Here is a 72,089-nt window from a genome sequence, read left to right as displayed (position 1 = left end):
CCCGGTCCGAGCCCGGCCCGGCCCAACCCATGAACAGGTCTAAGCACATCTCAGGCTTACCTGCAATGTAACTAGTTACTCTTAGGTACCCAATTCTTTTTGGGTCCTTGCTTGTTAGGTTCAACAGGTAAAGCATCATATTTAATTTTATGGCGGCATACTTGGATAGTATGGCCATTCTTTCCACAGAAGTCACAACTGACCTTCCGTTTAGGATTTCTCACTGACTGGTCAGCACCCCAGTGCTGAGCGTGCCAGCACCCCTTTGTGGTGTGTCCTTTCTTCCCACAGAAGTCACACTGGACATTCCGCTGAGGATTCCATCTCTGCTGACCAGTACCTCGATACTGAGTATTCAGAGGAATATTTCTTTTGTTTGGAACCTTTAGTTGGTTCTGGATAGTTGTGACGTCCTTTCTCAGTTTCTTAGAGTCTGATTGGACTTCAGAGACAGACTTATGTATGATCTCCATGTTATCATGCAAAGTTGAGTTGTCCTGAAGAAGGAATCTGAGGTCACTCAGCTTGACCTCTTCAACCTCATCACAACGCCTGCTGAGTGGTCTAACTTTCTTATTACAGTTTTTGACAAGTGTGTAGAGGTCACTCAGGGCATTTACCATTTCATTTCTGAGCTGGGGAAGTGATATTACCTCATTTGATTGCTCCTCATCGTCAGATGCAATGGAGGGGTCAGTATGCTCAGAGACGCACGGCTCAGCAAGTTCGTCAGCCATAAAACAGATCTTTGCTGTCTCAGTGGCATCAGCTTCTGATGATGAAGACTCATCACTGTCGCTCCATGTTGCCACCATTGCCTTTTTGCCGTTCTTCCTTTCCTTCCTCAGCGTGGGGCAGCTTGACTTGATATGGCCAGTTTGATGACATTCAAAGCATGTAATGGGCTTTGAGTTGTCCTTCTTGTATTTGCTGTCGCTGGACTCAGCTTTATACTTATCAAACTTTCTGTACGGCTTCTTAGAGTATTTGTCATTCTTTTTGAACAGCCTTTTCATCTTGCTGGTGAACATAGCCATCTCCTCATCGTCTGTTGAGCTCCCATCAGTGGAGTCAGCTTTCATGACAAAAGATTTTTGCTTCTTGTCTTCAGACTTTTCCTTCACCTCGAAATTCTTCATTGAGATCTCATGGGTCAGCAATGAGCCGATGAGTTCATCATATTTGTAGGTGGTTAAGTCTTGAGCTTCCTCAACAGCAGTCTTCTTTGCTTGCCACTTTTTAGGAAGACTCCTAAGAATCTTCTTGACTTGTTCTTCCTCAGTGAAGATCTTCCCAAGTCTCTTGAGCTCATTGATGATGTTTGTAAACCTTGCATTCATGTTAGATATTCCTTCATCATCGTTCATTTCGAACTGCTCGTACAGTCTCATCTGCTGGTTCACCTTGGACTCCTTCACTTTGTTGGTTCCTTCGTAGGTGACCTCCAGCTTCTTCCAGATCTCTTGCGCTGACTCACAACCTGATATCTTATTATATTCTGCAGCATCAAGCGCACAGTGAAGCATATTTATAGCCGAAGCGTGATTTTGTAGCTTCTTGAGATCATCCTCTGTCCATTTGGCCTCAGCTTTGACAACTGTTTGGCCAGCCACAACTTCAACAGGAACAAACGGGCCTTGGACTATTGAAAGCCATGCACTCATGTTTGTTGCCTGAATAAAGTTTTTCATCCTATTCTTCCAGAAGGTGTAGTTAGACCCGAAGAATAGGGGAGGCCGAGTAATGGACAGTCCCTCAGGTAAGATCTGAGTTGTCTGGTTTCCTGGGAGAAACCGAGTGCTGTTTTTAGCCATAGTGGGGATCAGCTCAAGGTAGTTAAACCTTTAACAGTGAGCTCTTAAGCTCTGATACCACTTGTTGGTCCCTTATAATGTAACAAGTTAGTTCCAAGGGGGGGATAGGAACTATTTAAAATTTAAGTACGTTAAGGCTGACTTCTTTATATTTGAAAAGGATTACACAGCGCGCTGAGTCAATAAGACACTAGCTTAGTCAACTGGTGACTAAGTCAGCTTCTTTCTTTGAGTCAGGAGATAACACTTGAGTCTATTCCTGAACTCAGATACTCAATGCACACAACTCAACGTGACCTCTTTACTTGGTCAGTTTTGTTTAAGCAAGCAATATATATATATGAAGGAGTTTAAGGTTAGAAAGATGTTACTCAGCAGATTTATCCAGGTTCGGCCTCCAAGCCTACGTCCTGTCCCCGGAACACGTTCCGAGATTTTGAATTCTCTACTGAGCTATTTAACGGTAGAGCATCAAACCTTTTACAACTTAGAAGCTGAGTATAACAAGAGTACCTTCCTCTATACCTATACTCACTCCTAATCTCTCGTTGAGTACTCTAACCGAGTACTCAGCCTCTCCTTTCTAATCTCTAGAAATGATAAAGATTTGTCCTAAACAACAATTGCTAAGACACTTTAGATGATTGTATAATCACTCTAGACTTTTACACAAATGATATAGAATTTGGTGTAAGAATTTGCTTTGCTTTTCTTCACAGAACTTGAGCAGAATTTTGGTCAGCGTAATGGCTTGATAATATTCTGTGTCGAATGAAGTAACTGAAGGGCTCTATTTATAGAGACATCTGAGACATCGGTCATTTCGAATTTCAAAATAACCGTTGGAGGGAAACGGCTTCCTGTCGTTGTCACTCAGTTTTGCTCAGAGCTCTCGGCTAATCAGATTTGAGTATCTTCTGTCCTCGGTCAGTGTTGAGCAGCTTTTAGTCAGCTCGACAGAATGTCTCTCCATTTACGGTAAGGTCAATTAGACAGCGTTCTGTGTCTTCTGAACTTTACCCAAAGTGGAAACACTTTGTCTGGAAGTTGTTCTTGCTCAGCTGCTGTCTTGTACTCTTTGTCGATTCAACTCAGCGGCTTCACTCCGAAGTTGTTCAACGAAGGTCTTCTAGATCCTTCTCTTGCTGAGTTGCGTTTTGATCGTAACGACAGCGTTTTGCACACGCGGGCCGAGTTGTCTTGATCTGTTTGACTTGGGCCTTGACTTCCGTATGGGCCTTGGGCTTTTTGTTCTTTATGTCTTATAAACAATTTTAACTCAACATTGAACAAACACATTAGTATAACAAATCAAAGCATTTAAACTTAGTGTGTTTAGATTATATTTAATTTTACTTAAACAATTTTGTCAAATCAAAATCATGTGGAAAGGTGTTTCAACAAATATATCATAATTATGTACTCTTTTTAATATTAGGTACTGCAGTTTCCAAGCAAAAATATATAGATCCGAATACAGCGGCAGGCCAACGGCAGCTGGCGGCGGACGGTCCGACGACCTAACAGATCCGCGTCGGACGAAGACAGATCTACGCTAGACGGAGGCACGGACGGCGGAGATCCATGACTGGACGGACAGATCCGCGCGAAAGGGACAACAACCCACAAAGGAGAGCAGATCCATGGTTAACGAACGGAATACACCATAGAAAGGGGATCCGCGGCGAAGAAACGAACAGAACGATGGCGAGATGGAGGGGAGAGCGGCGGTAAGCCAAACCTAGTAGAGTGGCGCTAGTTCTTTTTTAGCAGAGCGGCATAAAACTACGTTTGGGAGGTTATTCCTATTTATAACTGGTCCAAGCTGGGACCGAATTACGAGCACCTTGTTTATTTGTTCATGAGTTTTGCTCGCAAGCACCTCGTTAATTATGTTTATGGACTTTGCTCTTGAACAATTCATTAATTATGTTTACATGCTATATATAGTTTTAAAACTTATAAAACTAGAGTTTCATACAAATTACATTTCTCTTCTTATAAAAATACTATTATTAAAAAAAGAGTCAAATCAACCTTGCTCACGAGTCTGTTCATAAACATTATAATCGAGTTTTTTTCACAAGCTTATTCACAAACCTGTAACGTAACATAACGTAGCGTAACGTAACGTAACTTATTGTGACTAAGCGTAACGTAAGTTAATATAATGTAACGTAATGTAATATAAAGTAACATAACGTAACGTAAATTAACTTAATTTAATGAAACTTAATGTAATTTAGCATAAAGTAACGTAACATGACGTAACGTAAATAACGTAGCGTGACGTAACGTGACATGACGTAACGTAACGTAACGTAACGTCACGTAACTCAACATACTGATGCAGAATATAAAAATAAAATATCATAGTTTTTCTTAATATTATTTGAAACTGGTCTAACTTATCAATATTAAAGATAAAATTACTCTTATTTATTAATATTAAATTTAAAATTGTCATATTTTAAATATTTTTACACTTTATAAAAAAAATAAGGAAGAAACATGTGCAATTTTATTTTAATACATACTTTATGAATATAAAGATTGATAAACAATAGCGGAAATCAATTTTATATAATTAATTACAACCTAGATTTTTTTTCAAAGAATAAAAATAAAATTATAACCTAGAATTTCATAAAAAGAAAACACAATCTAGAAACTAGGAAGGCATTAATGCTAGCTAGTAGAAAAAATAGCATTAATTAAAATATAAAAAAGAAAAAAACGTTTATATATCTCAAGGTCACAGTAGTCATTTTATGAAATAAATATTATCTAACCAAATACTAACATTATCCTTTATAATTCCTATCAAAAAAAAAAACATCATCCTTTATAATTAATTTTTATGTGGAAAAAATATACAATGCACATGTTGTCATATTGTATTTATAACATTATATTTTGGAATTTGGTATTATAAATCACTCTAATAAATTTACACATTTTTCAAAAGTACTTATGGATGGATAATACCCATTGAAAAATAATCCATATATATATATATATATAGGGGTGTTTTTAATGGAGAGTGGTAAATTATCTCCATACATGAAGAGTGGTTAATAGTTATTGGATCAAGATTCAATGGTTCAAATTTAAACTTGTTATTTTATATTATAAAATGACTACCTGATGTCACTTATAATTTAATTAAACAATTAAAAAAACAAATTGAATTTAAAATTATTTCATTTCCAAGAAAAGCTACTTCTCTTAAATAAATAAATAAAAAGCCATTTCTCTCTCTTCCATTTAAACCCGAAAAACTCTAAGATTTTCTTTGCAAGGAATTGACTAGACCAGCTATACGAAGATAAACAAAAAAAAAAAAAAAAAAAAAAAAAGAGAGAGAGAGAGAGACGAGATTGTAAGAATGCTCATCATGAGCTTAATTTGATTATGAATTTTTTGCAATTAAAATTTATAAAAAACACCTATCAATTAATTAAACTAAATTAACACAATAATATACTTATCAAAACATTAACTAATCTAATTAATTTAACTAATATAATCTACTTAAGGTATACGGTTTAGGGTAACGTAACGTTATGTTATCGAAGCTAACTTAATCTTACGTAGCTTAACGTGACGTAACGTAACATAACTTAGAATAATGTAAATTAACTTAGAATAACATAACATAATTTAACATAACTTAGAATAACATAACCGAGAATAACATAAGGTAACGTAACATAAATTTACCTAATGTAACGTACATAATTATAAGCTCAATTTATATATAGTCATTGAGCTTACAATCCCTAACGTAACGTGACGTAAGTTAACGTAACGTAACATAACATAACGTAATAATGATAAGCTCAATTTATAAATTCTTACTATTATAAGCTCAATCTATATATCCTCATGATTGTAAGCTCAATTTAAAATCCTTACCTTTTGCTATTTCCTTAAGGTTTCATTTATTTATAAACAGTCATTAAGCTTACGATCCCCAACCGAATATAACGTAACTTAGTGTAACATAATGTAAACGTGATGTGACGTAATGTAATATGAGTAACATAACGTAACGTAAAGAAACGTAATGTAACGTCATGTTATCGAACGTAACTTAATCTTACGTAACTTAACGAGACGTAACATAATGTAATGTAACATAACTTAGAATAACGTAATGTAACGTAACTTAGAATAACGTAACATAACTTAGAATAATGTAACGTAACGTAATATAACGTAACGTGATAATTATAAGCTCAATTTATAAACAATCATTGAGTTTACAATCCCTAACGTAACATAATGTAACGTGATGCAAGTTAATGTAATGTGACGTAACGTAACATAACGCAGCGAAACGTAACATAACTTGACGTGACGTAACATGAGGTAACGTAATGCAGTGTCATGTTATCGAACGTAACCTAATCTTACATAACTTAGAATAACGTAACGTAACGTAACGTAACGTAAAGTAATGTAGCGTAGCGTAATGTAACATAATATAATAATTATAAGCTCAATTTATAAACAATCATTGAGCTTACAATCCTTAACGTAACATAATGTAATGTAACATATTAAGTTACGTTACGTAACGTAACGTATTACGTTACGTAACGTAATGTAACGTAACGTAATGTAACGTAACGTAATGTAACGTAATGTAACGTAACATAATGTAACATAACTTCATTAATCGAACGTAACCTAATCTTACATAACTTAACATGACGTAATGTAACACTAACGTAGACTAACATAACGTAATGTAACTTAGAATAACATAACTTAATGTAACATAACTGGAATAATGTAATGTAACGTAACGTAACATAACATAAGATAAGGTAATGTAACGTACCGTAATGAACCGTACCATACCGTAATATAACGTAACGTAATGTAACATAATATAATATAACGTGACTTAACATCATGTTATCGAACGTAACCTAATCTTACATAACGTGACGTAACGTAATGTAATATAACTTAGAATAACGTAGCATAACTTAGAATAATGTAACATAACGTAACGTAATGTAACATAACATTATTGAAACATTACCAAACTAAAACATCACTGAACTGAAACATCACTGAACTGAAACATTACTAAAACTGAAACATCACTGAACTGAAACATTACTAAATTAAAATATTATTGAACTGAAATATTACTGAACTGAAAAATCACTAAACTGAAACATCACTAAACTGAAACATCACTAAACTGAAACATCACTGAACTGAAACATCACTGAACTGAAACATCACTCAACTGAAACATCACTCAAATGAAACATCATTAAAAACTGAAACATTATGAAACTTAAACATCACTGAACTGAAACATCACTGAACTGAAACATTACTGAACTGAAACATCAATAAACTGAAATATTACTGAACTGGAATATTACTGAACATAAACATCACTAAACTGAAACATCACTAAACTGAAACATTACAGAACTAAAACATCACTAAACTGAAACATCGCTGAACTGAAACATTACTAAATTGAAACATTACCAAACTGAAACATTACTGAACTAAAACATCACTGAACTGAAACATCACTGAACTGAAACATCATGAAATTGAAACATTACTGAACTAAAACATTACTGAACTGTAATATTACTAAACTAAAACATCACTGAACTAAAACATTACTGAATTGAAACATTACCAGATTTAAACATTACTGAACTGAAATATCAATGAACTGAAACATCATGGAACTAAAACATCACTGAAAACATTATTGAATCGAAACATTACTCAACTGAAACATTACTGAACTGAAACATTACCGAGCTGAAACATCACTAAACTGAAATATCACTAAACTGAAATAGCACTGAACTGAAACATCGTTGAACTGAAACATCACTGAATTGAAATATCACTGAATTGAAACATGACTCAACTGAAATATTACTGAACTAAAAACTTACTAAACTAAAATATTACTGAACTGAAATATCACGGAACTGAAACATCACTAAACTGAAACATCACTTAACTGAAACATTATTGAATTGAAATATCACTGAACTGAAACATCACTGAACTGAAACATTACTAAACTAAAACATTACTGAACTGAAACATTACTGAACTGAAATATCACTGAACTGAAACATTACTGAACTGAAACATCACTAATCTGAAACATCACTGAATTGAAATATCACTGAACTGAAAAATTACTTAACTAAAATATCACTGAACAGAAACATCACGGAACTGAAACATTACTAAACTAAAATATTACTGAACTAAAACATCACTGAACTGAAATATTACTAAACTGAAATATTACTGAACTAAAACATCATTGAACGGAAAGATCACTGAACTAAAACATCACGAAACCGAAACATCACTGAACTGAAACATCACTGAACTGAAACATCACTGAACTGAAACATCACTGAACTGAAACATTACTGAATTGAAATATTACTGAACTGAAACATCATTAAACTGAAACATTATTGAACTGAAACATCACTGAACTGAAACATTATTGAACCGAAACATCACTGAATTGAAACATTACTAAAATGAAAGATCACTGAACTGAAATATTACTAAACTGAAACCTCACTAAACTGAAACATCACTAAATTGAAATATTACTAAACTAAAACATTCCTAACTGAAATATTACTAAACTAAAACATGACCGAACTGAAATATTACTGAACTTAAACATTATTGAACTGAAATATCACTGCACTAAAATATTACTGAACTCAAACATTACTAAACTGAAACATTACTAAACTCAAATATTACTGAACTGAAACATCACTCAACTGAAACATTGCTGAACTGAAACATTACTAAACCGAAACATTACTAGATTGAAACATCACTCAACTGAAATATTACTAAACTTGAACATTACTAAACAAAAACATCACTGAACTCAAACATCACTAAACCGAAACATTACAAAACTCAAATATCACTAAACTGAAATATTAGTAAAATGAAACATCACTAAATTGAAACATTACTAAACTGAAACATCACTAAACTGAAACATTGCTAAACTGAAACATTACTAAGCTAAAACATCACTGAACTAAAACATCAATGAACTAAAATATTACTAAACTAAAATATCACTGAACTGAAACTTCACTGACCTAAAACACCACTCAACTGAAACATCACTGAACTGAAATATTACTAAACTGAAACATCAATAAACTGAAACATCACTGAATTGAAACATCACTGAACTGAAACATTACTAAACCGAAATATTTTTAAACTAAAACATTACTAAACTGAAATATCACTGAACTGAAATATCAGTGAACTGAAACATCACTAAACTGAAATAGTACTACACCGAAACATTACTGAACTGAAATATTACTGAAATGAAACATTACTAAACTGAAACATTACTGAACTGAAACATACTAAACTGAAACATCAATAAACTTAAACATTACTGAACTGAAAAAACAATAAACCAAAATATTACTGAACTGAAACATCACTGAACTGAAATATTACTGAACTGAAACATCACTGAACTGAAATATTACTGAACTGAAATATTACTGAAATCAAACATCACCGAACTGAAATATTACTGAACTGAAATATCACTGAACTGAAACATCACTGAACTGAAACATTACTAAACCGAAACATTACTAAATTGAAAACATTACTGAACTGAAACATTACTAAACTGAAACATTACTGAACTGAAATATACTAAACTGAAACATCAATAAACTTGAACATTACTGAACTGAAAAATCACTAAACTGAAATATTACTGAACTGAAACATCACTGAACTGAAATATTACTGAACTGTAAATCACTAAACTCAAGCATTATTGAACAAAAACATTACTAAACTAAAAATTTCCTGAACTGAAACATCACTGAACTGAAACATCACTAAACTGAGATATCGTTAAACTGAAACATCACTTAACTGAAACATCATTTAACCAAAATATTACTAAATTGAAATATTACTGAACTGAAACATTACTAAACTGAAACATTACTAAACTAACTTGACATGATGTAGCGTAATGTAATGGTATGTAACTTAACATGACGTAATGTAATGTAACATTTTAATATAAACTTAATTTACGTAAAGTTATTATGTTACAAAATCAAAATCACTAACTTTCACGAAAAATGTTACTTTCATGTATTAATTTTAAACTTTACGTAAATCTCACATCTTTAGAGATAATTTATGTAAAGTTGGACTTAATTAACATAAAGTTGTATTTTTACAAAAAAAAAGCATTAACATTACGAAAAATCAAGTTTTACGTAAAACATTTGAACTTTATGTAAATCTTATATGTTTAGGTATTATTACGTTACGTTACTTTATTTTACATTACATAACGTAACATAACTTAATGTGACATAAGTAACCTAATTTAATAAATATAAGCTCAATTTATAACGTAATATGATGTAATGTAATAAATGTAAGCTCAATTTGTAAATCTTTAATATTGTAAGCTCAATCTATAAATCCTTAGGATTGTAAGATGAATTTTTAAATCTTTAGTTTTTTTTTTATTTCTTTAAACTTTCATTTATTTATATATAATCATTGAGGTTACAATCTCTAACGTAATGTAACGTAACATAACTTAACTGTGTGTAAAGTAGTTCAATGTAACTTAGTGCATTGTACCTTAACGTAACGTAACGTAACAATACCGCAGCTTTATCCAGTGCCGCCATAGCTTTATCCAGTGCCACCCCCTATATCTGACTATTTATTTGTGATGGTCGCACGCAGCTTCACACCATTCCGATTAAGAGGGATGAATGCGTCGTTAAGAGGGATTAATTCTGAGGAAGGAAATGATAATTGTAGAGTTAAATTTATTGTTGATAAGGAATGGTTTAGTTATAATACAATCGATATTTCTAGGTTACCGGAATATGATCCGATGGTTTTGGATTGGGGGATTGAAGATTGGATTTCACAACAATGAATCTTTTGTGAGGAATTCAAGTGATTTGTGTGGGATGAATGCTTCTTGTTCAACTAAAATTAGAATTTATTAGGGATAAGGTATTAAAATAGGTTTAAGGTTTTTGGGGCTTAACGTCAATTTAGGAATTACTAATAGAATGTGACTCGCCATCCGTTAAGTCTGCCAACTCAGCGCCAAGTCATATAAGGTACCAAAATAGACCTAAGATTTATAGAAAGTATTAATTTAGGCCTCACATACAAAATAACACAAATTTAAGCTTAACGTTTATAAAAATATATCCAATTTAAGCTAAACGTCACAATTAATCATATTATATTCTTTCTCTTTTAACTTTATAGATTATCTTTTTATTTAGTTCTATTTTCATATTTATTATAATACAATTAATTAGTATTTTTATCCATTAAGATTTTATATTTATTTTTCATCAATGATTCCATGACTCATGGCCTAAAGTAATACTTTCTATAAACCTTAGGTCTATTTATGTGACGCGGCGCTGAGTTGGCAGACTTAATGGATGACGTGTCACATTCTGTTAGTAATTCCTAAATTGATGCTATATTGTAAACGTTAAGCCTAAATTGAAGTTATGTTGTAAACGTTAAACCTATATTGATGTTATTTCAAACATTGAGCCTAAATTAATACTTTTCCAAAAATCTTAAGCCTATTTTGGTACTTTATCCCAATTTATTATGAATGTTTATAATGAGAACTGTGAGTGGAATTACTAGTTCATAAAAAAAAATTGAAAAGCACAATAACATTAATGATATTGAATCTAAAAATCTGTTTATTAATATTAGAAAAATTTAAAAATTACCAATACAGAGGTGTGAATGGAGAATAGAAGAAAATGGTGGTGATGAACAATGGCGTGATAGAATAAAATGGTGGTGATGAAGAATTCACACCATTTGAGTTTTTTTTAATGATTTTTATATATGATTTTAAATGATTTCATGTACAAATTATTATAGAGAGAGTATTTTTGAGAAATGTGGACATTCATTTATTATAGAGAGAGAAATATATATTTAGGTAACCTGATAACTTTTTGGTAACCTGCTATAGCAGGTCACCTATTCAAAATATACTAGTCTCCATGGATGGAGACTCACCATTGAGAACTCTTCCATATATATATATATATATATATATAAGAGCTTTTACTTGTGATTGAATCATTTATAAGTTCTAGTTAATTGAACTATAGAACTATTTAAAATATAATCGTCGAAACGTAGGTAGAAAAACTAATTAAACCTGGGTTTGCTCGATGAATTCATGAGATTTTCTTAGTGTCGAGCCGTATTCATTTGTGAGATTACTTTCTAGAATTGCTTGAACATAAAAGGCCGTATCCCATAGTTGAGAGCCCAAATTCTGCATTTAATTAGCAACAATTCAATTAGTGTTACTGTTTGTTAATAAAATAATAATAAAAGAAATATGATTAAAAAATGAATGGATAATGGAAAAATATTGAGTTTCATTTAATTCATTACCTACCCCATAACCAAATTTCATTTTAAAATTTGGTTGCATGCTTTGACCCATTGAAAAAAATTTACTATTGCCTAATTGACAAATGAGTACTCATATTATAAGAGAGAAATAGATTATTATAAATTTTTCTCCTTATAAATAGAATGTGATTTTAACTCACAAGTTATTTTCATTATGAAATTCTGTTAACTATATATTATCTAAGGGTTCACAATTATTGTGTACCATCTCTTTTTATTTAATCATGTACACGCTAGTGTTTGTTGTATATATATTAGTACTGCATTAATTTCTGTTGGGTTTTGTTGGAGGAAATCTTGATATATATATATATATATATATATATATTTGATATAAATAAATTGAGTAAATATAATAAAGTTTAGAATTTCACTTAAATAGCTAGCTTAAGTTAGTATGTTCAATGGTATGAAGATTTGATAAATATGATCACAAGCACATGTCTTGGAAGGGAGGTGATAGAGTTTTATTTTGCTCTCATTTGAGCTGGTACTGTGTCCTGAAACTGGAGTGATAGCAGTACTGTGTTATTGAGATAATTATTATGAGGTTAAATGGTTACGTGTCCTGAAACTTGGGGCGATAACGTATACCTACATTGGAATATTGTTAACCATGAGAGTATATTCCACTTAGGTCTAGTTGGACCCTTAAAAACAAAGATAATAAGTTATAGTTTGGTTGTTTGAAGTAAAATGAGTCATGTACAGAATGATATATTTATATTTTATTCTTGATTGATTGATTGTTCGTTTTTTCTGATTAATTAAATGTGAGGTGCATGAAATTAATTGTATTTATGTATGTATATAAATATAGATAATTATGTTTATTGAGTAGACATCTCACTTCTTGTCACATTTTCAAGCTAAGTTCGGGGGGTTCTCCTATTTGCTAGATTTTCAGATTTATCTTGCATTTAGGTTGGCCAGTTCAGCGTATCATTTCCATCAGGGTCTTTATAGATATTTTTAGTATTTATTAAATTATTGGTTGGATATTTTATTAGATTGAATTTGAAGTTATTAATTGATTAAATTGATTTGTCTTAGCTCATTGATTATAGATTTTTTTATAGATATTTTAGGAGAATTTAATGGATAATATCAACGGTTGTACGTAATTATAATAACACTACGCCAAAACCCCCTTCAGACGACGGTTAAAAACTGTCGTCCCGCGAGATATAAATCTGTCACAAGGCTCGCTGTTGTCTATTGCACCTTCAGACGACGGTTAGGTTCTGTCATTTGAAGATACTATACATGACATCAGCCTAGTTTCGTACTGTCATATGAACATTGTTACGATGCATCTTTTTATTTATTAAACGTCACTTTTAATGTCATCACATGATATACTAATAATTAAAAATGTCAAGTCGCTATATGGGAAATTGGCATGTTGGTATTCGCGGTGACAGTTTTTATAATAATTTCTATCGTAGTAACTTGTATCAGATGGCATAGGTCTTAATCAATCATGTCAAGAGATTTGTTTTAGATGACAGATTCTTTTAATTTAATGTCTTTTTATTGTTGTTTAGATGATATTTTTTAAAACGTAAATGTCACTCATTTCCTTCTTCTTCGAATGATTCTGGAAATGAACAATAATTATCAAATAAACAAGAATTTCTGTATATCAATGATTTTAATTTTACTGGAGAATAATGCTCATAATCTGTTTACATTTGAACTACACAAATAACTGAATGAATGTAGGGTAAAAAAAATATAAGCAATTAATGTACATCTCCAAATCTGTATATATAGTCAGAGGCGTGGTGGTGTTGATTGGAAAGCCAAATCCAACTTGAACTGAAGCATATCTAAGTCATCATCTCCTAGAATCCCCAAAGTCTTGGTATCTGCAAAACCAATTGATGATGCTCATTAAGTACACACCGTATACAAATAGACCTAATTAATCTCCTTTTACCCTTTCTCCATTCTGAGACCCTTCACTTACCCACCCACATTATACTTACAGTTTGTTATTTCGAGCATAAATAGAAGGAACCTCTATCGTAATGTTGATTTTCAGATTGACCAACTCCGATATGAGGCACCTAGGTGGCTTGTCAATATACATGGTCCTGACCGGCAGCAATGGACTGCCATGATGAATGGCCCTCCAAACACCCCTTATGAAGGAGGTGTATTCATAGTCCAAATGGACTTCCCTGTCGATTTCCCCTCCACACCTCCAGTTGTAAGAACATGCATAAACTTGTTAACACACATAAATCAGTTCATATCTTTGTAAATACACTCATGATATTACTATTGTTCGCAGGTAATATCCTGGACCAAAATTTACCATCCTAATATCGATCCCTTGGGGTATGTTTCTATGCCCCAGCTACTTGATCGCCCTGCCCATAGTATTGCCACGGTAAGATGTAAATCTATGTATTTTTTACCCGTAAATTTATCTATTCATGTTTGGGGTCTAGTTTATCTACTCATGTTTGGGGTCTAATTTAATTTATCTATGCATTTTATAGCTACTGTGGAATATTTATGGACTGCTGGTAGAGCCCTTCATTGAGGGGCCATTTCCTGGCCGAGAGCGAATTGTTGAACGATACATCAGCAACAGGGCAGGTTACATAGCAACTGCCAGGAGATGGACTGAAGAGCATGCAATGGATATATGATGTGCAAATAGCAAGCAAGGGGGGTATTATGATGTGACGTGCGAATAGCGTACAAGGGGGGGGCGTGATGTGCGAATAGCAAGGAAATTTGGATGCTGGGCAACCATTGAGTTAGATGGTGTGGACTACTAGATGGGCATAGAGCCAATCTTGAAGAACAGAATGATTACTGATTACAAATGTACTTGGTAATCAATCTGATCTTCAATGTTGGCTTCATGCCCCTCCAGTATTCGATGCCATTTAACTCTGATGGTTCCCCATCATCCCGATATCCTTGTTTACCATTTGCACATTCTTGAAGCAATGAGATTTGGATGCCAAAGAAACACTGAGCTGGATGGTGTGGACTACTGGATGGGCATAGAGCCAATTTTGAAGAACATAATGATTACTGATTACAAATGTACTTGGTAATCAATCTGATCTTCAATGTTGGCTCCATGCCCCTCCAGTATTCCACTCCATCCATCCAACTCCAGTGTTTCTTTAGCATCAAAATCTCCTTTCTAATCGCGCATCACGCCCCCCCTTGTACGCTATTCGCACGTCACATCATAATGCCCCCCTTGCACGCTATCCTTTTTTGATAGGCAATACAAAGTAGACAACTTATTCAAGTAGACATATATATGTATATTCAAGTGGATTATAACATGCTATAACAAAGTAGTCAACTTATTTGTTTATGTCTATTAATTTGAATCAGTTCTACTTCCTAACACATAACATGCTAAATTGATATGAAACATATGTCTATTCTTGAATCAGTTACTTCATAAACAGAACATAAAACAAGCCAACATATGTCTCATAAGCATAACACATGTTAAAATAGAAAAGAATCAGGCAAGTTCATCATTTTCAGCTTTAAGAGTATGCATGATCAGCTACCTTCCTAAACATAATATCAAGTTCATAACTTATGCTGATAGCATCGAAGACCCATCAACATCCTGAATGGTTTCAATCAGATAACAAGCCAAGTGGAAGGTATATTGTAAACTTATCTCATCACCATCCTGAATGGTTTCATAACATTTTCAGCTTTAAGAGTATGCCTAACATGTTATAACAAATAGACAACTTATTCGTGCATATCTAAAACTTGTTCTCATAGCATCATAAAGCCACCACTATGTACCTGCCACTTGGATTGTACAGTTCATGATGAAGTTAGCATGGTGATGAAGTGTATGATACTGTCACCACAAGCTTAGTCATAAACTTGTGTTGTTAGAATCATACAACTTCATCACCATGTTAAACACTTTTCCATAAGCATAACAAGCCAAGTGACATGATTCATAGTAATGGAGATTTAGGAGTATGCCTAACATGCTATAACAAGTAAACAACTTATTCAAGTGAACATGCTATAACAAGCATACAACTTATTCCTTACTTATCATCATAGGTCATGTTCAAATAAAAAAGAGAATGGTGATATCAATTAGCCTAAATTTACCTTTTAATACATGCTTCATACATGCTCAATGACCCTTTTACAATGTTCCTCTAATACTTGATGCATGATTAATAAGCTACATGCCCAAATGAACAATCGTACACATACTCATACAGAACCTCAAACATAAACATCAACAGAACATCATACATAAACATGTTTCATACATACACATACTCAATCACTTCTAGCAGTATAACTCATAGGTGTAAGAGTAGTGCCAATCACAATGAACATTCAAAGCTTTAGAGTATGTCTAATCAGCCACATGTTCAATGACCCTTTTACAATGTTCCTCTTATACTTGATGCATGATTAATAAGCTACATGCCCAAATGAACAATCGTACACATACTCATACAGAACCTCAAACATAAACATCAACAGAACATCATACATAAACATGTTTCATACACATAAACATACTCAATCACTTCTAGCAGTATAACTCATAGGTGTAAGAGTAGTGCCAATCACAATGAACATTCAAAGCTTTAGAGTATGCCTAATCAGCCACATGCTCAATGACCCTTTTACAATGTTCCTCTAATACTTGATGCATGATTAATAAGCTACATGCCCAAATGAACAATCGTACACATACTCATACAGAACCTCAAACATAAACATACTCAATCACTTCTAGTAGTATAACTCATAGGTGTAAGAGTAGTGCCAATCTCAAAGAACATTCAAAACTTTAGAGTATGCCTAATCAGGCACATGCTTAATGATCATTCATACATAAACTCTATGAGTCATAGCTTCCTAAATAGTTATATCTAACCAATCAGTTCATACCAATCATTTCATCATCACCCAAAACAGCATACATATATGTAATCGTTCAGTTCAAACCCACGTAACAATATATATACTAAATCAGGCTAGTTTCCTAAATCAATGAGTTCTAGGTTCCAAAACAGTACATCAAACATACACAAGCACTTCTAAAGGCATGACCAATCAGTTCAAACCAACTTAACATTAATATATATTCAGTAAGTTAAAGAAATCTTCCCATATGCTAAAGGCATGGACCGATTGATAATCTCTTTAGGCAGCCTTCGCATGTAGCATTCTTACTATCCCTGCAAATATTATGTTCAAATAAAAAGAAATCAGAACATCTTCAGCAACCGGCAATGTATTGCCCTAGGTTAAAAAAGATAATGACCCAAGAATTTCATCGGTGAATCTAACAATGAATACAATAAAATCAGTATCTACGCGAGGGATCTAACCCTTCAATGACCCAAGATCCTTATTCCAGCTGCTGAAATCGACATACATAAAAGTAAATCGGATGAGGAAAAGAGAGAGTAAGGAACAATGCCAATCAATAGATACTTACCAGTACCGTGTTTATAGCTCACCCAGTGATTGCATGTTCAAATCAGCCATGGCGATAGAGAGGGATGAGAGGGATGAAGCTCTTGCGTAACCTAAAATGGGGTTTGGGATTAGAGAGAGGGTTTATATATTAGTTGAAAATTTGGGGAATGACCGCGTAAGTGAAATTTCATTTGCCGCTTTTTTGTTTTCGGCAAACAATGACATTCATTTATTATAAGTGTCATCTGTTGAGTAAGTGAAATTTAACGAAAACGCGCGTTTCTTTGGATGACAGGATTATGTAATCGTAATGTCATCTGAGAATCAAGCACATTTTTTTATTTCTCTTTCAGATGACATACAGTTAAAATACTGTCACGAAAAATATTCAGACGACACGAAAACAAATGTATGTCATGTATCTTGTGTCATGTGAAAGGGAAAATGGCATAGTGTAAATGTTTGAGTTTTTGTATGTATTTAATATGACCCAGATGGAGGTTACCGATTCTAATACCAAAATATTAATTTACTTTCCTGATTCTTAACTCTGCTCAAATTCTTCTATCATTTTTTTTCTAATTTATTTGGATTTTTTTACATAATATTTATATATCAATGAATTTTTATTTTTAAATTTAAATTATTTTTTACATTTTCAGAGACGGGGTAAAATTTTCTTCACACTGCTAATTAACTACTAGTAAGCTAAACTGGGAAATTAAGCCAAACCTGCACTTTCATTCCATCTTCTGCAACCCATAAACAATCGGGAAGTCTGGCTAGATGAAACTTGAATGCGTCTTGAGTTGGATCTTCTGCCCAATAAGCTAACATATGAAAAAACTTAACATATATACATATAATTAGAGATCAATGTTGCGATTAAGAATACATAATTAATTAAGAAAAAAAATGACAGAATATATTAATTAATTATTTAGTAATAATACACCTTTTCCAAGCCAGTATGAGTGAGAAATCTAGATGATGAGGGCATCCCTTCCCTAAGCCCGAGCCCGGAGCCAAGAGACGAGAACAACGAGAGCCGGGGTAACCAGCCCAGTACGCGGGGCGTGCTCACCAAGGCGCGGGGCGTGAAGGACCTAGTTTCCAAAGAATTGCCTAGAAGCTCAGGAACGCGGGGCGTACCTCTAAACGCGCGGGGCGTAAGTTGGGGGATCGAGAAGAAACCAAACCAGGAGGTCAACTACGCGGAGCGTAGTCTCAAGGACGCCACACGTGAAGATCACCAACAAGGGTCTCCAAGATCAGAGGCCCCAATACGCGGGGTATGACTCCAGGAACGCCACGCGTAAAATCCTCCTCAAAGACTCTCCAGGTTCAGGAGCTAAGTTACGCGGGGCGTACCAAGGGCCACGCGGGGCATATCCTGCCTGAAGGATACTTCTTCTCCAAGTTCTCACCGTTGGGGACCATTTTCTGCCCCAATTGAAATTACTGTTTTTCCACTACTACTATTTATCTATACTACCATTGCTATTCTCTTTCCCAATATGACCCTATCCTTAAAGCTAACCTAGAAACCCTACTTTGGGCTTTAGGGTAATTTACATTATTATTTGAGAGAGTATATAAACTCTTTTGTTTGTAATGTGAACCAACTTTTATGAAATTTATATCAAAGCCTCCATTGGAGCTCAAGGTTCAACCTTGTTTGGGTTTATTCAACCTTCAAGTTTAGCTTGAAAAGATTGCATTCTTTGTGAGTTTACGATTAAAACTCTCAGTCGATTTCACTCTACATCAGTTGGTATCAAAGCCGAGTTGTTTTCCTTCCTGGAGACTTCTTCTCGGAAATGGTTCAACCCCGTATCACAAACGAAGCCACTGGATCCATGGAACAACGAGTTGATGCATTAGAAGGCAATGTGAGGCACCTAACGGAATCTCTAAGGGTGTTGGAGGAGAAACATGACACGAGTACCCGAGATATTCTTTTTGCCATTGAAGGGCTAAAGCTTGAGGGACGAAACACTCAAGCTCTCCTCACTGGAGAACCTCACCGGTGACACGAGGAGCAAATCGGCCCTCAACTTGAATGACAACCAACACCACCCCTTATAAGAAATCATGCACCATAACCAATGGGCCCTCGGGTTCAAGAGGTAAGACAGACTAATCCCGTGAACATTAGAAATGTTGATAATGATAGCAATGGAGACCTATTTGATGATTTTGAGATGCCTAGGATTGCTAGGAATATGGGGATTAGAATGAATGATGATGTTTTGAATGATAGGCATAGGGATAATATGCATGTGAATGATGTTGTTGGTCCTGCGCATGTGCGTGCCGGGAACATGGATATTGTGCATGATAATGTTGTAGGTGGTTATGAGAGGGAGAACTTCGGTTTGAATGACCCATATAGGGGTCGAGGTAATGAAAGAGGCGGATATAGAGGCGAGCCGAATTTGAGAATGGCCTATGGGGGAAACTTTGAGAGGGATGATGCCTTCAAATTAAAAGTGGACTTACCGACGTTTGGGGTAGAACTCGACATAGAGGGTTTTCTTGATTGGTTGCTAGAGGTGGAACGGTTCTTTGATTACGCAGGAATACCAGAGGATCGGAAAGTCCATTTAGTGGCTTATCGGTTGAAAGGAGGAGCTTCGGTTTGGTGGGATAACATGACGGAAGGGAGAAGAAGAGGAGGAAGGGAGCCAATTAGATCTTGGCTTAGAATGAAGTCGATATTGAGGGAGAGGTTTCTACCACCCGACTACGAGCAATACATTTACAGTTTTTATCGGAATTGTTCTCAAGGTGCAAGGAGTGTGCACGAGTACACCTCGGAGTTCTTGCGGCTTTCGGCAAGGGCTAACTTGTCGAAAACCGAAAGCCAAAAGACTTCAAGGTATCTTGAAGGATTGAGGTACAACATCCAAGACCGGATCAGAACACAAATGGTGATTCGGGTGCAAAACGCCCGTAATTTAGCATTGAAGGTCGAGTCACAGTTGAGTGTGAGGGGGCGTGAGGGCTATAGAAGAGCCGGGATTGAAGGTACTTATGGAGGGAGAGGAGCTCCCAAGAGGATTGATAAGGGAAAGGGAATTTCAAGTTCAAGCGATCCCAAGGCGCCAAGCGTGGGAAAGGCACCTAGTGGGGATGTGAGGCCTTTTAAGGCGACACAACCCCTATGCGAGACCGGCTCCATTCAAATGTTTCCGATGCAATGAGCCGGGTCACCGTTCTAATGAGTGTCCCAAAAGAAGAAGTGCCAACATGGTTGAGCGGTATGACGATGATGAGGAATACGATGATGAATGGGATGTTTGTTGTGACCCGATTGATGATGATTATGAAGGGGAGTATGATGGTGGGCAAGCCATACATGTTGTGAGGAGACTCTTGATCTCGAGTAGAGTGGAAACGGACCAAAGGCATCAATTGTTCTGAACCCGATGTCTAGTGCAAGGGGTGAAATGCAATGTGATCATCGACAGTGGCAGCCAAGAGAACATCATTAGCGACACCGCGGCTAAGAGGTTTGGGTTGGTGATTGAAGCGCATCCTAGTCCGTATAGTGTGGGGTGGATCAAGAATGTAGGAGAGATGAAGGTCACCCAAAGGTGTAGGGTACCTTTTGAGATATGAGAGTACCGGGATGAGGTTTATTATGACATCGTGGAAATGGATGCTTGCCACCTATTGATGGGCGTGGCGCCTAGGTAGAGCGGTAAAATATAATATGTGATATGAGTGTGCTATGGTTATGGGTATGATCTTTCTAAGTGCTTTAACTCTACTAGACGCTACTACGTAGGGGCAAGTGTACCCCGTCGTATCAAGTAATAATCCGGTTAAGACCGGGTATCGAATCCACAGGATTTATATCTACAAGTATTAAACTACTTGGTTCTATTCGTTATCTAGGCAGTGAATACTTTAGGTTGGTTTGGGTGAAAAGTACAAACTACTCCTAAACTATGGTGAGACAGACTTATATAACCGAGCTCTACGGACTATGATAAGTTATAATTATAATAAGCAAAGACTCCGAACATATACGATTGATACTTTACTCTTGCAAAGACGACTATGTGTAGACGGACCGCACCATGAAGTACTTAGACGACGTGGTTTCTAGTCAAGGCGTGTCTAATGCTGGGGGATCAGAAATTAGGGCCCGTAAGTTCCATGGCTTGACAATTCCTACGGTTTCCGGAATGTTACTCCCGGTAGGGCAGCACCTATATGAATCCCTAAAGATAACCCGTCCCTACGGGTCGTCGGAAATCGTGTCTCCCCTACATAATAATCAATTAAAAATATCAAAATAAGTAGCAAATATCAACACGTATAAAAAAAACGGGAATTGCAAATCATATATTATAAATATGGAATGAGAAGAATATGAGTACAACCAAGCCAAGTAAACAGGAAGAGTGCAAGCTAATTAGCAAGTAAAAGGGAAGAATCGGCCCTTAGAACTAGCTAACCGGACTTAAGGCTGTCACCTAGGTCTTGGAGGTGGAACTTCTCGAGCTTGGTGGAAGAGGATGGAACGGAACTTCGACGGAATGGCGAAACAAGTGAACAAGCTCTCAAAGTGGTAGAGTTTGGCTATACAAAAATCTGAATGAGGAAATGAGTGCTAATCACTCTTATTTATACACATCAAGCTCGGGGGTAAAATCGTAATTACACAAGTTAAAAACAAGAATTCACACTATTTTTGCAGGTTTCACAAGGTACGCCCCACGTAGAAGGTGGTACGCTCCGTGTATCTGCAAAATCAACCCATTCCGTTGATAATTTGTTACGCGTGGACTAGATTTAGACTTGTTGACTCAACCACGCCCCGCGTAAACTGGGATACGCTCTGCGTGGTTGAGCTTCTAGAACTTATTTGCTCGAAATATGCCTTATACGCTCCGCGTGGTCTGGGTTACGTCCCGCGTAAGTGAGTTCCTGGAACTTTTGTCTTCAATTCACACAGGAGACGCTCCGCGTAGTATGATTTACGCCCCGCGTAGTTGATGTTGACCATGTGGGAATTCTCAGTTGACTGTCGTGTATTGAGGGGCATTGTTCTATGCACAGCGCGCCTTGTTTTACGCCCCGCGTATCCGATAGTTAGTGCTTGAGTGTTTTCTTCTTTGTACCTGAAAAATACGATCTCCGAGAACCGAGTTAGCTTGATGTTTATTTTTCTGAAATTAATCAAAAACTAAAGAAATCAACTAAAAATGTAAAATTGATTTTTATTTCGTAATTTATTTGAAAACATACTATTTTTGTAATTAAACTTATCTATTAAGCTCGAAATTAAACCGTAAATCACGCTAAAAGATAGGGACAAAATGCCCCTATCAACCTCCTCGGATTTTAAAGTTTTACTTGTCCTCAAGTAAAAGAAGTCGAAAGACAAGGGATCGAGACAATTGAGAAACAAACCTCCGGTTGGTTTTACCAAGTGCGTGATTTCAAAGCTAAAGTTTTACGAAAAGTTTTCGACGAGTACTTACGCAAGGGAATGAGTGACCAAAACTTACTCGAAACCTCCATAATTAAACTTAGTAGACAATATTAACGGGGATTGATTATCTTTTGAGAACCCTATTGTACCTCACCAAGGGATTTCACTCTTACGCTCAAACTTTTGGTGGGTTGGTGTTTTTACGCTCTTCTTTGTACTTACTCAAAGTCACCTCAAGTTTGCATTTTCATCGGGGTTTTTTCCACCTATGTTATGGTTTAGGCAATATTAAAAATGAACCCGAAGGGGGGTTGTAATGTGGGTGGCTTTTTAGTGGTAAGTGGTTAATTTTCAGAAACTCGAGTCCAAATACCATTTTGATAATTGCATCACCTTTTCATTTGTTTGGCTTAAGCAAGTTCGTGAAATATAACTTGAAATTGCTCAGGTGGAGCTTAGAGAATGCCTTTTTGCTCTTTATTTATTTTTTTCTTTTTCTTTTTATTTGAGAGCGGCATAAAAACGATTTCAAAGTTTTATTGTGCTTAATTGCTAAGGCTATGATTTGTTTTGGGTAGTTCTGATGCGGTTGATTTTATTGGTATTTGAACAAGAGGAAAAAGGGTTAAATGTTAAAAGGGTGTTAGAAAAGAATTCAGTTAATAGGCTCGAGGGGGTTTCCTAAAGGTTAATGAAAACGAGAAAAATAATTAAGAAAAGAGTTAGCCTAAGTGGGTTTGTTTTATCATCTATTGCCCTTCTTACCAAAATAAGTGTACTTAACCCGGTATTAAATGCAAACTCTATGAGTTGAGTGAAGTCAAAGCTCTCGAAATGTTGTGAAAGAAATAGAGTTCTCGTACGAACTCTTTTAGGCTCAAAAATACCTCATATGAATTTCGGGTTAAATTGTGTACTTTCAAGTTCTCGTAAATTCAAAAATCCCATTTTTATTGCCTTTTTAAATTTCATTATAGAGATAACTTGTGGGGTAGGACTCAATGCTTTTGTTTAGTACGAATATTGGCTTTGCATAAATTCCATAACTTCGAAATCAAGACTTAAATTTCTTAATTAAACCGATCCTTTGTGTTTCGACGTATTTACTTTTGACGACAAATAACAGAGCTTTTAATTATTTTCCGAAGAAGGTAGTGTGTCGGGAAATTTATGAGCCAATAAATTAGTTCAATTATTCTTGTTTATTTTATTTTTATTTTTGTTTTTCTTAGTGCAAAACAAACTGTAAGTGCGGGGTTGCACGACCCTCCGCGTGATTAAAATGACGTGTATTCCAAAGACGTCGAAAAAGAAAAGAAAACAAAAACAAAATGAAAAATAAAGGGGAATTTAAAAGAAATGAGGACCTTATAGGTCCGTGCTTACGCGGGACTTACCCAGAGGTACGCTCCGCATAAGAAGTTTATTTTGTTTGATTTTTGGGCAAAGACTCAGATACGCGGGGCGTACCCAGAGGGGCGCTCCGCGTGATTCGAGTTTCAAGCCATTTTCTGGGCAGAAGGTCGGTTACGCGGGGCATGCCTAGAGGGGCGCTCCGCGTAATCTGAGTTTCAATCCTTGTGCTATTAACTTAATGGTCCACGCGGGGCGTGCCGAGAGGGGCGCTCCGCGTGGGCCTTTGGATAAAAAGGGGATTTGGTTTTCAAGAAATGCAAACCGGTGCTACGTTTAGAGTCGGAGTAGCTCGACTTTCTTGTGCGTGCTTAGGGAGCTTGTAAACAAGTAGATTTTTCGTGAGGCGGGAGAGCTCCTCCCCGGTAGATTTTCAATCGCTGGTCATTTACTTTTTGCATGGTACCGTTGGGACTTTGTATATCTATGACTCCAGATGGATACGTGTTGACGACCGTGTGCGGTCCCAACCAGCGGCTTTTCAGCTTCCTGGGGAACAATCGGAGATGGGAGTTATATAAAAGGACTTGATCATCCTTGTGGAATTCCCGGAGTTGCACGTGCTTGTCGTGCCATCTTTTCGTACGTTCCTTGTATAGCTTTGCATTCTCGTACGACCCCAAACGGAGTTCGTCGAGGGTATTAAGCTGAAGGAGGCGATGTTCCCCTGTAACCTGCATATCAAAATTCAAAAATTTCAAAGCCCAATATGCCTTATGTTCTAATTCCACCGGCAAGTGGCATGATTTACCAAAAACCAATCAATATGGAGACATTCCGATAGGCGTTTTAAATGTCGTTCGGTAGGCCCAGAGAGCGTCATCGATCTTAAGGCTCCAATCTTTTCGGGAGGCACTAACCGTTTTTTCTAAAATGCGTTTCAACTCCCAGTTAGAGACCTCGACTTGCCCACTAGTTTGTGGATGGTAAGGCGTGGATACTCGGTGTGCAACGCCGTATTTTTTGTAAAAGTTGGTCGAATTGCCGGTTGCAAAAATGGGAGGCCCATCACTAATGATAGCCCGATGGGTCCCAAACCGAGTAAATATATTTTTCTTAATAAACTTGCCTACCGCCTTAGAGTCGTTTGAGGATAGAGCCACGGCCTCCACCCATTTGGAGATATAGCCAACCGCTACTAGAATGTAGGCGTTGTTATGCGACTTAGGGAAAGGTCCCATAAAGTCTATCCCCCAAACGTCAAAAAGTTCACAAACTAGGATTCCCTGTTGGAGCATTTCATTTTTTTGAGAGATGTTCCCGCTCCGTTGACAGGCGTCACATGATTTGACGAAATCTTAGGAATCTTTGGACATGGTGGGCCAATAAAAGCTGCATTGTAAGACTTTTGCCAAAGTTCGACGAGGGCCGAAATGGCCCCCCGGCTCTTGGGTGTGACACATTCTCAAAATGTGGCTTACCTCTTCCTCTGGTATGCATCTACGAATGATATTGTCAGCGCAAAATTTAAACAAAAATGGCTCTTCCCAAAAATAATTTTTCGCGTCATGAAAGAATTTCTTACGCTGCTCGTAGTTAAGGTGAGGGAGAAGAACATTACCGGCCTTGTAATTTGCCATGTCGGTATACCAAGGTAGAGGGGTTACCGCGTAAAGTGTCTCATCTGGAAAGGTTTCATTGATCTCCACGAGTCCCGGGGATTCGGCTTTCTCGCCTTGTAATCGGGAGAGGTGGTCGGCTATAACATTCTCCACTCCTTTTTTGTCTCGTATCTCAATGTCGAATTCTTGGAGGAGGAGAATCCATCTTATTAACCGAGGTTTGGCGTCTTGCTTGTTCATTAAATACTTAAGATAAATAATTTAGTTTTTTTTTTTAATGATAGTTTAATTATTATCTTATTATCGACACATATTATCAACACAAAAAGATAGAGGAAAATTTGAACCTACATATAATTGTTTATTCCAAATTAAGTATAAATAATGCAAAAATATTATATTATTATTTAGTCTAAATTCCGTAAAAAAAGTGTACATTTCTTTTTTATTCCAACTCATTTTTTCTTTTTGCATCTTTCCTTATAAATTATAAAATAACTCACACGACCCTCCACAATGTACCTTTGCATTGGACTTTTACCTTGTTTCATGACATGAATGTTGAGTTCAATTTTAATGTTAATTTCAGTGTTAGAAGTGATTTATACCAATTTGCACCGAAACAAATTAAACCTATAACAATTAAGATATTCAGACATTGGAAGAATTACTATGGAAGCTCGTGAAATAATTTGTTGAATAGTAATACATTAGTCATAGCAGCAATCTCAGATGACTATAACTCTCCAATGAAATGGCTTTTCATTTAATCACAATAGTAAATGACACTTCAAAAGTTACCCTAAAAGAAATTCAGTAAAAATACAATAATGCATTGGAAGAATTACTATGGAAGCTCGTGAAATAATTTGTTGAATAGTAATACATTAGTCATAGCAGCAATCTCAGATGACTATAACTCTCCAATGAAATGGCTTTTCATTTAATCACAATAGTAAATGACACTTCAAAAGTTACCCTAAAAGAAATTCAGTAAAAATACAATAATGAAGCATTAATTTGCTTTGTAGTATGTACAATTGGTCATAAGCAAACCACTTGAAATTTCATAATATACAATGGTAAATAGACCTAATTTAAGTGCCGTCAAACTCTAATCAATAGGCAAACATGGAAATGGTTAGATGTTGCAAACCCTTAAACTGTCAAATGGAAGAGAAGCAAAATAAAAAAATCAATGGAAGATGTAAACAAACTCAATTGAAAAGCATTTGCAGAAGAATATGTAAACCCAATCAAAACAGACTATGTAATTAATTTTTTTTTTTTTTTTTGTAGAGATTGACATTAAAAGTTATAGGAAATTTGAATAAAGTACAAAATTCTTAAGAATACGTGCACAAGGAAATGGTCTTGAAGGCATCAAATCCGATCCCGGGCCTTTGCCTCATTTGCTGGATCGTTTACTAAATTATCTATACCAGTAAAAGCATGACAGTTTCCGCCAATTGGAAAAGGTCTTTAAGCGGTATAGTGTACCAGATAATAAAAGAGAACCAACACTGGATGTAACGACCCGGTCCGGAGTGGGTGGCACCGGGGTAAGAAGGCCTGAGCAAGGAGCGGCCCTAAGGGATGGCGATGGGGGCAGGAATGAACCGAATCCCACATCGGAAATGGAGAGGGAGTGATTGGGGCTTATTAGTAAGATGTGAATCTAATACATGTAGACGCGTTTTAAAGCCGTGAGGCCCAATGTGTTGGAATTGGGCCAGAGCGGACAATATCTACATGGTATTGGACCAGGGTGTTACAATTGGTATCAGAGCCGACTCTCCACGCACGATGTGTGGTTCGGGGACGAACCAGGCGGAAGCTGGTGGGCCTGTAACGACCCGGTCCGGAGTGGGTGGCGCCGGGGTAAGAAGGCCTGAGCAAGGAGCGGCCCTAAGGGATGGCGATGGGGGCAGGAATGAACCGAATCCCACATCGGAAATGGAGAGGGAGTGATTGAGGCTTATTAGTAAGATGTGAATCTGATACATGTAGACGCGTTTTAAAGCCGTGAGGCCCAATGTGTTGGAATTGGGCCAGAGCGGACAATATCTATATGGTATTGGACCAGGGTGTTACACTAAATCTTCCCAAATACTGTCTAGTTTACCATTTTCAGTTTTCAAGTTTCTCTAATTTTCTACCTATTTTTTGAATAATAAATCACATATTACTTTTACCTAGTGGCTTGTTTTTCTCCTTCACTTCCCAAGCCTGCGCTACCTGCAAATTTCGAAGACAAAAAGTTATACTACAAACATTTTCATTAATAAAACAATGAAAAGAAGAAAGCCGACTACATAAACATAGTTATATTATAATGCTTAAACACATAATTATAATAATTTATAAGTTATTGATTTCATTGATCAAATAATGCAACTTATTATTTCATCAAGCCAATGTCACCCACATAATTTCAGTTTTTAATAACCTTAAGACTTGTATTGTGGCTTATTTCCTATGAAAGTCACTCCAACTTTGGTAACAGGTTAATTTAACCAATTTATCATGCATTTGAATGGCTTTAGCTCCACTCTCTAACCATGCTTGGAACCTGGTTTCAAAAGCCATTAAATTCCAAGATTGCAGCTAACCTAATAAAACTAATAAAGTTATCCCTGCTTATTAGGAGTTTACATATTTCACTTTCATTGTTCTTAAAATAATCATTTGTAGCAAACCTATAAGTTCATCAAACATCACAAATAAGTTCATTACACTGGGGATAGTTTCTGACTTTTATAACTCGATAGACCAATGAAACTAACAAAAGTATTTAGCACAAGGTCTAGCTAGAATGAGACACAAAATAATTTAGATGCCTATATTCCACTAAATCCAAGCTTATAAGGAAGCAACTTTCATAAAAAAGAAAGAATGCTTTGAGTACAAATAGACAACACAAAAGGTTGCAGATCCATCTCCCTACTGTATATTCCTCACACAGCTTCAAATGAAACACTAAATTATCATAAACAATAGTACATCAAGGTACTTCAGATCCTTAGTCAGTGAAAATTAAAAACAAATCTTAAAAGAATAGCTTCTCATCATGAGATTAAGATCAAATCTGATAAACATATTTAGCTCTGAAAATAGAAACCAATGGTCTTGATATCTGAGTTTAATCCTACTACTAATAGTAACACTAACAGATATTACCTTAGGAAGTTGCAAATATATTGTTTATGTATATATTCTGATAATATTCAGACAAATGAAACTTAATTCCAATAAAACCCTATTGTCTAAGGTTTGACTCTGTGTGCTAATTTTAGAAAAATTATTTCACATACTCGATTTACCTAGGAAGTCCTGAGAGAGCAATATCAGCTGGAATTGGACCGAAAATAACACATAACAAAAGTAAAATTGAATATCAAGGACATATAGGAAGCAAACCAGAGTGAAATTGCTTGGAAAGAGGAAGATTCAAACTGTCTGAGATAACCTGCAAAAACCAAAAAATCCATAACCAAAGGAAAAACCACATCACTGAAATACAGAGAGACAGCAATCGCAAGCAAACTCGCCAGCAACGCGAGAAATCGCTTCAAATAATACAGAATAAATTGTAATTTATATCTCAATGTACCTTGATACATCAATTATTTTGCAGTGATGCTCAATTTGAATAGTGAGCTCATACATCTGGACAATATCAGGAGAAGTTCCAATCCGTGATGCTACAAAGTAGAAGAAAACCATCTACATTCAGATTTATGCAAGTATTTAGGTGTAAAAGAGAAGCGAGTTATATAGGTATTCGGATTTGAGGGAGAAGGTTTGATGATTTGATGTGTGTGAGAGGCGTAGCAAATTAGGATTTGTGAGAGATATGAGTGAATCGCAAGAAAAAAAGGAAAGACGAAAAAAGGATGAGATTGGGAGAGAAAAAATTGGCGCAAGGAAGTGAAAAGATTTAGAATAATAAATTTTAAAAAAAACTCAAAATTACGATTAAATTGACACATCATCTTCTTGTTTTATTATCCTTCCACATGCTTCTTGAGCTCTGTTATTTTGACAAGTGTACTTTAGCTTCCACGTTATATATATCTAATAGATATGTTGAGGTAGCTTTGATTGAACCTTAAAAACTATTTAAATTCCAGTAATGATCAATGAAATAATTAATGGAACAAAAAGTAACGTAAAATTCATACTGAGTGTCAAAATTGATCACATGAATGAGCAAAACTATATATATATATATATAGATATATATATATCAGATTCCCGCATAAAAACTCATTGACGTACAACTAAATGCACAAACATATTTAGCAAAATGCAAGCAGCAAAGTAAAAAAGAACTTGAGTTAAACAAAACAATGAGGAAGATTTAATAAAAAAAATTCATAGAATAAAAATCAACAAGCATATTCACAACATTTAGTTGCCTAATAAAAATAAAGTGACGTAATAGGAACTCACATATCACCATGAATCACAAATGGTCATTTCTTTAGCTAACATAACATATAAGAATGTCAAATGAAACCACAAAATGCAAGAAATACAGTCAATATTGAACCTAGTGAACTCTACTCGAAAATATAAGATCTAGAACATATTGAATTGAGATATACCTGCCAAAACCACTTAGAGTTCAACACTCCTGACCAACTTCTCCTAGATCATGAAGTCCAACTTCTCTTATATCATGAAACGTTTACAATTAAGAAATACATAAGAAAAAACAAACAACAGACAAAACAAAAAAGGATTCGAAGAAGGACAAAGGACAGACACGGAGGAGGATGAGGAAGATCGGAGACTGGTCGACAGAAACTGATCAAGACTGATTTTGGGTTTCATCTTTAGGAACGTTATTGAACAAGTTAGTGATTGTGGATTTTAATTTTTGTATTCTAGGGTTACAAAAAGAATCCTTTTCCAAATGAACAGAAAAAGATGGAGGAGATAATGGGTTTACATATTCGTTAGAACCAAAAAGTAGTTGGAAAAAATTATTTACTAATTAAAAATATTTTACACGAGAAAATGACATATCAGTTATTCCTTCCTTATCAAAATAGTTTTAAAAATTACACATAAGTTAAAACTCTAATACAGTGACATATCAACTAAAACTCTAATAGTGTGACAAGTGTTATTTTGTTTCCTAATTTTATAGATAATAGATTCATACAAGTTTTTGAGAATATGTGTCACACCCGACCCAAAACGGCATCAGGTATGAAGGAAAAATAGGATAACGAACACATAACAGCCTAAAAGTCGAATCTAAATTTTAATATATAAAAATTCATATTGCACTACCTAAAGTTTTATTTAATTATTTGGCTTGGACTCGATAATTCTATCGAGCTTCCTACGTATCCCGAACATCTTTTAATATTTCAACCGGGAATCAAAGCCACGTAGTTCTACCTATTTTAGGTAGTTCTCTTTAACTTATTTACACACTGATGAAATTAATAGACTTCATTTTATCGCTACTACTATTCATAATATATTTAGCATCCCGATCTACGAATTCAACTCATCAATTTTTCACATGTTAAAAACTTACTAATTTCCTAATAACTTAACTTAATTTCGGAATAGACCAAAAATGCTTATTCAGACCGTCTAAAATTTATTTATTATTTATTTAATATACGCGAATACTTTATCGATTCGACAATATAAAACTTAAACTTAAAAACCTTAAAATCACGTTATCAAATCAACTCAAATCACAGATAATTATCGATATCGTTATATCAGCATTTTATCAAACAACTCGTATCCAATCAAATGTTTTATCATACCAATTCGTAATCAATCAAACGTTTTATCAAACCAAATCCGTAATCAAACCAAATTTGTAATCAATCAAACTCGTAATTAATCAAACGTAAAACCTTATATCAAAATCAACTCATAACCGAAGAAATAAAACCTTATATCAAAATTAGCTCAGAACCGAAAACATAAAACCTTATATCCATTCTAGAGTGTCTCCCCTTATGTATCAATCCATAAGGACATATATCACATAATCGAGACGTCTCTTTACCCTTGCCTAATCCTGTATTGGTCTTACCCCACACTTCGCTGTCAATACCCAACTAGGTCTTTACACTGTGTACACAGGCCACGTTCCTAACTGAACATGGTCTTCAAATATCAAAACCAACTATCCGCATTACTCTAGATGGATATATAAAACTCATAGGATCATGATGTCCTCAAATCTCTTTCCAAAATCAAATTTCCAAATAATTCCATAACTACAAAACCAAATCATTTGGCTTTAATTAACTATTTCGCAAACAACCACAATTATTCAAGATAGTTCATAAAAAAATACCAAAATCCTTTAAAATTAAATATTCTTTTAATATAAACAAAATGATTAAAAACTCGTATAAAATAACTGATTCATAATTTAATCCAATTTCAAGAGTTAAATATCTCAAAATATTATATCGTTTAAAAGTAAATATTCTTATCAGACTAATTCCGGTCACCGAAACAAAAATTCTAAACTGAATAATTAATTTGAACTATGGATACTCTTAGACCACGTTAAACTATTAAGAGTATATTCGCCCTAATTTTATATTCAAATTATATTTGAACTTTATATTCAAATTGATATAGACTCTATTAAACAAATATCGGTATTAGTCCTTCTAATTTATAACTTATTTTAACTCGACAATTTAAAGTCACTTAAATATGAATCAAATAACTTAAACTAAATTCTAAAGCAACCACTTTTATCGCACTATTCTCGTTTGTCACCGAAATTGTAACGTAACGTGTAAACTAAACAAGTATCGTTAATTATAACCGAAGGTTCAGTTAGACTCGTGACACTGCTACGAGTCTATCCGTACTAATTTTATATTCCGATTATACATTTAAACTCATTACGCGGCTAAAAGGTCTTTATACCGAATTTCACATCTATAAATCTAAAGGACAACTGTCTAATTTTATATTTTTATTAGTAACTCGTAGGCTTAATAAATTACTAATTTTAACCTTGTTGAAATTCAAGGAAACTACCGGAACTAAACTTACACAAAACCATACCTAAAACATTTAAAAATAATTGGAGTCTAGAATACAGTTACCGAATGATATCGTCGGTCACCATAAATTAATCAGTGGTGTAGTGTGATCCGTTGACAGCCATTGATTCACGCCGCATTTGAGAAGCCTTCCCTTCTTCTTTTCCTAAATCGAGAGTGTTCATTTTCTCCATAATTTCTATTTCCGTGAATGTTCCCATCTCTCCCCCTTTTTATCATTTCACTCCTTTTATATATAAGTATATCTCATCCTAAGTATTTACCATTACTCCCTTTTTATATTCAAAGACATCACTTCAACTAATCTTTTAAAAATATACAAATTAGATGTCATCATATGGATAAATGTTAAACTAGCTTTTGCCAAGTGTTTAACACCTCACCCACCTTAATACTAATATTTCATTTTATTTATTTTTATAAATATAAAGTAATATAAACCTAGATTAACAACACATTTAAGTTTCTAAAAATATAAATTAAAATCATTTTTATAATTAATTTCGAAATATCAAATTAAGGTTATTTAATTGAGCTATTTTATAATTAAAATCATATACTTAGAATCATAAATTAAAGTCATAGAAATGGTTTAGGAATAGAACAATTTCTATCTACCATTAAAAATTTATAAATTACAATTTCTTTTTCTGATTAATCAATACTTTTGGACACATTCATGACAATATGAGTGGTTTTATTTATTTTATTATAATCAATATGAAATACAACGATATATATTCAATCATTTTATTTATAGGTACAAAATATATTATTGGCTAAACTAATAAGAAACTTCATAATATTTCACCCTCTATGGGCAGATATCAGGGCAGACGGTCAGTTGGGAGAAGTCGTCGATTTTCTTTGGCAAAGCAGTTCTTAGGCATCGATCTGTTAGGCTGGCTGGGATGCTGAGAATCAGGCAAACGGATCTGCCTTTCATGTATTTAGGCGTGCCTCTTTTTCAAGGTGCCGCGAGGAGTCGTTTTTTGAGGCCTTTAGCGGATAAATTTCTGTCAAAGTTCAGCCGCTGGAAAGGACAATCCTTATCATTTGCTGGGAGGCTAACTCTTATCAAATCTTCTCTGACTGGGGCACTGGTGCACTCCTTCCTGGTCTACAAGTGGCCTATGTCATTGCTAAGCTTGCTAAATAAAGCTACAGAAACTTCCTCTGGACGGGAAGCATTGAAAACCGGAAAATAGTTACGGTGCCTTGGTCTGTCTGTTGCACGAAGGCCGAGCTGGGCGGTTTGGGGATAAGAAGGTTTGATAGGTTCAATTATTCGTTACTTGGTAAATTTTGCTGGGAGCTGCTCCAAGGGGCCTCATTTGTGGTTAATTTGGTTAGACACCACTTCCTAATGGCCTCGGGCATCCCTAAGACTTACATTGTGAACTCTTCCACCTGGCTCTCCTGCAAAGCCACTTATTCTGTCATCCGGAATTAGTGTACTTGGTGGATCGGAGAAACTTCCAATTTAAATTTTTGGACTGACACTTGGATCCTTCCTACGGTTGCAGACCAGCTTAACATTCCGTCTCGCCAACAAGCCCATCTTTTTGAATATGTGGAGAATTTCCTGAATGGAAATGATTGGAGCAATATTCATCGGTTGCCTGTTGTGGTCCAAAATAATATCATGAGGGTGGCTCGAGGTCTTGATGCCTCAGATGTCTGTATTTGGAATCCCGCGGAAAAGGGACAGCTCACCGTCAAGCTGCTCTATGAGTCCCTCGACTCGCCTACTCCTCCTGCTCCTTGGGGGAAGTATATTTAGTGCAGCAATATCCCGCCCAGTCGCTCGGTCACTGTCTAGAAGATCCTTAATCGCCGAATATCGACTCAGGACTATCTGAAAGCTAGAGGCATTGCATTAGCCTCCCGCTGTGAGTTATGTCAGTCTAACTATGAAACTTTGGATCACCTTTTTATTTCATGCCCCTTTGATGCTAAGTTATGGGAAATGATTGGGATTCTCTTTAGTTTTTCGATTCCTCCTGACGTGCCCTTCGCGACTTTTTTCACTATCTTGCAACATCGTCGGCTTCCGCGGCATCGCTCGAAATTATGGAAGGCTGCCATCATTACATGTCTGTGGCTTATTTGGAAAACCAGAAATAGAGTAATATTTGAGAATGAACTCCATTCAATTCAATTTACCATTTCCCAGCTTAGGCTTTTGATCAAGCAGCTGCACAGACCTGCTGATATAACGGCTAACATCAGGCCGCCTCCCGTGCCGGATGACACTACACTGGTTGGTTGGATCGCCCCGCCCGCGGGCTGGATCAAGGTTAACACAGACGGTTCGGCAGTCGGCTCGCCTGGTACAACTAGCGCGGGACGAATCTTCCGCAACGCGAGGGGATTTGCTAGAGGTTGCTTCACCCTTCCGATTGGTAATACTTCTGCACATGTAGCAGAGATGAGAGCATCGATTTTTGCTGTTGAAACGGCTTAAGAGAGGGGATGGCACCATCTTTGGATCGAATCTGATTCTGCGCTCGTAGTTCATTAATCCGTCAACGTTCAGCCTCAGTTCCTTGGGCTATCCGACAAGCCTGGCTCAATTGTTTACGTCTCTGTTCACTAATGACTGTCACTATCTCGCATATATTTAGGGAAGGTAACCATACAGCGGACGCCTTGGCTAGACATGGCGCATCCGCCGATAGTCTCATCTGGTGGCCTTCGGCCCCTGCTTTTTGTAATTCCTTTATTTTTGATGACCTTTGTAATGTGGGGCACGTGCGCTACTCCTAACTCTTTCTCTGTACTATTCTTTATTTTTTTAATGATATCGGGTTGGTCCGTGCAAGCGTCGGGGGTGCCAGCCTGGCTAGGATGTCCGGCTCTTATTTCCTTACCAGGTCCCAACTTTTCAATAAAAAAAAAAGAAACTTCATAATAAGTAAATTACAAGCCTTATTATCACACCGGAAACTTACTAATTAATGTTTGATGGCATGAACAAATAATTATTATGATACATTAATTATTGATGTGTTTTTTGTATAAACCTAGAGCCCACAATGGATATATGTTCCTATATGCTGAATAGTGGAGTATGCAAGTCCGTAGTGCTGCTCCTGATATTTCCTGCATGTATACAAAAATAGTTAAATTAATATTTCTATTTTTTTAACAAAAAAAACTACATTTTCATAACTTGAATTTGACAAAAGGAAGTGTAAATTATTATATTTGTCTTGTAATGAAAATGATATCTTGTGATGGTGTCAAGTAGATTATTTATATAAACCATATTGTCGTATTAATAATCTTAAAGGTTCATTTTAAATAAATGTTATGTGATTTCACGCTTTTACAAATTAGTACCTGTGGTTTTTCGAATCCTATGGTTTGCAAAATTTTTATTTTTTGTTGACTTTGCCAAATTTAGCTGATAACGATCTCAAGTTAAAATTTCCAAGAATTAAATGATATTTTAAACAACTTTTAATTCCTCAACTTCTTAGATTTGAGGTTATTTAGGTATTTTTTTATGAGAAAAAGTTAATGTTTAGAGAGAGAAAGCTCTAAAATGATGATTTTGAAAATTAAAAAATACGGTTCCATAGTAAATGTGATACTAAACAACTTTAATTCTTGAAAACTTTCATTTTGAGGTCGTTATTGGCCAAATTTAGCAAAATCAATAAAAAAATGAAAATGTTACAAATCATAGGGTTCGAATATATATATATATATGTGTGTGTGTGTGTGTGTTACCTGTTGAGGAAATTCGCCACTTTCAAGTTGTGAATTGACCAATAATCTTACTGCATTATGTAGAGGTGTTGGATCCCTCCTAGCCTATTTATCATTCAATAACTAAATTAATATAAATAATTCTTGACCTCTAAATTATAAAGAGTCAAAATATGAAATATTTTGAAATTAATAATTAAAATATAAAACTAACTTGTCCAGCATGAATAAGACCCATCATTGCCCATGCAGTCTGTACACGATTTGATTTGTTTCCTTCTAGCTGCGTGTATTCCTGAGAATTATATATATATATATATATAACATTTTTATTAAACATCGGAAAACATTTTTAATACACAACTTAGAGCTAAAATTTATAAACTAATTTTATGCTTAGGGTGTAACTAATTTATAAAATTACCAAATTAGTGGTGGAGAGATAGCTCTCTCCCCAGCCTCCGGAATTGAGTTGTTTGGAAAGCAAAAATTCACAACCTTTTCTGACTATTTTACTATTTTCATATGTCTTTCCAACTGCAGCCAAACCTCTTAATGCAAAATAAGTACCGTATATGTAGCAAATCCCCCACTCTCCAAACCTGCACCGCAAATAGTAACTTGATATTAAAAGTTAAAAACCCCCATAATTTATTATAGATTTTACATATGCATTTCCAAATTAAAATATGGAATTAATCATGTACTTACCAAGAACCATTAGAATTTTGTGTATTTTCTAGATATTGAGTTGCCTTAACCAGTGCGATTTCTACATCTTTTTTTCTGTATCTAGGGTGCAACTTTTTGAATAGCACAAAACTCACAATCATAGATGCTGTACATTCCACATAGCTGAAACCACATAATTCGAAAGATAATCAAAATTCTATTTTGATTTTTACCTATTAACTTAAAAGTTTTAGGATTTAAAGTATGCATACTCATATTCCACCATTACTCTACCAAAAGATTCAGTAGGATTGAACATCTGAGAATCCAAAATTATAAAAGATTAGTTACCCATTTTCTTTGCAAAAAATGAAGGAAAGATAAAAACAACAACAACGAATTACCTTTCACTCTGCTCACTTGCCATGTTGATTTTATTGTCATTGCACATTAAATTGTAAATTTTTCTAAAGTAACATTCATTTTGGTGTCATATTACCAAATATTAACACTGATGGTGGAATTACATATTTCATATCACTAAATATGTACTGTATTCCTCTACTTGCAAATTGATTAAACAAAAACTGTTCTTTTATACTTCTCTGTAAAAAGAAATATATGTGTATATATATATATATATATATATATATATATTAAGGGATTTGACTAACACTTTTTATCATGTTGACAAATCACCGAAGTCAATGTGCGACATAATCAAAAGTCAATATAGCTTATGCAATGCCAGCAAAGTCAACAACTTATAATATCATGTCATCAAGGTCAACATGTTTCACGTCATTAAAAACTAACACATTTAATCAATTTCTTGTTTTGCTAATGTGTAAAGAATATGCCTTGTTTTTTTCAAGAAGAAAATACAACATTAATCTATTTTTTCAATCGATAAATTCAAAATTTTTTCTTTTTCTTTACTTTTACTAATAATTTATGTTAAAGGTGGATTAGTGTAGGAAATATTTCAGACAACACTTTGCCCAAATTCTAAATTAAACCTCTTAATTTCTATTTTTTTCCTTTTTATCCCTTTTTTCTTTCTTTTTCTCCATTTTATATCTTGTTAATCTAAAAGCATTACACTTTTTGGGTGAACTCTCATTTTCATGTAATCCCCTATCAGTCTAGGAGAACAAAAGTACCTTTGCTCACAGTTCCACGGTGATAAAGGAACTGAATTAGACTTTTCTAGGAGGGTATCACATAGGTGTAAAAAATGAGCGCGTCGAAGTTTTCACTTCGTACCTATCTCCGAGCAAGCAAGTATGTACACATCTTTATCTGTATCGGCTTACAGGAAAGCAAGCATGGTACCTTTTTATTCAAAATTTTCTTACTTGGGTAGCCGGATCTTGATAATTCGAATGGGCAAAGCTCTCAATATTTCCAAGACTAGACGTGCCTCATTATTTTATTTCTTTTTCTATTATAAAATATTGTAAATTTATTAAAATTATAATTTAAAAATGATAATTGATAAAATTAAAAATACATAAATAAATAAAATTAAAAATAATAAATAACAATTAATTCTTATTATAAAAATTCTAATAGTTGAAAAAAAATTAATTCTTATTAGTTTTAAATAACTCTTATTTTTCTTAAAAATAAGCATACAATTTAAAATTAATAAGAATTAATTATTTTTTATTACAATTTTAACAATAAGAAATATTTTTAATCTTCATTTATTATTTCATAATTTACTAATTTTTATTGTATTCTTTTTTTTATTTTGTAATTTTAATAGATTTACAATTACTATTAATAATAAAAAAATGAATATAATAATAATGAGTCAAATATAATTTTGACAAAATCTAAAAAAAAAAATTAGATTTAAAAAGAAAAAATAAAAATAAATGAAAAAGGGGAATTAATGGTTTCCAAATCCCAAATGCTATTTGGGATTTGGGGAAAGTGTTTTGCAACAAAAATTTTTGGTCAATAATAATTCTTCCACCAATTTGATATTGTAATTAGGGGTTAATGATTCAGGATAATTCACAAACTATTTGGACCCGATTCGATGATTTTTTAATTACTATATATATTTTTAGTAATCTTTAGAGTAAATTCCAAAAAAAAACCATGTGGTTTTACCTATTTTTGAAAAAACCCCAGTGGTTTGTTATTAAAAAAAAGGATTGTGTTATACGCCGTTATCCGAAAAACGAAAAATGGCTTAACATCGTTAAAAAGCTGACATGGCATAGGGATAAAATTGGAAAAATGAATTTTTTTTATTTTTCTCTCTCTCTCCTCCTTCTTCTTCTTCCTTTTTCTTCTTCTTCTTCTTCCTTTTTTAAGTTTCGATTCCAGAAATCTGGAAATTTCCAGATTTCTAGAAATTTTCCAGAAATCTGGTCTGGAAATTTCCCAGATTTTTCCAGATTTCCGAAGAAATCTGGAAATTTCCAGATTTCCCGAGTATCGGAAATTAAAAAAATAGGAAAAAAAAGAAGAAGGAGAGAAGAGAGGAAGAAGGAAGAAGAAGAAGAAGAAGAGAGGAAGAAGGAGAGAAGAAGAAGAGAGGAAGAAGAAGGAGTGAAGAAGAAGAAGAAAAAGAAGAAGGAAGAGGAGAGAGAGAGAGAGAGAGAGAAAAAATAAAAAAATAAATCGTTTTTCCAATTTTACTCCTGTGCCACGTCAGCTTTTTTAACGGTGTTAAGCCATTTTCCGTTTTTCGGGTAACGACATATAACACAGTCCTTTTTTGTAATAACATACCATAGGGATTTTTTTGGAAATCGGTGAAACCACAAGGGTTTTTTTTTTTATTTACCCTAATCTTTATTTCAAAATAAACCAATTAATGACCATAAGCAAAAACAAACAAAAAAGCAAAAAAGTAGTAACTAGTCCTAGACTCTAAGGGTATGTTTGACTACTTGTTGTTTGCTGTTCCTATTTTCTGGTTGCTGTAACCTTTGGAAAAGGCTGCTTTTCCAAAAAGCAGAGATTCTCTGTTTTTGTAAAAAGCTACTTTTCAGCAGTAAAAGACAAATATGAAGAGTCTAACCAAACACCTAAAACATTGCCTTTTAAAGTGAAAAAGTAAACAATAGGTAAAAAGTAGGTAAACAAACACCCTTCAACTCTCAACTCACAAGGCCCATAATCAAAACACTTAATGGATACTTTAGGTATTTAGTTAGTCCAAAAATTATGAATCCAGAGTTCAAAATGCAAACCTTAACGGGGCGTTTGGTATTTTATTGGAATATGGATAAGGATAAAGATTGTGATAGAGATGATGATGAATGGTTATGATAAAGATAAAAATATGATAGTCAACAATTATTATTCAATGTTTGGTATGTGGTATATGGATAAGGATAAAATAATACATTTTACTATTTTAACCTTATTTAAACTACATAACATTAATTTGAGGGATAAGATGGAATTTTCCATCCTATTAAAATCATATGAGCTTATCCCACCTCCTTATATCATCCCCCTCTTGGATATAGAATTTGAGGGATAAGACTCATATCCCTCTCTTATCTCTCTAACTTATCTCTAAACAAACATGAGTTAACTCATCTTAGTTTTTTCATCCATATCTCCATGTCTTGATGCCCTCTAACAAACACACCGTAAAGGCTAAGGCTCTGTTCTTTGTCACTTAATTTCAGTATCAATAATATCAGTTCAGTAGCATTCAGTTCAGTTCAGCATTCAATAATTTATCGTTATTTATTATAATTATAATCATTTATATATAATTTATTATCATTTATTATAATATATATATTTTTTATAATTTAGTATTATTTATATATAATTCATCATTATTTATTATTTATTATGTATCATAATTATATTTATTCAGCATTCAGCAGCATTCAGTTCAGTTCATTTCAGTAGCATTTAGTTTAGTTCGGTTCAATTTACTTAAATTCAGTCAAAAAGAATAGAGCCTAATTAGCTTCTCCCTCCCTAAATTCTCCCTCTTATTGAGTCATCCACAATAGAAGCACTAACAAATGACATCCAAGGTCATATGTGATATGTGAGTTTGTATTCTTCGGCCACCACTAGTAACAACGTTTCTTAATGTTTGGTCATAATAAGTGATTGTTTTTTATTTTTAAAATCTTTTAAACTCATATGGAGTATGTTATAGGGATTTTTTTCTTATTTGCTACTTGTTCGTACATGTGTGATGCATCTAGTAAAACTCATCAAAGCTTGGCTCAGTAAAAAATCGATCAAGCTCGACTTGTGCAAAGCTCGATCAAAGCTTGGCCCGAAATTACTCAGCTTGAGATATTAAAGATCTAATACCGAGTCTACCTAAATTTGATATTGGTTCACACGTTAACACCCACTTTAAAATTGTAAATTTTGTAATAAATACCTTAAAATTGTTAAAAAAAATTCCATATACCATAAACTAAGAGAGTATATATATACTCCGGAAGTATTGTAGAAACTCTTATCTTTTGTAAAGAAAACTAACACAATACTCTCAATATTAGGTCAAAAGGGAGCTGACCTAGACTCACACCTAGAACCTCCTATTTAGGAAGGAATATAATCTGAAACTTATTTTAATTATAATACAATAATTAATCAATAAGTTCTCAATTGTTAAAGAATATCCTTCTAAATAATTATTATCTATTATATGAATTTAACATTAATCATATATATAAAAAAACAAGAATACAATTTACTAAAATAGAATAAAAAACAGACAACAAGAGTACACTATGTGTTTCCCATAATACTCCAAAATTTATTTTACAAATTATCTCTTAACAATAAGGGTAAAGTACAAAAAAAAAACTCAGGTGGTTTATCTGATTTGCAAACACAATCTTAGGGTTTGAAAACTTACAAACAATAGTTTGTGGTTTGTGCAGTTTGCAGTTAAAAAAATTTAAGTTGATTTTTCTAGAAAAAAAAAACTCATGGTTTAATTAATTTGGAAATTCAAGCCTTATTAGGAGATAATTTGCAAATCCATACATTATATATAGGGTATTTGCAAACTCAGGCCTTAGATATAGGGTAATTTGCAAAATCTGACTTTTTTAATTGCTACAAATCCCTCAATTTTGAGATAAATTAAGGCAATATTTTTTGCAGAATGTCTGAGTTTGAAAATTGCACAACCCACAAACTCATGTTTCAAAAATTTAAAATTACGAGACTATGCTAGCAAAAAGGTCAAACTATAAGTTTTTTTACCCTACCAATATTTTTTGACAGAATGATAAATACCTTATAGCTTCTTCGTTCTCTGCAAATTGTCTTAGAATTTTAATGTTTATTTGGTTTTTCTTAATACAATCAAGAATTAATTAAATTTTTTATTTATTAAGTTTAAATTTTTCAAAAAAATCTAGGCAATGACCTCTAAAATATTGGAACTGTCATTAGTTATTCTACTTATCAATTTACGAACTCAAAACTACATATATATTCAAATTAATGTAAAGTAAAAGTTAAATCTCATAATAAAGATATATCATATCTACCTCTAACCACAGATGAGAAGATGGAGGCTCCCAAGCCGAAATACCGCCGGTTTTGCTCTACAAATACCCAACACATTCTTTCACGTTAGTAATATATATATATATATATTTGTGATGAAAATTTTAGATGTAGAAGGGGTATTTTTAGTTTAGGGTTTAGGTAAAGCCTCAAGGACACATAATAATTAACAAGAGACTTTACATATTGCTTCATTTATTTAGACTCTAACAACGATGGAGAGTCTCGAGCTCAGATATGAGTGACACAATAGTCACTTCCTTACTGTTGAGCCGACTCTAATGAGCTCTCAATTAAGTTTTCAAACTTATTAAAGAAAAAGAAAAAAGTTATATTTTTCATACTTGCAATGTAAGTATAAAATCCACGGCGTCATATAATTGTTGTGGTTCAACTTTGTTACCAACAACTTCTGGCTCCATTTCTGATAGTAACAGTAAAACCTATAATAAAATATCATATATAATATATGAGATCATGTATTCTAATTATCGAATTAGTAAATAACTAGTTAGTTGAATAAGTACCCTGAGTGATTCAGCTGTGCAGTCAGAGACTTGCCATCCATGATCTTGATCGCCCAGAGGCCATGCCCCTTTTGTAATAGATCTCAAGGTATTTTTGAATTCTCCAGGAGGATTTTCTTTTATCTTAATTATACATAAAAAGTAGTAAATGATATTATAAAACTAATTGAATTGTTTATTATTATTATTTGGTATACTAATCTATATATTAAGAAATAAATAATATATATATATATATATATATATATATATTTAAGAATTATTACTTCTGATTAAATCAATTATAATTTCTAATTAAATCAATAGTATAACTTTAAGATATAATCATATAATAAGTAGGTAGAACAACTAATTAAATCAATAGTATAACTTTAAGATATAATCATCTAATAAGTAGGTAGAATAACTAATTAAACCTGGGTTTGCTTGATGAATTCATGAGCTTTTCTTAGTGTCGAGCCGTATTCATTTGTGAGATTACTTTCTAGAATTGCTTGAACATAAAAATTCGTATCCCACAGTTGAGTGCCCAAATTCTGCATTAAATTAGCAACAATTTAATTAGTGTTATTGTTTGTTAATAAAATAATAATAAAAGAAATATAATTAAAAAATGAATGGATAATGGGAAAACATTGAGTTCGTTACCCACCCCACAACCAAATTTCACTTTAAAATTTGGTTGCATGCTTTGTTCCATTAAAAAAAATCACTATTATCTTGTTGACAGATGAGTACTCATATTATAAGAGATAAATTTAATATTATAAATTTTTCTCCTTATAAACAGGATGTTATTTTAACTCCCAAGTTATTTTCATAGTGAAATTGTGTTAAGTATATATTATCTAAGGGTTGACAATTATCGTGTATCATCTCTTTGTATTTAATCATGTACACACTATTGTTTGTTGTGTGTGTGTGTGTGTATAGTCACTGTAAGTTCAACAAAAATATCAAGACAATAATACCAAAAGGTTATTTTACTTTGTTGCTTCTTTACTCCGTTCATAAGAGCATGTTTCAAAACCCTATAATTCTATTGAAATTGTAATTTTGTAGATTCTCAATTATGAATATCTTGTTCAAACTCTATTTTCGCTTCATCTACTCTCGGTCTCTTTGGAAGGAACTAGAATATATGTTCAGGGAATTGAATGGTCTAGTATTGTTACATCAATTAACATACAATATTATCATTTTTGTTAATCAATTTGTTTCAATTTATTTTACAAAGTTGAAGTGTTTATGGGGAGTTGGATTATCCTTTTCCTCCACCAATTTGTACACGTTCTACTGCTGATTCTTTCACCTATAAGCCTTCTAAGAATGCATGTACTTTGAAACATGCACATCAACTTGTCAAATTTCTAATGGGACTTAATGAGGATTCATATTTTCCTTTTGCAGCCTTTACCATCCATACACAAATCTTACTCAATGATTCACTATGTTGAGAAGAAGTATGAGGTAAATTTTGACATTTTATCATTGGAAATTGCTAAAATGTTTATTTAAGGTGCAATTTAAATTCACTTGATGAATCCACTAATGTGAATGTGAATTCGAACACATCATATTCTCTTCATGAGTATAACTAAGGTTGTGGTTCGAACTTGGATCTAATTATACAAGGGACATATGTTTTACTTATTGTCATAACCCTGGTCATTTGAAGGAATCTTTTGTCAAGCTCATTGATTATCCTACGTTGTTTGATCATAAAATGAATGGAAAATAAAGAGAAAATGGTGTGCATAAATCACTAGATACTCATAATTCCAATTTTGATGATGGTGTTGATAGGGAAGATCATGATATTTCACCAAGAACCACTGAACTTTTGTAGAGAAAAGTTAAATGTGTTATGAGGGAAAAAATTCCATGGAATATAGTGAGATGACATTAGTGGTGCACATTAAGGTTTGCAGGTAATATTTTGACTTTAAACTCCCTATTTCATTCCAAACTGGGAATACTTGTATAGATTATTAACATTGGCGGAATATATCATATGTATGTTTGTTTGAAACTTTTAGTTCTTACAACCTTGTGACTTTCGAAAAATTTGGTATATCTGCCTGATGGTGCGATTCAGTCAGTAAAATATGTAGTATCTGTGAAAATAGGATATGATTTTACTTTGCACCATGTCTTAAACATTCATGGTTTTAAACATAAATTTCTACATGTGAGAAATTTCTTTATGAAACGAGTATTATTATTATTATTATTCTTGAAATTATGCGTATTGCAGACCCAAAGGTCTAACTTTCCGTTTTCCATTAAATTATACCAAGATGGCCTTTACAATCTGACGGGAAAATATTTTCCCCCTAATGTTTTAGGAGTTTATAGGTTAAATAATAATATAATGTTGTCTTCTTGTGTTGATTTTTAATTCCAATAATGTAGTGTTTGTATTTTCTAAGTCCTATTTATGTCACCATCACCTTGAGTATGCTATTATATCCAACATGAGAGTATCTCCAACAGGCTCTTAGTGGCTTCTCAAATCACTAAGAGCCTCACCATTCTCTCTATTAATAGAGAGCCTCTCTCCATCTCTTAGTGCCTCTTAATTCATTTTTTATTAATAATTTATTATTGAGGAGTCTCTCTCCTCACACTATTGGTAAATATAACAACAATTAATAATTTTAAAGATAAAATAATAAATAAGGAGTGAATATAAGGAGTATTGTTGGAGATGATATGTCTTAGTCACTCTTAAATCACTAAGAGTCAATTATTTATATTATTTTTAGAAAGTGCACTAAGAGTCTCTTGGAGATGCTCTGACACAAATACATTGTATATCCGATTTGAAAATAAAATCTATTATGACATTTGTCCTATGGCCAAACAACAAATGACGTCATTTTTCTAAAGACTATTTTTAATGTTATTTGTTTTCAATTAATGCATATCGATATTTGAGCCCCATACAAAATAACTTCTTTAAAAGGGGAGGAATATGTTCTTATAATTGTCGATAATTACTTAAGGTCCATTTGGACAAGTTTATGAAAAGAAAAATCTCAAATGCCTAAAATTATTAAGAAATTTATACAAATAGTTAAAACTCATTTCTCACCAAAATAAAGAATATTAGTATTGTTCATGGTACTGAGTTCTTAAATAATCATTGCAATGACCTATTCAAAAAAATTATTATAAAAATATATGCATTTACACACCTTAATAAAATGGCTTTGTTGAGTGTAAGCATAAATATTTACATGAGGTCACCTCAAATTTATTATTTCAGGCAAATTTGCCTAATTTTTTTAGGGTGAAGCTAACTTAATAGTTAATCATTTGATTTCTTAAAAAAAAGTTAATCATTTGATTAATATTTTCTCACACCTCTACTAAATTGGAAAAGCCCTCATAAAATCTTATATAATAAAATTCAAGCTTACTCTTATTGAATACTTTGGTTGCCTATGTTAATTTTTTGTTATTCATTGCAACCAAGACAATCTAGCTCAAAGATTTCAAAACTCATATTACTAAGTTAAATGCTATTATTGAACCTTCCTCTTATCAACAAGTTTGTATAAATACCAAATGGGTCTTTGTTGTGCAAGAAGATATTAATGCTCTAGAAATGAATAATACTTCGACTGACATGTCCTTACCTCGTGGTAAACGGGCCACTTCAATTAAATGGGTCTACATAATTAAACAGAAACCTAATGGATCCATTGATTATCTTAAAGCTTGCCTAGTAACCTATGGTTACAACCAAATTCAGGGGATTGATTTTATTGAAAGTTTTTCACTAATGTATCTTCATAAGTTTGTTGATGAAGACGTCTATCTCACCCTCTTGGTGGTTATACTATCGTTAAACAAGGTCAAGGTTGTAGACTTTGTAAATCAGTGCATGGAGTTTAACAAGTTGGACATCAATGGAATGGTGAGTTTATTTTTCATACTAATTTTTTTGGTTTTCTTCACGAACCTTTTGATCATTTCTTATTTACTTATACATCTGATAAAAATTTCATTGTCTTGATTGTGTATACAGTTGATGTCCTTATTTTTGGAAATTCTGAAACCATTATTAAAGATGTTAAAATCATCTTCATACTTTTTTACTATTAAATACATATGTTTCATGTAAAAAAAAAAAAAAAAAATTGGTGTTGAATTAGCATCTGATGCAAATGGTATATTTTCGTTATCTCAACCAAAGTATACTTTTTATTTGCTTACAAAAGCTAATCCTACAACTTATCATATGCAAGCTAATATTGACCCTAACCTTGATAAGGTACTATTATCCTTTATCTAGATTCTTATTGATGTTTTGTAGGACGTCTTTTATATTTGGCTTTTACTTGCCTTGATATTGGTTTTGTAGTTCAATAGCTGAGTCAATTTATTGGTAGTCCTTGTTCTCATCATCTTGATGTTGTTTTTCACCTTCTTTGTTATTTATGCGGAACTATAATTATGGAATTATTTTTTATAATGATATAAATTCTCTTTTCCTTAAAGATTATTGTCATGCGGATTACAGACGTTATCATGTTACTCGTCATTGCATTGGCGATTATTGTGTGTTTGAGGTGATTCTCTTATCTTGTGGAAGGCAAAGAAACAACCTATTGTTAATAAATTCTCGGTTGAAGCTGAAAATCATAGTATGGTTGGCACTAGTTGTGAGATAAAATGGATTACATATTTACTGGTTGCATTTCATATTCTAGTTTCACTTCCTATTATGTTATGTTGTGATAATGAGGCTGCCATTCATATTGCTTCCAATTCAATTTTTCATGATCGACCAACCACTTGGATATTGACTATCATATCATTCTTGAGCATATTTTTTATGGTTTTCTCACCATGCCACATATTCATACTACTTTTCAAGTAGCTAAAATTTGTTTTGTAGTCCTTCAACTGAGTTTTTTTTTTTTTACGAATAGTCTTTTTTCTCATCATCTTGATGTTTTGTTACATCGAACTATGAATTATGTCTTATTTGATAAGGCTCGAAATTCTCTAATTGTGGAATGTTGTTGTGACAAGGATTGGGGATATTGTTGTGCTACTCGTCGTCGTGTTAGTGGTTATTGTGTATTTTTAGGTGATTCTCTTAAATCATGGAAGGCAAAGAAACAACCTACATAGTAAATCATTAGTTGAAGCTGAATATTGAAGTAAGATTAGAACTAGTTGTGAGATCAAGTGGATTACATATCTACTGGCTACATTTCAGATTCTAGTTTCACTTCTTATTGCGTTATATTATGATAGTGAGCATATATTACCTCCAATCCATTTTGTCATTAACGCGCCAAACACCTAGACATTGATTGTCATGTCGTTTATGAGCATCTCGTTTCTGGTTTTCTCACCACACCACATATTTGTACTTCTTTTCAATGTTAACTAAACCATTAACTTCTGCTCATTTATCTACACATTTTTTTCCCTAAATGGGACTGGTTGAATCACCACTTCCATCTTGAAAAGGGAGGGGTGTTAAGTATGCATTATCTATTGGTTCATAATTAATATGTGTACCATCTCTTTGTTTGTAACCATATAAACACTAGTCTTTATTGTAATAGATTTTGTAACATCTGTAATCTTATAGAGAGTGTTTTATAAAATAAAATTATAGTATATATTATAATTATAGTATTAAAAAAATAAAATTATCAAAATTATAATCAATGGACCCTATCAACTATTTTTAAGATTTATATTATTATTATTATTTTTATTTTGAAATTTTTGTTACTATTATTAATATATTATTATTAGCAGTATTAGTGTTATTATCATTAGGGAATTATCATTTTTGTTTTCCAGGAAGAACGTTTCATCCTCTGTAAACATTAAATTTTCTATTTTTTTAATCTTATTTTCTTCATAACCCATATTCCGGCCACTTCTTGAAACGAAAATTATACCATTAAATTCTTTATTTCACGAGGAAGATTTTGCTACCACTATTGTTATTTTTCGATTGAAAAATGTGGTGATTGAGATGAGTATTTTTCACTAGAAAAGTGTTAGATCCTGACCTTTTGATCGATTTTAGTAGTGAAATGAGTGTATTTTCGAACTTCCATGAACGTGGGCTATCTCGTGGTAGTCTCTATTTGCTCTTCTGACAACTCCGGCGAGCGGCCACCGCATTCTGACGAAATTTCGATGAGCATTTTTTGGACAAAATTTTACCACTTTCACATAGGTTCCAATATATATGATAGTTTTTCTGAATTCTTAATCTATTTTGATAATTGAAACCTAAAAGGTTAGTATTTTAGATTTAAGTACAAAGTTGTTGATTTATTTAGACTAATATGAAACCTTAATTGATATTGTTGGGGTTATGCAACATTCTGAACATACATTCACATATCTATCAATTTTTTAATTGTCAATTAATTATAGGAATGTGTTTTTAGTTATAGGGGAGGAAGCGTTGGGTCAACCAGAACCCGAACAATTTAATTAGCTTATTAGACGAGAGGCGACCGTAATTACTAGTACTTATATATATATATATATATATATATATATATATATATATATATATATATATATATATATATATATATATATACACCTTATTTATTGATGTGATGAATATATGGCCAATCAAGGTAATTGTGGTTGTTTTATTACTATTTAGTTGAATTATATGATTTTTAAATACTTATTATGTATAAATATGTATATTGATCATTGTGAAAGGTGTATTGCAAGTTGAGTTTAAAATATATATTAATACTACATTAATTTTCGTTGGGTTTTATCGGAGGAAATCTTTATATATATATATATATATATATATATATATATATATATATATAAATTGAGTAGATATAATAAAGTTTAAAATTTCACTTAAATAGCTAGCTTAAGTGAGTATGTTCAATGGTCTAAAGTTTGATAAATGTGATCAGAAGCACCTATCTCGAAAGGGAGACGATAGGGTATTATTTTGCTCTAATTTGAGTTGGTACTGTGCCCTGAAACTAGGGGTGATAACAGTACCGTGTCGTTGAGATAGTTATTATGAGGTTAAAAGGTTTTGTGTCCTGAAACTAGGGGTGATAGCGTATTGAAATATTATTAACCATGCGACTATTGAGTATATTTCTCTTAGATCTAGTGGGCCCTTAAAAACAAAGATAATAAGTTATAGTTTGATTATTGGAAGTAAATTGAGCCGTGTACATGATGTTATGCTTATATTTTATTCTTGATTGATTGATTGTTTGGTTGTCTGATTTAATTAAATGTGAGATGGCTAAAATTAATTGCATATATGTATGTATATATTTATGTATATAAGTATATGTAATTATGTTTATCGAGTAGGCAGCTCACCTGATGCCATATTTTGCTAGGTTCGGGGGTTCTCCTATTTGCTAGATTTTCATATTTATCTTGCATTCAAGTTGGCCCGTTCAACGTATCATTTCTATCAGAGTCTTTATAAACATTTTTAGGATTTATTATATTATTGGTTGGACTATTTTATTAGAATGAATTTAAAGTTATTAATTGATTAAATGACTTGTTTTGGCTCATTGATTGTAATTTTTTATAGATATTTTATTAAGGAGAATTTAATGGATAATATCAACTGTTTTACATAATTATAATAAGTGTTTGAGTTTTTATGTATATTTAATACGACCCGAGATAGGGTTATTCATTACAATAATAATACCAAAATATTAATTTATTTTCCTGATTTTTAATTCTGCTCAAATTCTTCTATCATTTTTTTTTAATATATTTGGATTTTCCACGTAATATTTATATATCAATGAAATTTTATTCTTAGATTTAAATTATTTCTCACGTTTTCGGAAATGGGATAAAATTTTCTTTTCAATGCTAATTAACTAGTAAGCTAAAGTGGGAAATTAAGCTAAGCCAACCTGTACTTTCATTCCATCTTCAGCAACCCATAAGCAATCGGGAAGTCTAGCTAGGTGACACTTGAATGCGTCTTGAGTTGGATCTTCTGCCCAAATAGCTAACATTTGCAAAGACTGAACATACGTATACATATAATTAGAGATTAATGTTGCAATCAAGAATACATAATTAATTATTTAGTAAATAATATACCTTTTGCAAGTTAGCATGTCCAAGAAATCTAGATTGCTGATCCTCAAAATGAACTAGTTCTATTATTTTGTGCATAGCTTTCTCTCTTATCTTCGAAAATGGCCAACATTTCAGAACTCTTTCACCAATGTAATAAACTCCATCAAACAACAAATTTAGTGCAAACGAACGAGGGACGGTAAGATCCTCCTGTATCATCATTGTTAGTAGTTTTAAATTGTATAATTACACAAATACCTAAATTTTATAACTTCAACCACGACATGCGATGAAATTATTTGCTCTGAAAAGTTACCAATAAATGCATCTATCATGGATCAAATTTATATAGGTATATTGTTTGGGAAGTTTATAGTAAAATTTAAATATTATTAAAAACGGTAATTTTGATGGAATTCGAACTCAAAACCTACGTTTAACAAGTAGATATATCTATCCTTGTAGGGGCGGTGTAGTGTTTTTAAGACATTATATTCACTTGGCTCCCTAAACTAAATCTTCATAGTTAATTAGAACTATAAACTATCAAAATCATCAATAAAGTTTCTGAATTAAGTAAAAATCATCAATTGAATCTACATCTTATCCTAAAATTAGAAGTTGTGACTATTTGATATGGATAGTAATAATTTTTATACTGGTTCAAAATTGTTTGAGGAAGAGGGTTTGAAACTGTTCAAACGAATAATTTTCAATGAGACATCAATCGATGATTTTTATTTAGAATGGGGACTCAATTGATGATATTTACTTAGTTCAGAGACCTGATTGATGATTTTGATAGCTTAAGGTCTTACTTGACTTTGAAACTCCAGTTTGAGAGCCAATTAAGAATTATGCCTATTTTTAAAAACCTATACATTTCACATTTCTTTATTTTTAGGTCAATTTTAACAATTAAAATTTTAATAATTATTATATTAAAATAAATTTTAGATTTTATAATTTTGATCGAAAGGTGGTTAACTATGTTGATACCCTAGAGTTGCACCTGAATACTTATTACTTGGTATCTAACAAATAATTTCAACTTAAAGTTTAAATTGATAGACAGAGTTCAATAATAATTTTTATTATAATATTTGACACATTTTCGCATGGGAATACTCAGGAGTTTGAAGCGTATACAACACATACTAATTCTATTACCATGTATTGGAATTTCACCAGTCAACGGGGTTCCTAGAATTCCAACTCTCGACCACTTGATTTAAGGGGCTGATATTATGTCAAGAACAACTTGAACCAAAAATGTAAGCTGATAGTTTAACCCTAATAATATATATTTTTTTTATTATAATCTCTATTATTCGGATCAACCCTTATTAATAATATATATTTAGAATAAATAATTTATTAGTTTCTAACTTTTTAGCTAATACACTCTTCTAATTTGTGCTTACTTATTATGAGTAAATTATAATTACGGTACCTAACGTTAGCATATTTTATACTTTGATATTAAACTTTTAATTTTATAGTTACAACTACTAGTATTTTAAATAAAAAATATATTTTTAATATATTTAATTTTTTTCTCATCTTGTTCTCTTTCATGTCCTCATCTCTCTCCTATCTAATTTTAATACGATATGATTATTTAAAATATTATTATAAAATAAAAATATAATATTTTTATCATAATAAAATATTTTATTTACAACTATTAATGTTAATGTGAATGTTTTATTCAACACTAATATTAAAATCCAAATATGAATTAATAAAATCATATACATTAAAACAAAAATGATAAACAATTTTTTTAGTCCATGTGTTTTGATCTAGCATACTAGTCAATCCCGTATGCATTTGAAGGTTTTTAAGTTTTTTTTCTTAATCCACTATCAAATCTCTCTATTTACTTTTCTATATGAAAGTATAAAAATGTACTTAGTTATATAAGTAAAAGTTTATCTCTTTAGTTTTTCAATCTAATCAATACTTCATCAAAAAAAAATAATAATAATAATCAATACGTTGATAATGATTTTTATGCATTATACATACACCAATATTTTTTTACTTCTATATATTAATGTAAAAGAATTCTACTATTTATTCTCTTAAATTTTTATATTTATTTTTGTTGTTATTTAATATAATATTTTTAAATTTAAAATTACAAATTATTTTGAATCTCCATAATTTTAAAAAATCAGATATTTTATTTTTATTTTATCTATAAAGTTTATTAGAGATAAAAGTTTCACATTTACAATTTTGAAATATTTTTTAATCAAACAAACTTAAAACTGCTAAAGTTTTATGATTATATAAAAATAATAAATAAACTATAAATATTGGAGAGATTGGAATTAAACGAGAAGAAAAAAACAAAAAAAAAATTAATGTTTTATCATTATAAAATCAGGTAAATAGTGATTTTATAATTTTAATTTTTTTTTTACTAAAGATTGGTTAGCGAGGAAGAGTAAGCAGCGAACATCCCAGCTATGCTGGTTATAATTTTAATTTTATTTAGCCTAATTTGGTCATTTATTTACAAAGATTAAAGAGTTGATGAAAACAAAACCTGTTGAACTATATAATTGGTTATAAAACCCAGGTCTGAATAGTGTAATATGTAAAAAATAAATAGAGTTACCATAATAAAAATAAACATAGTGAATCAATTATAACTATTCCACCTTTAAACATAAATGTCGCACTTTGTTCCAATTAATTTGATCATATGGCTCAGTATAGAGTTCTTCCCTTAATTGAATGACGAGATGGGTGATAGGACCCACCAATTTCTTTGCATACAAGTATGTTAGTGGATTATAAACCGTGCGTAGGTAACACCAGAGCTTTTCTGTCATATTCAAATGTGTAGATATTAGCTTTATATTTTCCTTAGATATTTCAAAATATCTTAGAATTTGGTTTACCTGCACTAAAAGGAAGAAATGAAGGAATAAGTATCATTTCAGGAGGCACCGGATTGCATCCTTCCCACTCATGCACTCCAAGTATCTTCATGTATAATCAACATTATAATGATAAGTTTATCCTATCATGATATTCATTTCATGCTAAATATATTATTATGTTATCTTTGGATAATCATAATCATTTAAGATGTAATTTTTTAATATATATAAAGATAAAATCCGAGTAAACTGCTGACCGAAAGGTATATCTTGCCCCAAGACTGAGTGTTGATAGCACCTCCATGATCAAGAATCCACTTTCGACCTTTAGCAACACCATTATCTTCGCCTTCATCGGGCAATTGTTGACCAAGCAAACGCAATGCAATGTAATTAAGTGCTGTGGTCAACATTGTACTAGGACTCTCTATATGAAATCCCCATCCTCCATCTTCATTCTGTTTTTTTTTTTTAATTTCATTATCAATATCATATTTTGTCAATTATATAATATATGTAGAGTATATATATAAATAACATACTTGATGATTGTATAAATATCGTAGTATTTCTTTTTTGTGTTCATCTGAAAGAACTGTGTCAAGCATTTTGGTGATATAAAGACATATAATCTGCGCAATTTGTAAAACCTAAAAGATTAGAATCAAGAAAATGAAACACAAACACATAGAGGTATTTATAAGTAGTGGTTATGATATCATACTATAGGAGCAATTAAATATAATAGTCCTGAAAATTCAGAAGGCCAATGACCATCACTTGCTTGGATTGCACAACTGAATCGGAGAGCTTTTGTGAGAGCTATTTCAATTTTTTCATCTGTAATTTCCTCATCTTCTTCGAATCTAACTTTGGGTATGTTGTACACATCAATTTGATTTTCTTTTATAAGCTGTGTAATTTTGAACACAAAGATGTTAAAAAGCAAGTAGAAAATCAATATGTCATATGTTAATAAATTGTACCTGAAGATTCTTGAAAACATCATTGCTAGCTTTGAATTGAAAACGATTACGGGTGAAATTATCTCTAGCAGTTTGAATAAGTTGAAGTTCCTCAGGAGTACCAACATTTTCATAGAATTTCCAAACCTGTCTTCCTACAAAATTATTGGTGCTAAATAAATATGGATTATCATCACCTTTACCTATCTCAAGCTTCCACATTCTCTCTTTTTATTTGCAACAATATCAAAATCATCATTGCATATTTATATTGCATGGAAGCAAACAGTAGCTAGTAAGTGTGGGGTTTTTATTTTTGTTAATTGATATTCTGGACCCACGTTTCAAACTAATATAAATTCTAACCTGAATAGATCCATTTCAAGGGTTAAAATTCTACCACCAATTATTTTAATCATAATTGCTTTTATATTTTCAATTTGGATAAGTTTTTGCAACTTTTGAAATCGATGCATTGGAAATGCTTTTGGTAATTAACGGCGTTAAAATATACTCGCTCTATTTTAAAATAATTATCACATTTAATTAAATTTTTCTATTTTATATTATTTATCAGATTTAGCTTTTAATATAATTTTTTTTATTTTATTCTTATTAATGAGTTTAATATTAATTGCACTTTTGTCATTTTAAGTTTTTAATATATGGAGGATGATTAAATTTAATGAGTGTCAAAAAAAATCAAAATCATTAATAAAGAGAGATAAATAATATTTTAGTTTATATTTTATGAATTTTAATATAAATCAATCATAATAGTAATAAATATATCAAATGTGATAAATTAATTACAAAACATATTATAATAGTATATACTAGTATCTGTCATGAGTTAATTGAATTATTAAGCCATAATACATATTTTGATCCTTAAACTAAGGTTTCAAAGTCAATTAGGAACTTAAACTATTAAGATTATTAATCAGGTCTCTAAACTAACAAAAAATCATCAATTGAGTAACAGTTTTAGACACTTTTCTCTAAACCCATTTTGAACCAATACAGAAATTATTACAGTCTATATCAAATAGTAACAGTTTCTGATTTTAGAATATAACGAGGACTCAATTGATAATTTTTTCTTAGTTTAGAGATCTGATAGATGATTTTGATAGTTTAGGGTCCTAATTAATTTTTAAACTTTAATTTGGGGACCATTAATGCCAATTATTAATAGCTACTGTTATCTGTCCCATCTCGTTTTTAGAGATAAGGCAATTAATATAGGGTTAGAACTAAAAAAAGGTTGAAGGGATAGGATCCGGGCCCAAACAATCACATCTATTGCAAAATAAAATAACCAGATAAGTGAAGTTTTTAACCTATAATTTGCTCCAATTCAATATAAAAACCAAATTTAGTTAATTGTATGAGTAACATAAGTGATTATGTTGGGTCTTTCTACCTTTTCTTCTCCACCGGGCTTCATTTCTTCTTTGATCTTGGAGGATGTGGTGGGAGTCAGTTTTTCTAGGCTGATCCCGAGTTGAGTTGTTTTGTTTGTTTGTTTTTTTTTCTTTCTTTCCTACCAAAAAAAAAAAGTCATCAATTTGAATCTTAATAATTTTTAAGAGTTCTTTTATTATGATAAAAATAATTAAATAACAAAATTAGATTCTAAAATATTTAATTTAAGAATTAAATTATGTTTGATTTATACTAAAAAGATTAGAGGTTTGGTAAAAAGATTTTGGAATAAAATTAGAGGTTTGAGCTAATTTAGAGATTTTGACTAGTCAAATTTCTAATAGTGATGTGAATAGAGGTTTGAAAGAGTTTGTTAGATCCAAAAAACTAATTTTGAAAAATATGGTTTTAGAAGTTTTTTTCGATTAGTTTATTACTCATCTTTTTTTAAGAATATTTTTATCCATAATTATTACCCTTTAACCCAAATAAATATTTTACCATATTTTTATTTATGATTTTATACAAACATCATAATCACCTACCAGCTATTTGATGAAGACAACCTAACTCTTCATTTACACATCATACATATAATTTGCCAATTTTAGTATATATATATAAACTCTCTGACTATAAAAAGAAAAAATCCAATGAATTTAGTTGTGAACATTAAAATAGAGTAGAATATATTGCGAAAAGAGAGAGAAATGCAATAAGTAGTGAAGCAGAAAAGTTGTCGGTTACAGTAATCAAATTAATTAAACCATTAATCAATACCCAACCATAATCCATCTATATATAATAAACATTTTTTTTTGGTAGGAATATATAATAAACATTTAAGGGGACGTTTGGTTCGGGGTCTTTAGGAATGAGAATGAGAATGGAAGGGTTTCATTCCCTTTGTTCTTGTTTGTTTTAAAAAAAACTCATTCCCTTTACCCATTTTAGATTATAGGTTTGCCCCACTTTAGGTTAAGTCATTACCCCAAACCATGTAGGGAATTGGATTCCCTTTACCTCATTCCCTTTCCTAAACATATCCAAACACATAGGGGAATTAATGTTTATTCATTTCCTTTCCTTTAGTTTCCCTTTATTGATTCCTTTTCCCTTACCCATTATGAACCAAACGCCCCGTAAGTGTTTGTTTGAATTTTGGATTTATAGTTGAACATATTAATTTCCCTCTTTTTCTCCCTCCATTTCCTTCACTTCATCAACCAATTGAAAATAAATATATATTAAAAAATTGCAGCGGTTTAAAGGAACGAGTTCAAAAGACAGTTTAGAGGAGTTCATAAGGAAAGATATAGTTTACAAGGCTTAATAACAAAATTTGCAAAATATATATTACTACGCCAAATAACCCCTCAGATGACTGTTAAAAACCGTCGTTCCCTAAGAAATAAAATTGTCAAGGGACTTCCTATCGTTGGATGGACCTTCAGACGACGGTTGTGTTCTGTCATGTGAAGGCACGTCACATGACATAAACCTATTTGTAGGCTGTCATATTACGCGTGTTACGATGACAGCTTATTTATTATTATCGTCGTCTTTAGAGTCATCGCATGGCATCCTAATAATTAAAAACGTCAAGGAGATATATGAGGAATTGACATATTGGTATTTGCGATTAAAGTTTGTATAATAATTTATGTCGTTGTAGCTTGTCTCGGATGACATAGGTTTTAATCAATTATGTCAATAGATTTGTTTTCAGATGACAGATTCGTTTATTTTAGTGTCTTCCTATTGTTGTTTAGATGATATTTTTTTTTTATAAAATGTCACTCTTTGCTTTCTTCTTCGAATTAATTTCTGGTTTTTACCTGAATAATGAAACATACTCAAATGAACATGAAATTCTATATATCAATAGTTTTAAATTTATTGGAGACCGATGCTCATAATTTGTTTACATTTGTACAGATAAATTTTTGAATGTATTATCAAAAAAAAAAAGCAATACATATCCAATTGGGAACAATATCGATGTTGATGTATCGCTCCATATCCTGAAGTCATTATTAGGTTTATAATCTCAAAGTCTTGATATCTGCAAAACCAAAAGCAGGTCATTAATACACTAACATCATTACACAAAACTTAAACGCACTACCCTTTCCCCTTTCACGACCTTTCACTTAGCCACTCTCAAACCAGTATAAATAATAAGTTTTTTAATCGTTCAGTTCCACAATATTCTATACATTCAGATCTAGAAAACTTACACTATATAATGGCCCTTGCACCTGTTCAGAGAATGGTCTCGTTGAACCTATGAAGATTGTACCGGGAGAACCCTGCATGGCTTATTGCTATCGAAGGTATTATACTGTCAATCCATATTTTCTTCTTTAACTCTTTCCGATTTCATCTTTCTACCTGTAATGATTCTTCTGATCTTTGATGCTAACAGGTCCTCTAGATGAAAACATATTACAATGGGCAGTCAAAATAAGAGGCTCCCAATACACCCCCATATGAAGGGGGTGTATTTCAAATCCGATTTTGCTACCCTTTGGAGTTTCCAGCCAGACCTCCAATAGTAATATTAACTTATCTCATTAAGATATACGAACCTACATGATATTGCATTATATACATACACTATCTCTTTCATACATTTCTAATTTCAATTATTTTAAATGGATGGGTGCTATTTGATTTACGCCTTTCAAGATCATCAATTATATCATTATCAAATAATTCATATTTAGTCTTTTCACTATCATATTAACTCTTTTCTCTATCCTCTTTATTAGGATTTGAATTAAATGACAATTCAATATTTGATTTTTGATTTTTCTTAATTCTATTTTCTTGGAAGAGAATTCTTTTTTTTTATGACAAATTTATCTATATTACTAAAAAATATTCAACAATTAAATTTATCATTGAAGCAAAAAAAAAACCATATTAAAAAAACTTAATAATTCAATTAAATTAATGAAATTCACACTTTAAGGGGTGTTTGGTTAGATAAATTTTGACTATAAAATGGAAATGAGGACGAATCATTTTCTCTTTGTTGTTGTGAGTATTTAGTTAAACAAATGTAGTATGGGAATATGTATTCCATTATCCCAATTATAGGAACCATTGGTTTCCCTTACTTTCCATATCAATCAATTCAATTCCCAAAAATATTCACAGTAAATAAACCATTTTTTTCCACTAAAAGATACATGTTGTTATGGTTATAGTTTATATAAAAATGTTTTTTTCTTCTAAATTTATAATACAATTGTTTACAATATGAAGCCGTTCGTGTTATTTTAATATATTAGTTTTTGACACTTATTTTTTTGGTAGTCCAAATTTTAGAATGATTTGATTTTTTTTTGGCATTTTTTATTATAGTTATAATAATCATTATTATTTACTAAACTATTTTTAATATATATTGCATTCACTCTTATTCTAATCATTAAATAATCAAAAACTTTTAAAAGGTATCGGATTTCGATTCTAGACTGAACCAAACATAATAAATAAATAATTAGTCGTTCCGATTCTGATTCTGCCACATTCTGATTTCGATTCCGACTCCAAAATTTAAACTAAACGCCTCCTAAGTTAAAAACAACATTGACCTAACATTTCGATTCAATTTAATCGATTCAATGTGTGCAATTAATGTATAGTTTTTAACTTTACAAAGAATAAATAATATATTACCATAAAACTTGGACCCATCCAATTGGTCAAGCATATCATCAAGTCGGGGAATCGGGAACTTGTACCGTATAGTGATATTGTTGATGGCTCGGCTATCTACACACATCCTCCACGAACCATCTTTCTTAGGTGTCAACAATGCCGGTACCGCACATGGACTCATACTCTCTCTAACGTAGCCCATACTTATCAACTCTTCCACCTTCTCCTTCATCATTTCACTCTCCTTGGGACTCATCCGGTAGTGAGGGAGACTAGGCAAACTAGCTCCCGGCACGAGATCAATATGGTGTTGGATGTCCCGTAGGGGCGGTAGCCCATATGGTAACTCTTCCAGAAATACATCACGGAATTCATTAAGCAATCTCCCTACATCTTCTAGTACTTCCCCATCTTCGCTTCCTACCCTATTCGATGGTGTGCTAGATTTCACCGTAACTACATAGACTGTTTGACTTTCCTCACACTCGTTAATAAACGCCTTGTGAGTTGGACAAACGATCAAGGTAGACTTCTCTTTGGTCTTAGCCTCTCCTACAAGAGGTGAGAGTACATACCGAACTCCTTCCTTCACAAACCGATAGGTGTTCTTTCTTCCGGCATGGGTAGCATCCCTATCAAATTACCACGGACGTCCCAATAATAGGTGACAAGCATCCATCTCCACAATATCATAATAGACCTCATCCCTATACTCTCCAATCTCAAGAGGTACCCGACACCTTTGGGTGACCTTCATCTCCCCTACATTCTTGATCCACCCCACACTATACGGACTAGGGTGTGCCTCAATAACCAAACCGAACCTCTTAGCCGCGGTATCGCTAATAATGTTCTCTTGGCTGCCACTGTCAATAATCACATTACACTTCACCCCTTGTACTAAGCATCGAGTTCGGAACAATTGGTGTCGTTGGTCCGATTCTACTTTACTCGAAACCAAGAGTCTTCTCACAATATGTATGGCTTGCCCACCTTCATATTCTCCATCATAATCATCATCAATCGGATCACAACACACATCCCCTTCATCGTCATATTCATCCTTGTCTTCATACCGCTCAACCATGTTGGCGCTTCTTCTCTTGGGGCACTCATTGGAACGGTGTCCCGGCTCATTGCATCGAAAACATTTGAATGGAGCCGGCCTTGCATAGGGGTTGTTGCCTCTAGGGGGTGGTGCCGCCTTAAAAGGCCTTACGTCCCCACTAGGTGCCTTTCCCGCACTAGGCGCCTTGGGATCGCTTGAACTTGCAATGCCCTTGCCTTTATCAATCCCCTTAGGAGCTCCTCTCCCTCCATAAGTACTCTCAATCCCGGCTCTCCTATAACCGTCACGCCCCCTCAAACTCAACTACAACTCGGCCTTCAATGCTAAGTTACGGGCGTCTTGGACCCGAATCACCATTTGCGTTCCAATCTGGTCTTGAATGTTGTATCTTAATCCTTCAAGATACTTTAAAGTCTTTTGGCTTTCGGTTTCCGATAAGTTAGCCCTTGCCGAAAGCCGCAACAACTTCGAGGTGTACTCATGCACACTCCTTGCACCTTGAGAGCAATTCCAATAAGAGCTGTAAATGTATTGCTCGTAGTCGGGTGGTAGAAACCTCTCCCTCAACATCGACTTCATTCTAAGCCAAGATCTAATCGGCTCCCTTCCTCCTCTTCTTCTCCCCTCTTTGACATTATCCCACCAAACCGAAGCTCCTCCTTTCAACCGATAAGCCATTAAATGGACTTTTCGATCCTCTGGTATTCCCGCATAATCAAAGAACCGTTCCACCTCTAGCAACCAATCGAGAAAAACCTCTATGTTGAGTTCTCCCCCAAACGACGGTAAGTCCACTTTTAATTTGAAAGCAGCATCCCTCTCGAAGTTTCCCCCATAGGCCATTCTCATATTCGGCTCGCCTCGATATCTGCCTCTTTCATTACCCCTACCCCCATATGGATCATTCAAACCAACATTCTCCCTCTCATAACCACCTACAACATCATTATGCACAATATCCATATTCCCGGCACGCACATGCGTGGGACCAACAACATCATTTGCATTCATATCATACCTAGGTCTATCATTCACAACGTTGTCATCAATTATAATCCCCATATTCCTAGCAATCCTAGGCATATCATAATCATCAAACAAATCCCCATCACTATCACTATCCCCATTTCTAATAATTACGGGATTAGTTCGCCTTACCTCTTGAACCCGAAGGTCCATCGGTTGGGGTGCATAATTTCATCTTGGGGGTGGTGTCGGTTGTTGCTCATGTTGGGGTCGGATTTTCTCTTCTTGCCGCCAATGGGGTTCTGCGATTAGAAGAGCTTGAGTATTACGGTTTTCGATTTTTAGTTCTTCAAGGGCGAGAGGAATATCTCGGGTACTCGTGTCGTGCTTCTCCTCTAACGTTCTTAGGGACTCCGTTAGATGCTTCACGTTGCCTTCTAGCATATCAACTCGTTGCTCCATGGATCTGGTGGCTTCGTTTGTGATACGTGGTTGAACCATTTCCTAGAAGAAGTCTCCGGGAAGGAAAACGACTCGGCTCTGATACCAACTGATGTAGATTGAAGTCGATTGAGAGTTTTAATCGTAAACTCACAAATATTACAACTTCTCTATCTAAACTAGAAGGTTGAATAAACCCAACAAGGATAACCTTGGTGCTCCAATGGAGGCTTTTAATTTTAATTTCATCAAAGTTCCCTAAACATTACAAAGAGAAGAGTTTATATACTCCCACCCATCATGAGGGAAAGGACCCAAAAGCCCCTAAGTAGGGTTTCTAGTTTAGTGTAAAAGATAGGGTCACAATGGGAAAGAACATGATAAGGGTAATGTTAGTAAATAAGAGTAGTGGCAAAACAGTAATATCATATGGGGCAGAGATGATCCCCAACAATGAAGAATTTAGAGGAGAAGTATTCTCCAGCTGAACACGCCCCGCACCCCAGACTTCATGCCCCGCGTTCTTGACCCCCTAAACCTAGAGACTCGGAGTGGTGTGAAATACGTGTGGCGTCCGTGGTGGCACGCCCCGCGTGGTTGACCTCCTGGACATTCTTCGCTCCGGGGGCTGGCTCCGCGCTCCGCGCACATGGTGGGGCACCCCGCATGGATGGCTTACTAGGCTTTTGTATAGAAATGGGGCGTTCCACACTTCGTGTAAGAGGAGGTGCGCCCCGCGTACCCTGTTGGCTGTCCTTGCTCTCGCCTTCTTGGGATGGTTTCGCCCGCGTTCCGTCTCGTGGCTCCGGGTTCGGGCTTGAGGAAAGGATGCCCTCATCATATTTGCTTAGTTAAAATGTAATCATAAAATCGTATTCATACAGTTAAAATCATTGAAAAATATGAAAACATGAAAAACGCAAAAAATGGAAAACATGAAAAAATTCAATAAAAAAAGACGACCTCTATTTCGTCACGTTTTTCGTGTTTTCTAGTTTTCACGTTTTTTTTTCATTTTTCATGTTTTTCTAGTTTTTTTGTTTTATCGCTTAATAAGAATTGTGCATAATAAGTATTAATAATAAAAATGTAAGAATTAGTCGTAATGGGAATTCATGTCTATTCTTTATGTAATGTTCATTACATAAATTTGTAAAGAAAACTTGAGTGATGTATTTGTGATTCCATTACGAAAAAATAATATGAGTAATCCAAACATGGTAATAGGTCTCCATTGTAATGGGCATTCCATTACGATGCTCATTACGACGTACCAAACGGGACCTTAATGTTTTTTTTATGAATGATTTGAAACTCAACATTCAAACTATGTTAGATTTTGAACACCAATTATATTTGTTAAAGTTTATATTGGTCTTTTTTTTCCTTTGTTCACACATGATTTTTTCCTCCATTCACATCCCACATTTTTCCTATAAATTACATACATGGTGTACAACTTTTACCTGGAGTTAAATGCTTCATCGGTCACTGAACTTTCATTGTTATCTTAAAATGGCAGCTTAACTTCAAGTTATCTCAATAAAATAATTCAACTTTGAATTTTGTCTAAATTAAGTCACCCTGACGACTTCAAGAGCAAAAATACATCAAAAAAGTGATATAGTTGTCACATGAGCATAGTCTGTTGGTCCCTTGTAGGGTTGCAAGTATAGTTCCAAGGGGGGTTAGGAACTATTTAAACTTTTTTGCAATTAGGGCAGACTTCTTTTTCTAAGGAAAAGGTTTTAACAGCGGCGCTGAGTAAACAGTAAGATACTGGCTTAGTCAACTGGTGACTAGGTCAGTTTCTTAGTTTGAGTCAGGAGATAGCACTTAGAGTCTATTCCTGAGCTCAGACGTTCAACGCGCACAACTCAACTTGACCTCTTTACTTGGTCAGTTTTTGATTATTTTAAGCAAGCAATATATATAAGGAGTTAAAGGTAAGAAATACTTCACTCAGCAGATTTATCCAGGTTCGACTTCTTCTAAGCCTACGTCCTGTCCCCGGAACACGTTCCGAGATTTCAAATCCTCTACTGAGCTCTTTAAAGGTAGAGCCTCAAACCTTTTACAATCTTAGCAACTGAGTATGACAAGAGTACCTTCCTCTATACCTCTACTCAATCCTAATCTCTCGCTGAGTACTAAAACCGAGTACTCAGCCTCTCCTTTCTATCTCTAGAAATGATAAGTGTTTTGTCCTATACAAAGATTTGCTAAGACACTTTAGACGATTGAAACAATCACTCTAGACTTTTACACAGATATAAGAATTGTAGTGTAAGATTTGCTTTGCTTCTTTGCTTGCAGAACTTGTGTAGAAATTTGGTCAGCGTAATGGCTTGATCAAGTTCTGTGTTGAGTGAAGCTTCTGATGGCACTATTTATAGAGACGTCTGGGCATCGGTCATTTCGAATTTCGAAATAACCGTTGGAGGGAAACGGCTACATGTCGTTGTCATCCTGACTTGCTCAGAGCTCTCGGCCAATCAGAATTGTGTATCTTCTGTCCTCGGTCAGCTCAGCAGACTGTCTCTCCTTTTATGGTAAAGTCAACTGGACAGCATACTGTGTCGTCTGAACTTTACCAAAAGGGGAAATACTTTGTCTGGAAGTTTTCCTTTGTCAGCTGCTGTCTTGTACGCTTTGTCGAGACTACTCAGCAGCTTCATCTTGAAGTTGTTCCCGAAGGTCTTCTAGATCCTTCCTTTTGCTGAGTTGCGTTTTGTTCAAAACGGCAACGTCTTGACACACGCGGGCCGAGTTGTACTGAGCTTTTTGACTTGGACCTTGACTTCCATATTGGGCTTGGGCCTTTTGATTCTTGTGACTTATAAACAATTTTAACTCAACATTGAACAAACACATTAGTAGAATAAATCAAAGCATTTAAACTTGGTGTGTTTAGAATATGTATTTCAATTATACTTAAACAATTTTGTCAAATCAAAATTATGTGGAAAGGTGTTTCAACAAACTCCCCCATTTTGATGTTGGCAAAACTATTCAGCGAGGAACTCAGTATGAGCTCCCCCATGATAGTTGACCTAGTATAGTTTAGCAAACTCCCCCGTAAGGGTTGAGCTACTGGCTTAGTTTTACTCAAAACATTTAAAGGTTTAAATGAGTAAGTCTAAGGTCAGTTTTCAGATATAGGTCAGCTATTTCAACATATTCTATTTACTCAGTATTAAGCGGAAGGTTTAGTCATATAGAGCGCGCTGAGTAATTTGTTTTTCAATGAGTTCTTATCAGAATGTTTTATAAACACATAGGTCAATGTCAAACATGTTATCAGCATTTGATTTAGTCAATAAATGTTACAAGTATTAAACATAGCTGATTTAATTGAAGATACATAATGACTCAGTACTTAGTAACATATATCATAACACAGGAATTGAATAAAAGATGCAGATATGATATATAGATAGAAGTCAGTGATTACACAGCAAAATATATATAGATAAGGCAAATAGATTACAACTGACTTAGTCTAAACTGAGCTAGCCTATCTATTTCCTTTTCTTGTGTTGTGACGACTGACTTCGCTCATGCTGAGCTCTAGCTGCTTGTTCTTTCTCCCCTGTTTTGTAAACTTCAGGGAGTCTGAAAGCATCAGTTAAGACAGCTCGAGTCAGTTCTTGGGACAGCTCCTTAAGTTTCTCAGCGCTTTCATTTACGCCATCAAAGATGGCAACTCCATCAGCTGATACCTCTTCGGGTACTTTGAGATCAGCAGCACTGAGCATATTGACGCTAAACGCTTGAGCTTTGCCTTGCCATATAAGATCTTCAGTAAGGCCAGCAAAGATTTGGTGAAAAGTCTTTAAAAGAGCTGTGTCGTAATACTGAAGTTGAATGTTGTTATGACGAATGTGGTTGAAAGTTTGTTGTGCGAGAGTCAGCATCTCATTCTGCTTCATTGCGTCAGTATCCATCTCTTGCTTATTCAGATTAAGCAATCGTATAGCCTCACCAATTTGCTCTACCGAGCATTGACTGTACGAAACCATTTGCTCGTTGGTCTTAAGTTGCTCAGTATGAAGTTGAGCAAAGAGCATCTTGATTTCAGATGAAGTGGCATAGTCAGTGTTCACAGCTGACAATTGCTGAACTTGTTGGTGGAGAGAGTTCAAGTGTTGCACGGTTGTCAGCTGGATCTCAGCCAGTTTGGCAATTGAATCCTGCTTAGCTTGCTGTGCTTGGAAGGATATGACGACGTTCAGCAGATCCTTGAGTCCCTTAACTTCGGTGAGAAGCTGAGTGACTTGGGAAAGCTGGGTGGTCTCAAGAATTGAAGAGCCAGCAGCAGCAGGAGTGGAGTGTTGAAGGTCTCTGATTAATGCTTACACCGAGTCAATGATCTTTTTGCCGGACTCAGTGGCATTCAGATAGCTTTGTGATCCTTCAAGGACATCAGTGTGACCGAAAGGAAGAGGAGTGAAAGGAGTTACCAGGTCAGTGACTGGAAGTGATAAACTAATCTGCACTTGTGTTTGTGGGATAGTTGATTGATCGGCAGAGAGTTGAGTTGGAGAAGTTGTAATGCGAATACTGTCTGTGCTGACGGCAGAAGTGTGTGGAGTCAGCACCATGCTAGAGGAAATAGCATGAACAGTAGACGGCTCAACCTGACTGGTTGATGTTGCAGAAGCATTGGGGTCGACATGTTCCTGTTGAGAAGAAACAGAAGCTTGTTTTTCTAATGGCGCCGATGTAGTGGAAGTGGATTGGCGTTTGAAAAACTTGAGTTTGACGGTAGAAGGGTCCTTAGATGGCTTTGAGAGGACAAAGTCAGGAAGAGTTGGTGGTTGCACAGGAAGTTCACTGTCTAGCTTTTCACTGGCCTTAACCAACTTTCTCCTTCTACGAGGTGGAGTGACAGTATTATCAGGTTCTCCTGAGTGAGAAGGGGAAGATTCTTGTTGCTCAGTATGAGGCTGGTCAGCTTGCTCTTCAGCTGGATCAACAGTGTGTTGGTCGAGTACTTGCTCAACACCAGCAGCCAACTCAGTATCGGCATGCTCAACCTCATTCTCACTGGCCGTTTCCTCAGAGTCCTCAGCGTCATCCTGATCGCTGGCTTCTTCTTCTTCTTCTTCGGTACTGTCACCGTCAAGTTCTTCCTCAACTTGAGAGATGAAGTGATCATCTAGTTGTACCTCATGTTCATCATGCACAGCTTCTGTACCTTGACACTGGGTGAAGTGAGAGTCACCCGGTACAACGAAGTCTGTAGGTATGGCGTTTAGTGGAGTCAGTGTTGAAGACTTCTACTTCTTCTGAGGTTGCTCCACAACTTCCTCAGTTCCAGGCTCACCTTGCCTGCTTCTTTTCTCAGCTGACTTACCAGCTGACTTCTGCCTCTTTGCTGGAGACTCAATGTTTTGTGAAGGAGTCTCAGCAGTTTTCCTTTTGCGGGAAGCTGGGGCCTTAGTCCTTCGCCCTTTCTTTGGCTCAGCAGTTCCCTCAGCTTGGCCAGTAGCAGCAGCAGCTTTACCTTTCTTCAAAGGCTGTCCAAACTTTAATGCTCTCAGCGAGGAAGCTGTGATCTCAGTTCCTCGAGTTTTCTCCTCACCTTCAAGATCAACCTTATGGTCAATGAGGATTCTGGTGATGAGTGATCCAAGCCGCATCGTGCCAGTGCTTCGAAGGAAACCAACAACGAGAAAGACCGGCATGTTGATGGGAGTGTATGTCAGCATATGCCATATAAAGCATTGCTCGAAATTTGTTGCTGATGTAGTGCAGTTGATCTTCGGGTAGATGAAGTAGGTCAGCAAGTAATGAGCCATCTTCTGGTGCTGACCCATTGATGAAGCTGAGACTTCTCCTGAGTGACCCTCAGGTTTGCAGAAGTTGTGTTCATAGTCAGTTTTATCCTGATCTCCCGATCTTCTCAGCCTTGCTCCCTCAGTTTTTAGCTTGAGAAGATTTCCTATGTAGAGAGGGTTGATGAAGATGGTTTTGTCTTTCACCACTGTGCACAGGTAGTCAGTGTTGTCATTTGCAACTTTGAGGTTGTGGTAAAACTCCCTCACTAGGTCAGGATAGGTTTCATCCCTAACCGAAAACAGCCCAGTCCATCCATTCTGTGAAATCCACTCGCAGAACGTTTGTTCATTTTGCACGAAGTTTTCCGATACCCATCTTGAGGGTTCAACTTTCCATTCACGGACATTATTGAAAACCTTGGAGTAGGTTCTAATTTTTACGGGTTTTTCCTGACCAGCTTTTCCTTTGCTGGGTGTTGGAGGATTCCTTGTAGGTTCATCGGAGCTGGACTTTTGGTGGCCGGCACCGGAGACGGTGTAGGAAATCTTAGTCATTTTTGAGAGAGAAAGAGTTTCTTTGCCTTAGAATTTGATTAAGCGTAAAGAATAAAAAAATGGGGAATTACCCATTATTTATAGAAGGAATGAGCGGTGTGAATTTAATCAAATCCATGTGTCAGTTTTGCCTCGGGATTGTGTACCGACAAAGATCCTGGCATTTATGACACATACGGTGAATACGTCATCCTAGGGCTATACGCGTGCTATTGCATTTATGCTAACGGATCTAACACTCAGCGTGTAGAATACTAAGCGTTTGATATTCTGAGTGGTCAACATTGCATAAAGGGATGATTTTTAAGTTTAAGTTTAAACTAATTTACTCAGTGTGCAAGTTTACTCAGTATTTGATGTTCAGTCAGTCTCGATGAGTTACTCAGCAAACAATCAATCATTCAGCATAGTAATTCACTCAGCATGCATATTCATTTAGTTCAGGAATTTACTGAAGAGGATTGAACATACCAATAGCTTCTCTCAGTATGCTGAACTGCTCACGGGCCAGTGGCTTCGTGAAGATATCCGCAAGCTGTTCGTCCGTTGGGACAAAGGTCAGCTTGATCTCACCCTTGAGTACATGGTCTCTAATGAAGTGATGTTTGATGCTGACATGCTTCATTCTGATGTGTTGAATTGGGTTCTTTGAGAGATCAATTGCACTTTTGTTGTCACATTTGACTTCAATTGTCTTCGTTTGAACACCATAGTCTTCAAGCTGTTGCTTAATCCATAGGACTAGAGCAACACAATGACCAGCAGCAATGTACTCAGCTTCAGTGGTAGACAAGGCTACTGATGCCTGCTTTTTGCTGAACCAGGATACAAGACAGCTTCCTAAGAAGTGACATCCTCCAGAGGTGCTTTTACGTTCCAGCTTATCCCGTCCATAGTCAGCATCAGTGTATCCGATGAGTGTAAAATCATGAGTATTTGGATACCATAAACCTGCGTTCACTGAGCTTTGCAAATATCTAAGGATTCTTTTTACAGCAATGTAATGAGATTCCTTAGGGTTAGATTGATATCTAGCACAGTAGCATACTGAAAACTGAATGTCCGGTCTACTGGCTGCTAAGTAAAGTAGAGAGCCTATCATACCTCGATATAATTTGCTGTCTACTGACTTACCATTCTCGTCAGCGCAGAGGACGGTGTCAGTGCCCATAGGAGTGGATATTGGCTTGCAATTTTCCAAGTCATATTTCTTTAATATCTCCTTGGCATATTTGGCTTGACTGATGAAGATGCCATTATTTCCTTGTTTAATTTGAAGACTGAGGAAGAAGTTGAGTTCTCCCATCATGGACATTTCAAACTCAGTCTGCATTTGTTTGCTAAACTCCTTGCACATTGATTCGTTAGTTGCACCAAATATTATATCATCAACATAAATTTGGGCCAGCAGGGTATCTTTACCCTTTTTCTTAATGAATAAGGTTGTATCAGCTTTGCCCCTGACGTAATTTCTAGTCAGCAGGAAACTGGTCAGCCTCTCATACCAAGCACGTGGTGCTTGCTTGAGGCCATACAGAGCCTTTTTGAGTTTGTAAACATGGTTTGGGAACTTAGGGTCCTCAAAACCTGGAGGTTGATTTACATAAACCTCCTCGTTTATAACTCCATTAAGAAATGCACTTTTGACATCCGTTTGGAATAATTTAAAGTTCATGTAAGATGCATATGCACATAGAATTCTAATTGCCTCTAGCCTTGCCACTGGGGCAAAGGTCTCACCGTAGTCAATACCTTCTTACTAACTGTAGCCCTGAGCTACAAGCCTTGCTTTGTTCCTGACTACGTTTCCTTGTTCATCCATCTTGTTCCTGAAGACCCATCTTGTTCCGATGGTCTTTTGACTCTTTGGATGAGGCACTAACTCCCATACATCGTTTCTTCTAAATTGATCGAGCTCCTCTTGTATTGCGATCATCCAGAATTCATCGTACTCAGCTTCAGCGAAATTCTTCGGTTCTTGTACTGAGACGAAAGCAACATTGCTGAGGTACTTCCTGAGTTGATTCCTCGTCATCAGGGTATTCCCAGCAGAATCAAGGATTGCACTTTCTGAGTGCCCTCTTGGAATCCTTATTTCTTTGGGTAGATTTATGTCTTGTGCTGTTTCTGTTTCAACAATCTCTGCAGAAGTAGATGGGTCAGTAAAAGTAATCTTAGGTTCACTCTTACTCTTGGTCAGCCTTTTCGTGAATGACTCAGTAGCTGGTTCTTGGTCAGCGGTGGTTACTGAGTGTGGATCATCTTCGGTCAGCGGCTGGTATCTACCTCCGATGGTTCCTGACCCTACTATCTTACCCTTCTTGTTGTCTCCAAAACTTATACTTCCTCCTCATTTACGCTCAAACGTGATAAACTGAGTTTCATCACCCGTCATATGCCTTGAGCATGCGCTGTCAATATACCACATCTTTGACTTCTCGGCACATCT

At 34.1% G+C, this 72,089-nt stretch overlaps 1 protein-coding gene and 1 long non-coding RNA gene across 2 annotated transcripts; both read right to left on the bottom strand.

Annotated features, from left to right (window-relative positions):
- Positions 1-27,209: 27,209 nt before the first annotated feature.
- LOC136233532 (uncharacterized) lies at positions 27,210-30,841 on the bottom strand. The gene is made up of 3 exons (XR_010690871.1): positions 29,863-30,841; positions 29,670-29,718; positions 27,210-28,487 (listed from the first exon to the last, which is right to left on the bottom strand). It is a non-coding gene; the product is annotated as an uncharacterized lncRNA (long non-coding RNA).
- A 5,392-nt stretch (positions 30,842-36,233) lies between these two features.
- LOC136232186 (beta-amyrin synthase-like) lies at positions 36,234-55,952 on the bottom strand. Its single transcript, XM_066021225.1, has 18 exons — positions 55,748-55,952; positions 55,486-55,674; positions 55,304-55,393; positions 55,019-55,219; positions 54,780-54,864; positions 54,537-54,703; positions 51,886-52,074; positions 51,693-51,806; positions 44,184-44,303; positions 43,768-43,890; positions 43,585-43,683; positions 43,222-43,278; positions 37,981-38,027; positions 37,748-37,891; positions 37,461-37,638; positions 37,251-37,331; positions 37,058-37,141; positions 36,234-36,424 (listed from the first exon to the last, which is right to left on the bottom strand). Exons 1-18 carry the CDS (start codon positions 55,946-55,948, stop codon positions 36,317-36,319), a joined length of 2,277 nt encoding a protein of 758 aa, XP_065877297.1. The 5' UTR covers positions 55,949-55,952; the 3' UTR covers positions 36,234-36,316.
- Between the last annotated feature and the right edge of the window lie 16,137 nt (positions 55,953-72,089).

Source organism: Euphorbia lathyris, chromosome 6, assembly GCF_963576675.1.
Source record: "Euphorbia lathyris chromosome 6, ddEupLath1.1, whole genome shotgun sequence".
Taxonomy (NCBI): Eukaryota; Viridiplantae; Streptophyta; class Magnoliopsida; order Malpighiales; family Euphorbiaceae; genus Euphorbia; species Euphorbia lathyris.
Note: the sequence above shows the minus strand (reverse complement) of the source record. Positions and strands in the feature narration are given on the sequence as shown.

Excerpts from the sequence above, each read along its gene's own strand:
- LOC136232186 (XM_066021225.1), bottom strand. The coding sequence starts at position 55,948 with ATGTGGAAGCTTGAGATAGGTAAAGGTGATGATAATCCATATTTATTT. Across the intron at positions 43,279-43,584 it reads ATTTTATACTTACATTGCAA|AGCAAAACCGGCGGTATTTC; the intron begins GTATGAAAAATA and ends GGGTATTTGTAG. Across the intron at positions 37,142-37,250 it reads GTCTTATTCATGCTGGACAA|GCTAGGAGGGATCCAACACC; the intron begins GTTAGTTTTATA and ends AATGATAAATAG.